Below are 72,089 nucleotides of genomic sequence, written 5' to 3'. Positions count from 1 at the left end.
TTTTACGTATGCTGTGAATCACTGAGGAAAGAATCTGGGTTCACGAAGACACTCACTTAATGGTCCAACTCTATCTCAATAAAATTAATGACTCCCATATCTTCAACGATGAAAAAGAGCCAAATATGGACAATATTAAAGTTTTACCCAGTGAAATCATATATTTAACACATGCTTCTTGTTAATTTGGGGAATACACATAAAACTGAGCTCAAAATTTATAGTTTACGATGCATTTAGTTGTCAGGTAATTAATTACCTAAAGCATCTAACATCATACGGTAGCATCGTTTTTTTCAAAGTACAGCTACCATTTATATGAATACATGCGTTGTTCGTTTGAAGAAAAACTTGAAATAATAGGGATCCAATTAACTGCTAATTACCGACCCTTCTTCCCAAGTAATTCTCTTCTCAAGACAAATACGACGTTGCGAGTATCGATGTCAACCGTTAAAGCAGTATCTTTTACATTTGTGGCGTATTCGTTCCAGTTAATCAGTTTCATTGTACGAATTGTATTTCTCCAAACAATGGCTTGAATTATGGGATTGGTGTAGTTCGCAACAAAAAAGGAGAGTGAACTGGATGAAAATGGATTTTCAGACACCATCTTCGCCGAGAAACATTCTCATCCGTTTCTACAATAAAAGGATGCGGGAGGTTTGTAATTGGTTCAGAACCACTCAGCAACGCTTTCAGTCAATTTTACAGTCTTCTGTTTCTCCAGGGCTACAGCCTCTACTGCATTACTCATCTTCTACAATGTGTCGTTGCAAAGTAACTGCTAATATTCGTAATGCTGTGGAAAGCATTCTAGGGTAGGTCAGCAAGTAATTGCTCTTTTCTTGGGAAGCTTAGAGCAATCTCTATCCGCTTGAAGGCATCTTCCCCTTCGTCAGTGTTACAATTCTGCGTTACCACGTCAGTACGTTTTATGTTGTTACGAATCAAATCAGTTACTTGTGGTCTGAAGGCACTCCAGGAACGGAAACCGTGTCCAATTAGTGGGGAGCACATTTCCAGTCGACTGAGAATGCGTCATAACCTACTGCAATGGAAAAATAACCCACAGGAAAATTTGTTGAAGCAATTCGTATTGGAGTTGAAAAGTTCACTACAGTGAACTGGAGAGCAAAACCCGAAGTTAAAATTACCTAGAAAAGTGTGAAACAATTCTATGCTCCCTCAAAAAATGTGTATGCAGGGTGGTCCATTGATAGTGACCGGGCCAAATATCTCACGAAATAAGCATTAAACGAAAAAATTACAAAGAACGAAACTCGTCTAGCTTGAAGGGGGAAACCAGATGGCACTATGGGTGGCCCGCTAGATGGCGCTGCCATAGGTCATTCCTGTAGTACGCAAGGAAATATGAATGGTTTAATTGGACCACTTTTTTCGCTTTGTGATAGATGGCGCTGTAATAGTCACGAACGTATAAGTACGTGGTATCACGTAACATTCCGCCAGTGCGGACGGTATTTGCTTTGTGATACATTACCCGTGTTAAAATGGGCCGTTTACCAACTGCGGAAAAGGTCGATATCGTGTTGATGTATGGCTATTGTGATCAAAATGTCCAACGGGCGTGTGCTATGTATGCTGTTCGTTATTCTGGACGACATCGTCCAAGTGTCCGGACCGTTCGCCTGATAGTTACGTTATTTAAGGAAACACGAAATGTTCAGCCACATGTGAAACGTCAGCTACGACCTGCAGCAAATGATGATGCCCAAGTAGGTGTTTTAGCTGCTGTCGCGGCTAAACCGCACATCAGTAGCAGACAAATTACGCCAGAATCGGGAATCTCAAAAACATCGGTGTTGAGAATGCTACATCAACATCTATTACACCCGTACCATATTTCTATGCACCAGGAATTGCATGGGGACGACTTTGAACGTCGTGTACAGTCCTGCCACTGGGCACAAGAGAAATTACGGGATGATGACAGATTTTTTGCACGCATTCTATTTAGCGACGAAGCTTCATTCACCAATAGCGGTAACGTAAACCGGCATAATGTGCACTATTGGGCAACGCAAAATCTACGATGGCTGCGACAAGTGGAACATTAGCGACCTTGGCGTGTTAATGTATCGTGCGGCATTATGGGAGGAAGAACAACTGGCCCCCATTTTATCGATGGCAATCTAAATGGTGCAATGTATGCTGATTTCCTACGTAATGTTCTACCGATGTTACTACAAGATGTTTCACTGCATGAAAGAATGACGATGTACTTCCAACATGATGGATGTCCGGCACATAGCTCACGTGCGGTTGAAGCGGTGTTGAATAGCACATTTCATGACAGGTGGATTGGTCGTCGAAGCACCATACCATGGCCCGCACGTTCACCGGATCTGACGTCCCCGGATTTCTTTCTGTGGGGAAAGTTGAAGGATATTTGCTATCGTGATCCACCGACAACACCTGACAACATGCGTCAGCGCATTGTCAATGCATGTGCGAACATTACGGAAGGCGAACTACTCGCTGTTGAGAGGAATGTCGTTACACGTATTGCCAAATGCATTGAGGTTGACGGACATCATTTTGAGAATTTATTGCATTAATGAGGTATTTACAGGTAATCAAGCTGTAACAGCATCCGTTCTCAGAAATGATAAGTTCACAAAGGTACATGTATCACATTGGAACAACCGAAATAAAATGTTCAAACATACCTACGTTCTGTATTTTAATTTAAAAAACCTACCTGTTACCAACTGTTCGTCTAAAATTGTGAGCCATATGTTTCTGACTATTACAGCATCTATCACAAAGCGAAAAAAGTGGTCAAACTAAAACATTCATATTTCTTTACGTATTAGACGAATATGTAATAAAAATGGGGTTTCATATTTTAAAAAAAACGCAGTTGATATCCGTTTGACCTATGGCAGCGCCGTCTAGCGGACCAATCACAGCGCCATCTGTTTTCCCCCTTCAAGCTAGACAAGTTTCTTTCTTTGTAGTTTTTTTGTTTGACGCTTATTTCGTGAGATATTTGGCCCGGTCACAATCAATGGACCACCATGTATTGTAAGATTAGGGCTCACCTGGGTCAGGGCGGTGTGCACTTGTTTCCGCCGTTGGGTCTCTTTGAACTGCGACGCTGCTAGTACCGCCGGCAGGCAGTGAGTCAGTGTTGACTGCAGTCTATCGAGTCGTGCTCACGTTAAAGGTGTGAGGGTGATGTAACACAATTAATTAGCAGGAATGGGACGAAATGATGTTGCAAGTGATTTACGTACATCGTATTTTATGTTGATTATTTAAAAAGAAAGGAAGAATTATCGTTGATAACGGACTAACGTATATGAAAGATAAAACTGTGAATTCAACAGTGCGTGAGTAAGAGCTAGAAACCATAGTGACTGACATTTAATAACAAATCGAAAAGTGTCGTGAAACTTGAACTACTATTCAAAAATGGTTCAAATGGCTCTGAGCACTATGGGACTCAACATCTATGGTCATCAGTCCCCTAGAACTTAGAACTACTTAAACCTAACTAACCTAAGGACATCACACACATCCATGCCCGAGGCAGGATTCGAACCTGCGACCGTAGCAGTCGCGTGGTTCCGGACTGAGCGCCTAGAACCGCTAACTACTATTATAATTCAATATTTTCCCAGCGAGTAATAATACAACCTCATAATAAAGACTTTAACTACAGTCATACTGCTTAGGGCATGCAGTCCTCTTAGAAGGAAATATGATCAACAGATTTGAGATCTACCAAAAATGGTCTGATTGCTGAAAACTGATTGAAGTGTGGTGATTTACTAGTAGAGAGCTTGCAATATGTGATGAAGCTTAGGAGTGATGTGATTTTATATGATTTTTTCCTGATTCTGTACAGTGATGCAGGCAGCGCGTACACTGGAGACAGGCAGTACATGGAGAAAGAAGCTAGGCCACTGCGAGAAGTCTCACGGAAAACAGACCATTAGCTGTCAGTGAGGAGAAGTCTTTGCAAACCTCTCTCAACTCTAGGCCATCTAAGTGGACACTATCCTGTGGGGACAGATAACAGGAGGGCGGAGCAAATGCACCAAAGGTGACACTGAAAAACAGTGAGTCGAAGGTTACGTGGCCATTCTAGAAAGAACCAGTCCCAGGTCAGAAGCGCAGGGCAGCTGAACACGTAACTTAATGATGGTAACATGTCTTGGGGTACCTAGTTTGTGGATGAACGAAAGTGTTAAGAGTAAGATATAGTGCAAGCAATGAGTTCGTAACACTCTGTTGGCGAAGAATGCACAACACACAAAGAAATGCTAGTAAACCATGGGACAAAGAAGAGCAGTGTCAGAAGCACAGATTACCAAAGAGTTCTGTTGAAGTCTTGTAGAGTAGTTGCTGCTGCTTTGAGATGATAGCCTCAATAATTTCTGCTACTGCTGCCTTGTTCACACTCTGCTGTTGATGACGTCATGGGTTCTAGGTTCACTGAACCTGTAAAAGGGCGCGAGACACGTGGGCTTAACTGTTCGCCATTTCTGAGCTTTCTCAGGCCGTGTGATCTCGCCTTTAGCTGCCTCTCCACAGTGCTCTATCGACCTATACTAGAGAAAATGCCTTTTCACAATCCTTGTTCGACTGCAGAGTAACACTTGTAATCCTGTGTAACATGTGGCTGTAGTGGTACCCAGGCAACACATACTGCTCGAATTTTGCTCCTCTTCTAACTGCTCAATTTTTATTTATTCCAAGTCAGTCGTTACCCGTTGTTTTGACATGCTGTTTAAGCTTGTTTCCAATTGTTCATGATATCTACTTACCACTGTTAATGTTTAATTGTCTGATAGCTCATGTTTCCTTATCCAAATTTCAGCCTGTATTAATTGGCTTTTAGCAATCGGCCTGGAATCCAGAATTATTGAATCCCTTAAGTATAATTAACCACTTACCTGTCGAATAAGGAATAAGAGGCCATCGATTTGTCTCCGATAAAGAAGAAGTGATACAGGCCAGGTGGTTATAGCTGAAGCGCGGTTACTCCGAGATGTCAGGTGTGGGCTATAATCATCACATTGCAGTGAAACTTCGTAGATTTTCTGAGTCATTAATGTGCAACCAATTTACCCTGAAAAAAAAAAAAATAGTTCCAAATTTGGCCACCAGGTGCAAATATAGTGCTGTACGCTGTTTATATGATGGGACGACATCCACGCCCTTATATGACGAGCCATACTGTGAGAAAACAGTGTGGATATCAAGATGAGAGAGAGAGTGCAGTGTTAGTGGAACTGTTTTATGTGTATGGCAGCAATAACAGTGCTGCATTGAGAGAGTATTGCCGACTGAAAGATCTGAGGAGAGGTTCGATGTCACTAAATATGGTGGTTTAATGAAGATAATCATAATATTCGAAAACACGAGTGGACTTGGTGTGGAACCCGGAAGAGGAAGGCGTCCTATCCAAGTGGAAGTTATTGACGAGGTTGTTGTTGCTGTAACTGACCATGCAGCACGTGCGACAGGTAGTGCTAGTGCAGTGTTATGATAACTGTCCATCCCATAGTCTGTTTTATGATGGCACCCATACAAGATCCAGACAGTGCAATAACTGAAACCTCATGATCTGCAGCAATGTGCTGTGTTTGCTCTTCTGTTCCTCACACGGATCGAAGTTGATGAAAAGCTGCCGGGCAGTATTCTGTGGAGTGACGAGGTATATTTTGACACTATAGTGTGCAGTGAATGCATAGAACTGCCGAAAGTGGGGTAGTGTTAAACCAAACGTTGTGCCCGAAGAGCCATTGCGCTCGCCTTATGTGACCATGTGGTGAAAGTTCACAAGCACCTCTACTCTCGTCATGTTCTACTTTGAAGAGAGTACAGCTTTTCAGGTGCACCGTGACGTCTGTGCGTTATCGAGACCTCCTTGTATAGCATGTGATTTCTGCTTTAGAAGAGGACAACTTTGTGGAAACCATTGTTTTCGTGCACGTCGCTCGTCCAGTAAGAGATTTGCTTAAAGCAACCTTCCACAAACGTGTTATTTCCAGAGGTTTTCCAGATACATGATCTGCAAGTTTATCTGATCTGAATGCATGTGAATTTGGGTCCTAGGTGTTTCTAAAAGAACACGTTTGGTCTCTACCTGATCTGAAGACCGGTATAAACGATGAAACTGCATCGACTACACCAGAACTGCAGATGATGGTCAAATCGTTTGACTTATGGGGTATTTCGTCGACGTCTCTGGTGTTCGTATTGAACAAATTGTGTAAGCGCCGATTAACAATAAAATCAATATCATGCTTTTCTCACTTGTTTTACCTTTTCTGCCCATGTCCCATTCCTAATCCATCTGTGATTGGCTGTACTTTCATTACAACGTCCCTTACATGTCCAGCAGGCACTTATGTGAAAGGAAGCCCGAGACTGCCTACTGTAACGTCACAGTCTGAGTGTTACACACAGACAAAGGGGTGACGGAGCAGTTTAAAGGGCGAATTACAGTAAGAAATTTGGGTCGTGCATGTAAACGGCCGTATATTATGCATTTCACGCAGATTTCATCACGCTGCAGAGAAACTGAGAAGGAGAATAAATACTAACAACATTCTCCAGTAACATTACCTCCACTAGAGCTTGCTCCCAAGGCAGTTACTTGCTTACCTTTCGGGCTTTTGTGGAATGTCAGCCGTCGTAACAAAACCAAATATTCAGGAAACTAGTAAGGGGCAGACTTTTTCCTTTGGTCATCAGTCTTCTGACTGGTCTGATGCGGCCCGCCACTAATACCTCTCCTGCACCAACCTTTTCGTCTCAAAGTAGCAGTTGCAACCTACATCCTCAATTATTTGCTGGATGTACTCGTATTCCAATCTCTGTCTTCCTCTACAGCTTTTTGCTCTCTGCAGCGCCCTCTAGTGCCATGGAAGTCATTCCTTATGTCTTAACAGATGTCATATCTCCTGTTCCTTCTCCTTGTCAGTGTTTTCCACATATTCCTTCACTCTTCGATTCTGGGCAGAACCTCCTCTTTCCTTCCTTACCAGTCCACCTAATTTTCAACATTAGTCTGAAGCACCACATACCAAACACTTTGATTCTCTTCTGTTCCGGTTTTCCCACAGTCCATGACTGAGCGAAGTGGCGCAGTGCCACACACACTGGACTTGCATACGGGAGGACGACGGTTCAAACTCTCATCCTGTTTTAGGTTTTCCATGATGTCCCGCTTTAGGAAAATGCCGGAATGGTTCCTTCGAAATGGCACGGCCGACTTTCTTCCCTATCCTTTCCTAATCCAATAGCACTGATGACCTCGCTCTTTGGTCTCCTGTGCTCCAAACATACATTCTCAGAAATTTCTTGCTCAAATTAAGGCCTGTATTTGATACTAGAGACTTCTCTCTGCCAGGAATGCCCTTTTTGCCAGTCCTAGTCAGCTATTGATGCCCTTTTTGCGCAGCAAAGAATAGTTACGCAACTAAAAGGAAATTACATTCGTTTTGAAAATTCAAGTAGCGTCTGCTTTTGTTTACAAGGTGGTTGTTCCTTATTTTACAATAATTGTCTGTGAAAATATTTCTAAAATTTGACGTATTTTTGAAGTGAATTCTTTCACATCTTTACCACAAGTCCATGTCTCAGAAAAGCGAAAATAGTCATCTGTCATTTCCAGAAACTTTTTAGACACTTCTCTATGGCTTACACTGCTTAGGACATCATCAGATATGTTTCAAAATTTTGGTATCCTTGTACTACAATTTGGAATATTCAACCAGGTGGCTGCTTTAAAGCATTTCTGCGCAAAGTTAATAAATATGACTAAATGTTGCAGTTTTTTACACTTGCAGTGATGTCATCACCACTGGCAACAAGTGTTTTACGCTTATAGCACTTATTCAAGCATTTTAATAAACAATGTGACATGTAACTTCATATGCAGAACAGTGTGTGTAAATCATTCTGAGATCTGTTCATGAGAGTTCTCTAAACGCAAAATACAGACTTGTTCTACAGAGCTCAATGTCAGTCCTTTCACTGAAGTTCCAGTTCACAAAAATCTCATTTGTAATACACTCATTTCTTTTCAGAGTCTAACACTGCGAAATTGACACGTAGTAACGTGCACCGCACAACTGTCTATGGCAACCAAACCTACTCTCTAGAAGATCATTTGTCTCAAACTTACCCAATAAGAAATATTTGGAGCCTATAATACTACTAAAATATGTAGGTTAAATGAGTAATTGTGGTTGTCGTACGCCGCGAAGAAGAAACAAATTGGGTATAAATTTTCCAGTGTGTTTAGATGAATGTACAGGTGGTGGTAAACTTCTCCAGTGCTGTGGGAACATGTCAAAATTTTACAAGCAAAGAATATTGGCATAATCTTCAGCACAGAGCTAAAAACCATGGGCTAAGCGATTAGAACTCTGCCGTTACCTGCGCGATTTCCAAGATTACAGTGGGATTTCAGGTAGGACTCATCATCTCGTGGCATAAACTATGTGACGTACCGCAGGCTACCTATCAATTAAAACAGGCAACGGCGCTACATATCAATTAAAACAAGCTACAGTGCTCTCTGTCACGCAGTCTACGATCCATTTGGCTCAACTGAAAGAGTCTCAGGAAGTCCGAGAGCTTATGTTTGATTATCAGAGATATTGAAAATCATGGTGAATATGACGTTTGATGATATTTTGTGTTGTGTTGTAATGAGCTGAATGTGCTTAGTGACTTACTCTCATGTTATTCTTGTGTTGGCAGTATGATGCACAGGATGAGGCCTAATTATTGCAGTTTGATGCAGTCGGCGTTTTGCTAAAATTGTGTGCTGAACGAGTAAATAAGCGAACTTTGAAGGCAGTCACAGTTATTCTGTTGAAAACAAGACGGTAACGTGTGTAATGGGCTTCAAACTGCTGTCACACCTCGCCATTTGGCTTCTGGACACAGAGATGAAATGGGTGACGTGGCGGTCCAAACGGTATCCTCAACGACAGAAATCAGCTGACTAGGAAATATTTCCTTTACAATTAATGCTTACTGGTGATAAGTGTAGGCTGTAGCTGCACCGAGTTGAAAGCATACATTTCCCATTTAAGAGAGATATTACAGTAGTAAAAGCTCGGTTATGTGTCACAATATGAAGCCTACATAAGTTACTGCAATACCTACTTCGAAAAGGCCGTACAGGCATCTCGGGCTGCACGGCATATGCACGGAGACAGAAGTCATGGGACAGTGATATGCACATATACAGATGGCGGTAGTATCGCGTACACAAGGTATAATAGGGCAATATATTAGTGGAGCTGTCATTTGTAGTGGGGTGGTACATGTGAAAAGGTTTCCGACGTGATTACGAGCGCACGACGGGAATCAGCAGACTTTGAAGGCGGAATGGTAGTTGGAGCTAGAGCTAGACAGTCCATTTCGTAAATCGTTTGTGAATTCAGTATTCCGAGAACCACAGCGTGAATACCAAATTTCGTATATTACCTCACACCACGACAACGCAGTGGCCGACGCTCTACATTTAACGACCGAAAGCAGCGGCGTTTGTCAGTGCTAACAGACAAGCAATACTGCTTGAAATAACCGCAGAAATCAATGGGCTATGGCAAGAGACGAGCGACGCCAGTGCCTTTGCTAATAGCATGACATCGCCTGCAGCGTCTGTCCTGGGCTCGTTACTATGTCAGTTGGATGCTAGACGACTGCAAAACTTTGGCATGGCCAGACAGTCCAGATTTGAGTTGGTAAAAGATGATGGTAAAGTTCAAGTGTGGCGCAGACCCCACGAAGCCATGGGCCCAAGTTGTCAACAAGACACTGTGCAAGCTGGTGATGGCTCCATAATGGTGTGAGCTGTGCTTACATGGAATGAAATGAGTCCTCTTGTCCAGGTGGACCGATCATTGGCTGGAAATGATTGTGTTCAGCTACTTGGAGGCCTTTTGCAGCCATTCATGGACTTCACGTTCTCACACAACGACGGAATGTTTATGGCCGACGATGTGCCATGTTACCGGTCCACAATTGTTCGCGATTACTTTGAAGAACTTTCTGGACAGTGCGAGCAAATGATCTGGCTACTCAGATCGCCTGATATGAACCACACCGAACAGTTAATGGCACGTAATCGATAGTTCAATTCACACACCGGCTACACTTACGCACTTGTGGATAGCTATAGAGGCAGCAAGCCTGAATACTCCTGCAGGGGGCATCCGATGACTTGGTGAGTCCATGCCACGTCGGGTTACTTCACTATCCGGGCAAAAGGATGTCCAGGCAAATGCCGGGATGGTTCCTTTCAAAGGGCACGGCCGACTTCCTTCCCCGTCCTTCCCTAATCCGATGAGACCGATGACCTCGCTGTCTGGTCTCCTTCCCCAAACCAACCAACCAACCAAAAAGAGGTCCGACACGATGTTTGGAGGTACCCATGACTTTAGTCATCTCAGTGTATTCGAACTGTTCCTAGCGATACCGACTGCCCAAATATTTTCAGGTGTTTTAACACTCTAAGGTCGGTAATGTATTTTCCATTTTAAAATTCGCCCAGTATCCAATATCCGAAGTTCAAATCAGGATCGTTTGTCGATTAGGAACCGCTGCAAATCGTTGAATCCTCTGAAGTTCATACGAATAGATTGTTGACTTGCGGAAACAAAGCCATGACTCAGCGAACTGATGAGTTAACTGGAAGGTGCCACGAAGCTTAAACGATGAGATCCTCAGTATTTCTGGAAAATTTTCTTTTTGTAAGATAATAGAAACACATATTTGTATGTCCATTGCGTTGGGTACAATTTATTGTCTTAAAGAAATAAAAACAAAGAGAAGCACTTTCGCAGGAAATAAGCGTAATTTTAAAGATATCAGTGAAATCAGAGGGGTGCTGGCAAGCTGTAAAATGAGACCTGAAGTACAAATGAATAATTTTTTTATGTTGCATAGATAAGGAACGAAATGTTCGAAATGTTTTTTGTATACATTGATATTTATCGTTATTCTGCATTAAAATTTCTAATGGAAAGACGAAAATAATTTATCATTTACGTTACAAACAGATTCTTGATCAGTTTTTAGGCTGCAGTATGTGTTATTCTGTGCCAGCAGTCACAGCAGGTACATAAGGGTGATGGTGCAGCCTCCGAGCGTCCCGTGACTTGTCTGCTGCCGGAGTCGTCGTCCCAGGTCCGGCGCCTGCTTCATCAGTCTCCATTCAGCTGCCTCAGCACAGCGTAGTACGAAAAAGACGCATTCATCAACTGCAACAGTCCACCGTAGCGGTGACTATTAGTCTGCAGTGCACGATGAAACAGAGATTAACTTTTCTGAACGAATTGTCAGAAACTTAAATCGATAATAAGAAGGACAAGTACCTAAAGGAATTTTGTGTGGGTTAACGGCGGTATTTAGTTGCAGTTACTACCTCTTTAAAATCTTCACTGCGCGGATTTACTTGCTCGTACGTGGATAAAAAGAACGAAGGGTGCATTAAGAAAGGTGGAAAGAAAGACCAGTTGAAGATTCGAGTGATGATGACTTTCACAAACCAAAGAAAGGACAAGAGCACAGATAATTTTACAGCTGCAATCTGCGTATTGTTTGTTTGTTCAATCTGAAACAAACTGATGTCCGGAAGTTTGCACTGTAGGCACTGTAAAGATCAATTTACTCTTTTTTTTTCTGGATATCAACAGAACGTAATTGTAGGCTACGTCAGCGTCAAATAGTGCAGTCACTTTCCCCAAGCACAGTACCGAACGGTAGAAGAGACGCTATGAGATTCCTTCGGCGATACAAAGTCCGAATATAGGCGTTACAAAAATCCATATTTTGAGATCAGAGCAAGGAAAAAATGTCCAGTAAACGTGGGGTCTGAAATGCATACCTCAAGAGCTATCAGGACTCTGTGAAACACTTCTCCGCCGCGAGGGATTAGCCGAGAGGTCTAGGGCGCTGCAGTCATAGACTGTGCGGCTCATCCTGGCGGAGGTTCGAGTCCTCCCTCGGGCATGGGTGTGCGTGTTTGTCCTTAGGATAATTTCGGTTAAGTAGTGTGTAAGCTTAGGGACTGATGGCCTTAGCTGTTAAGTCCCATAAGATTTCACACAACTTTGAACAAACACTTCTCCTGCCAGTTCTTTGCTATTGCATGCCACTTACAGAATGCAGTAAATGACACATTCCTCTGCCACTGTACATGGTCTCAGCATGCAGTAAACACCCGTTAGTATTGTTACTGTAAACCATATTCACCTGCACTTACCGCGAACTGTGAATACAGTTTACAGTAACAACAATAACAGACATTTACTGCGTGCTGTGTACAGTACAATAGTAGAGCACTGTGCCCTTATTTATTTCCTGCATTCTGTAGGTTGTTTGCAACAGCAAGTAGCTTCCAGTAGAAGATATGTTTTCCACACTAGTGATGTAGTAGGTCTGCACCTTAAAGCTCATGCACACTGGAAATATTTTTTGTCTATACTACCAACTCTAAAAATATGAAACAATTGTTTTTTTAACACCCTGCAGTGTCATAGTTTAGGAACTAGGAATAATAAAGTTTATTAATGAGAAAAACACACGCTTCATAACGGCTTTATGACTGTTGTTCGTAAAGTTTTGTGTGTTAAATTCCTGAGAACCGAAACAACAAGAAAAGTATCGTCCAGACTTTTTAAAACCTCGGCATTTATTTGATGGTGAAAATATACGGGGTGTCTCATTGTCCCAAACGTGGTAGTGTTGCTCAAAATTAGAAGAAACAGTCCTGTACTCACGTGGTCGGAAATCAATACCGGTGAGATATGGGTCAATCAGTTTTCTCATTCCGATCTGTGTGTTATGTAGAAGTAGACACTATATTATGCAGTGATGCTTGAGGTTACCATTCATTCTGATACATCCTACATACCTTTTTCGCAATTAAGCGCGTACTATTTCAGATATACTTGGCTCCATTCGGATTGCGTCACATGCTTAGGTCACACGCTCCTTAAAGTCTCCACATTGTCGATGGGTTGGGCATTCACCAATGCCTTTGAATGTCCCCATAGCCATAAATCCAAGGAACTAAGGTCCGATGGGCGATGATAACCTCGTCGTTGAGTGACGGCAAGTCCCCCACCCCCCTTACACACACTCGCGCATGCACGCACGCACACACACACTCACACACACACACACACATACACGTTAAGTCCGGTGAACGTGGAGTAAACGGCGTGGTGTACCGTCATGACTAAACCATAGTCGTAGTCTTTCTGCAAGAGAATGCTCTCCAATAGCGCTGGTAATTCATCGCGCAAAGAGCATTGATCCAAAGCCCCTGTTAATCTACTGTATTTGGTAAAGTATGTCACCTTAAGCGTCTCTTACTTGCCCCTACATTGATACCGTAGCGATCCTGGTGCCTCACTTCCACGTTTGCTCTAGGATTTGCATCCGCCAACAAGTACCTATTGTGGTAATTTACTATTGTGAATCCTACCTCGTCTGTAAGTACTTTACATTACTCGTCGTAAAAAAACGGTGCATACCTCAGCAGATATTGGTTCTCTGACATATAATTAGGAAATTTCTCCAAGTTTTGTGCCTGTAGCAATATGTGACTTTTTTTTAGACTCCGGGTGTGCATACAAACACGAGGGAATTCGTAGCTCCTGTTGACGTTATCCACTATGTTTTTTCCATAGTACCAAATAATCTGAAAAACAAAAGCTTTTTCTCATTCAATAGGGCGCTCTACTAGGAAAAAGATTATTTAATGGAAACTGCTTCATCAGTTTACGTTCTTATTTGCAGCGGAAAGTGTAGGCTTTTTCTCTCTCCTGGCACTGTAAACCGAAAATCATATTTTGCTTTCAGTTATAATGTAAGGTGACTAAATCTTAGGAAACGTTCGATGTCACCTGACGTTATTTAAAAATAAATAAAACTTTTTTGTAAGTAAGTGAATAGATTAAGTTGTCGTCGTGTGGCCGGCCGGAGTGGCCGAGCGGTTCTAGGCGCTACAGTCCGTACCGCGCGACCGCTACGGTCGCAGGTTCGAATCCTGCCTCGGGCATGGATATGTGTGACGTCCTTAGGTTATTTAGGTTTAAGTAGTTCTAAGTTCTAGGGGACTGATCACCTCAGAAGTTAAGTTCCATAGTGCTCAGAGCCATTTGAACCATTGTCGTCATATCAGTCCCAGTTTTATATGGAACTTTGATAAGAAGAAAAACACCATTAAGAATCGGAACTTTTTTTGAAGAATTGTACTCTTCAGCTTGGAGTGCGCTACACATACGCTGAGGTCCCCAACGTAGCATCAGAACACAGACAGTGCAGCCTAGGACGTCAAGATAGGTCTTAGTGTGATGTAATCGATTGTAATGTTGTGCGATAACAGTTGGTGCAGGTATTATGTTCGAGTATAATGACTTTTCTGGAGACTAGAAATCTACTCTGTAGGAATCAGCATGGGTTTCGAAAAAGACGATCAGGTGAAACCCATCTCGCGCTGTTCGTCCACGAGACTCAGAGGGCCATAAACACGGATTCCCAGGTAGATACCGTGCTTCTAGACTTCCGCAAGGCGTTCGATACAGTTCCCCACAGTCGTTTAATGAACAAAGTAAGAGCATATGGACTATCAGACCAATTGTGTGATTGGATTGAATAGTTCCTAGATAACAGAACACAGCATGTCATTCTCAATGGAGAGAAGTCTTCCGAAGTAAGAGTGTTTTCTGGTGTGCCGCAGGGGAGTGTCGTAGGACCGTTGCTATTCACAATATACATAAATGACCTTGTGCGGAAGTTCACTGAGGCTTTTTGTGTATGATGCTCTGGTATATCGAGAGGATGTAACAATGGAAAATTGTACTGAAATGCAGGACGATCTGCAGCGAATTGACGCATGGTGCAGAGAATGGCAATTGAATCTCAATGAAGACAAGTGTAATGTGCTGCGAATACATAGAAAGAAAGATCCCTTATCATTTAGCTACAATATAGCAGGTCAGCAACTAGAAGCAGTTAATTCCATAAATTATCTGGGAGCACTCATTAAGTTCCAGCTCAAAACGAATACGGTAGGTCCATTATTTCATTTACTCACTTACCTACATCGACACTCAAGAGGAGCTCACCTTCATCTTGAAGTTAAGAAAGAGCTGATTATACGTATCTTTAGCAGAATACTTCTTCAAAATAGAAGATACAGGAACACTGTGAAAGTAATCTGTTGTAATTTGCGAGCTTACATAAATTATTTTTTTACATGTCTGTTACTCGTGAACAACCTTTGCTGCCATATCTGCACCCACTGCTGCTCCTGATACACTAGTTTGTCTTGGCTAAAAATTTTGAGGCGAGAAGTGACTCAGCCATGAGGACTGAGGGCACGGCCCACGTGCCTTATAAGTTAGAAGCCGAACAGAACCCTTCACCTTCGTCTTACTCCCTTCGACTGTGTTCTGGAGTGAACCTGTGCTTTTGCATGTGTGTGATATAGTGTGTTAATGTCTATGGCTGCATTGCATTACTCTGAGAGAGATGGAGAATGATATATGAAAGCAACGTAGGGTATGTGTTCATGAAGTTATGTTGAGAACTGTACATAGCATTTCTCCATTTCTACTCTCCAAGATAAGGTAACATTTTTCTGTAGTTACTAACTTTGGTGGCATATTGGAAAAGTATTATTCCTTGGGTATGGAAGCAGAAAGAAGAGCAAAGCGTTATTCGTGCTCATGATTACTGTGGAGTAGACTCCGTTTTGTTTACATGCTGTGCTTGATCGCAGTCGAGTTTAAGCAAGCCGATACTTCATTCGCCAAAGGTTTATTCCTTTTTGTGTAAGTGATTTCACGACTATGCTGAAGAGCAGATCTTTGTCTGATAGTGGCGTGTGTACTATGTGATATACGTCACATTGAACTTATTGTTCCATGTTAAACATTTGCAGTATTTGGGATTTAATAACCACAAGTGAAAAGAGAATCTCATGTCTTTCTTTACATTCCGTTCCCTCGTCAGTTTAATTAAATGAAGTAGACTTTACCATGATGGTTGAGCAACTATGAGGCCTTACAGTATATAGCCTTGTACGGGAGCAATAAGATAAATGATTTTGTTCCTTCAGCACAGTCATTAGTTCGATGAGAACTACTTCTCAATCGTTACGAACTGTACGGGCAGAAAAGATTTCTGTTACTTAAATAAATTGTTTTCAGATTTCAGAGGGCGAGTTTGCCTCGAGAATTCCAGATCAGTCGTACTGATGCAGTGTTTTGTAGGATAGTTATATTACCAGATCCTAACAGCAAAGTTTAATAAATTATAATTGAATCCACAATTATGTTTAGGTCTTGCCTACAAACGGGTAATCTAGGTTATGCTTGTGGGCTCCAAGATTAGATTCAGTGATGACAAATTTGCTCAGTTTACAACTGTAAACCATTTCAGATGCCAAAAATATCCGTTGTGGTAAGTCTGTTTCGAATCATACCTGAAGGGCAGTCAGACTGCGTAATAATATTATCTTCTGGGGCTTTGGTCACTTAGTAAAGGAAGGCATCGTCAATCAGGGCAATTTTTTGTGGAAATAAGTTCCCACAGCTAGAAGCTACGTAATTTTTTACAGCCACCACACAACTGTTTCAAGATAAAGAGAAATTAAAATTCACATCTTCAGAGGGTATGTGACATTATTTCAGTGACTAAAAAATAGAGTCAAATTTACAAATAACTTGGCAATATCATGATGTGTGGTTTTTGGGGCGCTTAACTGCGCGGTCATCAGCGCCCTTACAATGTACCAATCTTCACACAGTCCAATTTTAGCCACGTTCACAAATGATGATACGATGGGGACAACACGAACACCTAGTCCCAAGCAAAGAAAATCCCCAACCCGGCCGGGAATCAAACCCCGGGCCCAGTGATCCAGAGGCAGCAGCGCTAGCCACTAGACCACGATCTGCAGACCTTGGTACTATGAGCCCACTCGTGAGTTTGACGTTGCATCCGCTCTGGCCTGGAAGCACGGACTAATGCGGCTGGTAAGGGTATCATAAGGCCGCTGTAGCCTCTCCTGGGGAAAGCTGACGCACAACTGTCGCAACTGGTCCGTGATATCTCGGATACTGGCGCTGGGACACAGTTGACATCCAGGCTGGTCACACATATGTTCTATCGGGGACCTTATTGGCCACAGGAGTACCTGAGCAACAGGCTGTCAGTTCATAGACACGCGTGCTATACAGGGTGGTCGGAAATTCCCGTTACAAACTTCTAGGACACGTAGAGGGTAGTGAGTACAGAGCATTCTGAATAGGAACCCATGTCCAGAATATAACGTTTCCGTTCTACAACAGTTTCAGTTCAGATGTGTACCTCGTCAACGCCTGCTTAGGGCAAGAGAAACGTCTCAGAGTCCCCTGTCCTGGTATGCAGAGAGGAAGACACGATGACGTGTACTACGTCAAATGATCCCCAGATGTCACTTATTGTCCGCTTTGCTGTGAGACCGGGTCAATACCTGTGCATCACCGATAGAGGAAACATGGTGCAGTACCCGTTTGCGAAATACACAGACATGATCGTTGTGTATGGCGAAGCTGAAGGTAACGGAAGAGCTGCTAATCGGTTGTACCACAAACGTTTTCCACACCGCCACACTCCATCGCACAAACAGTTTGCCCAAGTTACACAACGACTGTGAGAAACGGGTACCTTCACCATGAAGAGGCAGGACTGTGGTGTTCCACGGCGACGCCGCAATCCCGAATTTGAAGAAGGTGTACTGCGTCGCATTGAAGATAGCCCGTCAACGAGTTCGCGAACAATTGCGCGTGCAATGGCTGTTAGTCGCAGTACCGTCTTGGACTGCCTGCGTAAGCAACAATTACATCCGTACCACTTACAAAGGGTACACGCTATGGGTCCAGCAGACTTTCCACAACGTGTCGCCTTCTGCACATGGTTCCTGCACCGCTGCATGGACGCGCTCCTTTTCCCACGTCGAGTTCTCTTCACAGATGAATGTAGCTTCACAAGGAATTGTGATCTGAATTGTCGAAATAGACAATGAGCCATGTCTGGGCGGAATAAAACGCTCATGCCATGCATGTTCAGGAATTTCCAGACAGCTTTTGAATTAACGTGTGGGTAGGTATACTGGACGGTCATGTGATTGGACCATACCTCCTTCCATCGAATCTCACGGGTCCCGCATACTTAGTCTTCCTACGACACGTACTGGACCCGTTCTTGGAAGCTGTGCCATTGAATGTCCGTCAGGAAATGTGGTTTCAGCATGATGGAGCACCACCCCACTTTTCACTGGCTGTCCCGAGACATCTCAACAGATGGTATGGTGAAAGATGGATAGGCCTTGGTGGTCCAACCGCATGGCCGTCACGATCGCCGGATTTAACCCCTATGGACTAGTTCTTGTAGGGTCGTATGAAGAGCCTAATTTATGAGACACTGTAGAGACAGAAGAAGATCTGCTGGCACGAGTTCTGGCCGCTGCACAAGACATTGAAGAGACACCAGGTGGGATGGAGAGAGTGTACCAGAACATGCTTCGGAGGTACAATGTGTGTAACTATGTTGGTGGTCGCCACATCGAGCCGCTGTTGTAATGCATCGGTACGTTACGACTGGTGCCGTAGATGCTGGGTCTTCGTTGTTGTCGGCTAATGTAAACAATAAGGTGTAAGTTATAATGCAAATGCATAAGTAATAACGGAACGAGTCAGTATTCTTTTCAAATGGATTGCAACAATTGTACTGGGTCACGCATAAGTACATTCCTCACGTGGATGTGGATGAGATAATCATCTGCATTGAAATTGTCGTAGAACGGAAACGATACATTTCCGGACATGGGTTCCTATTTAAAACGTTGTGTACTCACTACCCTCTACATTTCCTAGAAATTTGTAACGGGAATTTCCGACCACCCTGAATGTGGACGAGATTTTTCCTGTCAAAATTGGGGCTAGAAAACTGTCATAAGAGAGGTAACACACGAAAACCAAGATGTCTGTGACACACCGTTGCGCTGTCAGATTTCTCTCATTCACTACTGGCCATGACCTGAACTCATACTCGATGGCTCTCAAACCCACGACGCCAGGAGTAGCGCCTCTGTGCATCTCCGAAACATTGGAAGTTTAGGACTTCTCCAAACGTCGCCGGCTTACTCGCTGATGATGGTCATTCATAGTATAGAACCGCAAATCGTCGGGATGCGATGTCATGCATCAGCGTCTATACTTGCTAGTCACGGATTGCTTCAGATGCAGATCTTCATGTTGTGGTATTAATGGCAGCCTAGATGTAGGGCAGCAAATGTCTTGTCAGGCTGCTGCTAGTTTCTGACTAATGGTAGGGGATGGCACAGAATGTTGTAGGGAGATGGCAAGTGCAAACCTGAAGGGATTAAAATGTGCTTGGTGCACATTATAGCGAATCTCCTTGAACGCCGAGTTTGCCTGCCGTTACGTCCCCCTGCAGTCCAACACACCTGAATGCCTCACAAATCTGGATATCGCACGATTCGATCAGCTGTCCACATGAGGCCCGGCAATGAGCCGTTTTTCAAACAGTATCAGTTGCTCACACGAGTACGCAGTATCTTCGTGTCCTTCACTGTGATCATTCAGCATCTGACGTTGTTCATGCCCCTTGTAACAAAAATATACGGCAAAAATTCCTCACATGTAAACTATGTTATGTGAATACGGGTCTGGAAATGATTTGTTTCCATGTTACAGCCCAGCTTCTCCAACGAGTTTCAACGAGAACAGATTGTAAATTTGCACAATCGGCATGTATGCGCAGAGGTCAATCCTCAAGCAACTGTTGAAGCAAGTCATCAAGCAAGATTCTCTGTGAGTGTCTGGGCTGACATTGTTTGACAGGACTTCACTTTCTTCCACCCACGCTCAACGGACAAAGTTATTGTAATGTCGTAGAGAATGTGCTACCTAACCTGTTAGCAGATGTGCTTTAGCTGTGCGACAAAACATGTACTTCATGCACGATAGAGCATCTCTTCATTTTTGTGTTAATATCCGTCGGATTCTAAATAAGGGATTCGGTGACAGATAGATAGGTAGATATGGACCAATTGCCTGGCCTCCACGCTCTCCGGAGCTAAACCCATCGGACATTTCTTTGTGGGACATTTGAAAGCTCTTGTGCATGGAACCCCAGCACAACATGTCCGTAGTCTCCGTGCCCGTATTATGGAAGGCTGCGAAACTATATGCAATACTCTAGGGATACATCAGCGCATCCGAGATGCACTACGAAGGCACGTTGATACATGCATCTATACCCACGGAGGATATGTTTAACATCTCTTGTTAGAAGGAATTGCTTGTGTTATGCTGCTGCGTTCTGTTCGTGTGTGTTTCCCATGATCAATGAGTTGGAGAAAATTGGTTGCAACATGAAAAAAAGCGTTTCGAGACTAATGTACATATAGAAATTTGTCCTGCAATTTATGCCATACATTTTTATTACATTCTGTGTTACCCTAGCATACCAGGTAAGAAAAGTGAATAAGAAACAAGATTAATACAATCCAGTGGCTGTTCTACCTAGCACAGGGAATTGCAACTCTAACCATTTATATAACTGTCGAAATTATGCACGTGTGTGAAGTTACACTGAGATGCTGTCAGGTCTTTTGAGTGGTAACTTTTTGTAATACAATGAAATATGACCCCTTTTGTGGAAGAACACTCCGTGGAAAAACTGTCCAAGTCGTCATGGAACATCTGCATTGTCGCACACAAACAAAGCCAAATTATGAAGACTATGGATATGGAATAGCACTTCAGCAACATGTGCGACTGTGGGGATAATATGTCAACTTCCAGTGCTCACCACCAACGCCACCGTGCTTTCTTCCTGAGGCATCTTGACGCTGACATCGTGTACTACCCAGTCCCATCCCACTGATGGCCTGTGTGAATACCGTCATTTGAAAGGCATTGGGGAATGTCTACACTTTTGAGCCGTCAAGTGTGAATCCATCTTAAGGGGAGGTTTATCTTTTGGTTCAAAAAAATCGTTTTTAAATTGCATTTTTGGATCCATAAAAGTGTTTAGAATCCACCCTAGAAACGGTTTTTCCCAATAGGAACGGAAATGTTTGTTATTCGCGGTTGAACAAAAAAATGCACCTGCCTGAACTCGGCCTTTTTCACGCACCAGTTTTTTTTCGGGAATTTCGGCTTTGTAGCCGCGAAAAATTATTCTATGTGCTTGCCCATCACTAAAACTGATAAAGCTATCAAGGAGCTTACGACGTACTACGGATTGGCAATCCGACGGCATTCCAATTCGGCGGAACAGATAAAGAAGGAAATTTGGGCAACGTATTTCCACAAGTGTTCGACAGATGACCACTCACAACACCAGAATTGTGGCCGCGAAAAATTATTCTATGTGCTTGCCCATCACTAAAACTGATAAAGTCATCAAGGAGCTTACGACGTACTACGGATTGGCAATCCGACGGCATTCCAATTCGGCGGAACAGATAAAGAAGGAAATTTGGGCAACGTATTTCCACAAGTGTTCGACGGATGACCACTCACAACACCAGAATTGTGGCCGCGAAAAATTATTCTATGTGCTTGCCCATCACTAAAACTGATAAAGTCATCAAGGAGCTTACGACGTACTACGGATTGGCAATCCGACGGCATTCCAATTCGGCGGAACAGATAAAGAAGGAAATTTGGGCAACGTATTTCCACAAGTGTTCGACGGATGACCACTCACAACACCAGAATTGTGGCCGCGAAAAATTATTCTATGTGCTTGCCCATCACTAAAACTGATAAAGTCATCAAGGAGCTTACGACGTACTACGGATTGGCAATCCGACGGCATTCCAATTCGGCGGAACAGATAAAGAAGGAAATTTGGGCAACGTATTTCCACAAGTGTTCGACGGATGACCACTCACAACACCAGAATTGTGGCCGCGAAAAATTATTCTATGTGCTTGCCCATCACTAAAACTGATAAAGTCATCAAGGAGCTTACGACGTACTACGGATTGGCAATCCGACGGCATTCCAATTCGGCGGAACAGATAAAGAAGGAAATTTGGGCAACGTATTTCCACAAGTGTTCGACGGATGACCACTCACAACACCAGAATTGTGGCCGCGAAAAATTATTCTATGTGCTTGCCCATCACTAAAACTGATAAAGTCATCAAGGAGCTTACGACGTACTACGGATTGGCAATCCGACGGCATTCCAATTCGGCGGAACAGATAAAGAAGGAAATTTGGGCAACGTATTTCCACAAGTGTTCGACGGATGACCACTCACAACACCAGAATTGTGGCCGCGAAAAATTATTCTATGTGCTTGCCCATCACTAAAACTGATAAAGTCATCAAGGAGCTTACGACGTACTACGGATTGGCAATCCGACGGCATTCCAATTCGGCGGAACAGATAAAGAAGGAAATTTGGGCAACGTATTTCCACAAGTGTTCGACGGATGACCACTCACAACACCAGAATTGTGGCCGCGAAAAATTATTCTATGTGCTTGCCCATCACTAAAACTGATAAAGTCATCAAGGAGCTTACGACGTACTATGGATTGGCAATCCGACGGCATTCCAATTCGGCGGAACAGATAAAGAAGGAAATTTGGGCAACGTATTTCCACAAGTGTTCGACGGATGACCACTCACAACACCAGAATTGTGGCCGCGAAAAATTATTCTATGTGCTTGCCCATCACTAAAACTGATAAAGTCATCAAGGAGCTTACGACGTACTACGGATTGGCAATCCGACGGCATTCCAATTCGGCGGAACAGATAAAGAAGGAAATTTGGGCAACGTATTTCCACAAGTGTTCGACGGATGACCACCCACAACACCAGAATTGTGGCCGCGAAAAATTATTCTATGTGCTTGCCCATCACTGAAACTGATAAAGTCATGAAGGAGCTTACGACGTACTATGGATTGGCAATCCGACGGCATTCCAATTCGGCGGAACAGATAAAGAAGGAAATTTGGGCAACGTATTTCCACAAGTGTTCGACGGATGACCACTCACAACACCAGAATTGTGGCCGCGAAAAATTATTCTATGTGCTTGCCCATCACTAAAACTGATAAAGTCATCAAGGAGCTTACGACGTACTACGGATTGGCAATCCGACGGCATTCCAATTCGGCGGAACAGATAAAGAAGGAAATTTGGGCAACGTATTTCCACAAGTGTTCGACGGATGACCACTCACAACACCAAAATTGTCCGGCTGGGGAAACTGGGTGGTGCAAGTGGCGCACTGCAGAGGCTACCGGACATCTGGACGAATATCAACACGACCAGACGCTCTCCAAAGAAGTGCAGAAAGTGATTCATCCGATCTACGAGGCCCTTTTGGAGGACGAGTTATTGTACCGGTGCTTGGGAGGAAACATACAAAATTCAAATGAAAGTTTGAACGCGTGTGTTTGGAAGTTTGCCCCCGAGCATTTGCATTCTGGTGCGAAGACTGTGGAGACTGCGACTTTCCTCTTCAACGAAGGGTATTCAGCAATTCTGAAGACGATGACAACGATGGACGTCACCCTGGGACGACCACCGGTTTCAAGCAGCCGAAAAACGCGTGTCACCGGCCGTACGAGCGGCTCTGGAGCAGAGCAGGATGGCCCAGATCGAGCAGAACGCCCACTATGAGGAAGAGGAAGGAATAGTTCATGGACCCGGAATAGCAGATTGAACGTAAGTTACATAATATTGAATTTATATGTAGTCAAAACTTCAAAGGCGTTTTTCTCGAAAGACTTTTTTTATTGCGCGGTATGGTAACTTCAAGTCAACTGAACCGATTGGCACGATTCTTTGTTTCCGACGAAGCGAACTAAATTGTCTAGGAGTTTACCAGTTTTATTCCGATCCGTCAACTATAAATATTTTTACTTGGCCGACGAAGTCGAAAAACCGAGCGAGATGGCGCAGTGGTTAGCACACTGGACTCGCATTCGGTAGGACGACGGTTCAATCCCGCGTCTAGCCATCCTGATTTAGGTTCTCTGTAATTTCCCTAAATCGCTCCAGGCAAATGCCAGTATGGTTCCTTTGAAGGAGCACAGCCGACTTCGTTCCCCGTCCTTCCCTAACCGGATGAGACCGATGACCTCGTTGTTTGGTCTCTTCCCATAAAAAACAACAACAACAAGATGTCGAAAAATCGATGAAAAAACCCTTTTCTTCAAATGGACGCCATTTTGTTTCCTATGGTCCAAATAACTTAAGCGAGGTACAACTCCTAAAGAATCTTATATACTTCGCTCAATTTTGATTTCAGACGAGCCGGCTGACCTGTGACATACCGCGCATGGAGGCCTACATAGAAATTTTATTTCGTTCCGACGGCACTTCCGCCTTCGCTCTTCGACTTTGTAGAGGAAATATCTATAAACATTTTGACCAAATTTGACATTGGTATCTATAACACATCCTGAGAAAAAAATTCTCAAAGAACGTGCTTTTTTCGGGCCAAAGATAGTAAACGTCCCCTTAAGTTAGAGGTAGCGGACGAGCGGAAGAGGCGCACCACGCACCATCAGAAAGGTGTCCCTGGAGATGGTGTAGAACTTGCTGGCGGTGAGCCGCAGCGGGCGGTGGGCGCGGCAGAGGAAGACGCGCAGCTCACCGCGCAGGCGGCGCGGGGCGGCCGTCCAGTCGCTGCTGTAGGCGGACTCCTGCAGGCGCTCGCTCTGCAACACAACACAGCCCAGCGCGGCCGCTGCTGAGTCTACACGTCACGCACAGAGCACGCGACTGAGTAGCCTGTTTGCGTCACAAACGCAGGCTACGTAAGTTAATTACGAAAATACACTACTGGCCATTAAAATTTCTACACCACGAAGATGACGTGCAACAGACGCGAAATTTAACCGACAGGAAGAAGATGCTGTGATATGCAAATCATTAGCTTTTCAGAGCATTCACACAAGGTTGGCGCCGGTGGCGGCACCTACAACATGCTGAAATGAAAAAGTTTCCAACCGATTTCTCATTCACAAACAGCAGTTCACCGGCGTTGCCTGGTGAAACGTTGTTGTGATTCCTCATGTAAAGAGGAGAGATGAGTACCATCATGTTTCCGACTTTGATAAAGGTCGGATTGTAGCATATCGCGATTGCAGTTTTCGTATAGCGACATTGCTGCTCGCGTTGGTCGAAATCCAATGACTGTCAGCATAATACGTAATCCGTGGGTTCAGGAGGGTAATACGGAACGCCATGCTGGATCCCAACGGCCTCGTATCACTAGCAGTCGAGATGACAGGCATCTTATCCGCATGGCTGTAACTGATCGTGCAGTCACGTCTCGATCCCTGAGTCAACAGATGGGGACCTTTGCAAGACAACAACCATGTGCACGAACAGTTCGACGACGTTTGCAGCAGCATGGACTGTCAGCTCGGAGACCATGGCTGCGGTTACCCTTGATGCTGCATCACAGACAGGAGCACCTGCGATGGTGTACTCAACGACGAACCTGGGTGCACGAATGGCAAAACGTAATTTTTTCGGATGAATACAGGTTCTGTTTATAGCATCATGATGGTCGCATTAGTGTTTAGCGACATTGCGGTGAACGCACATTGGAAGCGTGTATTCGTCATCGCCATACTGTCGTATCACCCGGCGTGATGGTATGGGTGCCATTGGTTACACGTCGTAGTCACCTCTTGTTCGCATTGACGGAACTTTGAACGGTGCAAGTTACATTTCAGATGTGTTACGACCCTTGGCTCTACTCTTCATTAGATCCCTGCGAAACCCTACATTTCTGCAGTAAAATGCACGACCGCATGTTGCAGGTCCTGTACGGGCCTTTCTGGGTACAGAAAATGTTCGACTGGTGCCCGGGCCAGCACATTCTCCAGATCTCTCACCAATTGAAAACGTCTGGTCAATGGTGGCCGAGCAACTGGCTCGTCACAATATGCCAGTCACTACTCTTGGTGAACTGCGGTATCGAAGCTTCATGCGCAGCTGTACCTGTACACGCTATCCAAGCTCTGTTTGACTCCATGTCCAGGCGTATCCAGGCCGTTATTACGGCCAGAGGTGGTTGTTCTGGGTACTGATTTCTCAGGATCTATGCACCTAAATTGCAACATGTCAGTTCTAGTATAATATATTTGTCCAATGAATACCCGTTTATCATCTGCATTTCTTCTTGGTGTAGCAATTTTAATGGCCAGTAGTGTACGTCATGGCTCAGAAGTTGACGACTTTAGCTTCGATTATACCATCGTCTTCTTGTCGGCTTAAGTAGGTCAACTTGGGTTGCTGGAGCGAGCCACTGTCGTGATATATCGAGAAGCATTAAGCATGTATTACTGGACAAAAAGAACTGCAGGCCCTCCAGAAGTGCTAGCTAATTATTTTTTTAGGAAGTGCAAGACTCGCAGTTTGCTAAAACAAACCATAAACGAACCACAGGCCCGCCAGGAGTGCTAGCTAATTTTTTTTTTTTTAAGGAAGTGCAGCTTGCCAAAACGTACCATAAGGCACTGAGTGCAATAACTTCTAAAGTGAAGTTATACAAATTAATACTTAGAACAAATTGTATAGGAGTTACAAGTCACGTCAAGGCAACATGCCGACGCTATAGGGCATGTTGGGTTATAAATGCGGTATGAAGTCGAGCGTTATCCTGTTGGAAAACACGCCCTGAAATGCTGCTCATGACTGGCAGATGGAATCACTAGACTGGCGTACAACTTTACAATAAAGGGTGCGAGGTATAAACACGAGAGTGCTTGTGCTATCATACGAAATATCACCCCTGACCATAACTCCAGGTGCATGTCCAGAGTGTCTAGCATGCAGACAGGTTGGTTGCTGGTCCTGACTGGCCTCGTTCTAACCAACACACGGCCATCACTGGCACCGAGGCAGAATCAGCTTTCATCAGATAACACAACAGACGTCCACTCTGCCCTGCAATTAGCTCTCGCTTTACACCACTGAAGTCGCAAGTGGAGGTGGTTTGGGTTCAGTGGTATGAACGCTACAGGGAGTCTGACTCGGAGCTGTCCTTGAAGTAACCGATTTCTAAAAATTCGCTGTGTCACTTTGTTGCCAAATGCTGCTCAAACTGCTGCTGCAGAAGCAGTACGATGCAACAGAGCGATGCACCAAATACGATTTGCTTCCCTCTCGGTAATGCCACGTGGCCGTCCAGAGCCCGGTCATCTTGCGACAGTACATTCCCGTGTCAACACATACACTAACTGCATTCCTGCCAAGACTTTCTGCAGTGTCACAGAAGGAATAATCAACTACTCGTAGCCCTGTTACACGACCTATTTCAAACTCAGGGAGATGTTGGTAATGGCGTCTTTGTCGACTTGAAGGTATTCTTCACTAACATCAACTCACCACGTCCAATTTCAACGGTAATAAACGCTCACGACCGTTCCAGCAAACCTGATGTGTATCCTCACAGCGGCGCTGCCAGCGCCACTCTGACGTGACTGTAACGAAATGTGAAGAGACATCATCTTTCAGATGTATAAATGCGCCTGAACAACTTCCGTTTATGACGCTGTAAACAGAACCTGGATTCATCCGAAAAAATTACGTTTTGCCATTCGTGCACCCAGGTTCGTCGTTGCGTACACCATCGCAGGCGCTCCTGTCTGTGATGCAGCGTCAAGGGTAACCGCAGCCATGGTCTCCGAGCTGATAGTCCATGCTGCTGCAAACGTCGTTGAACTGTCGTGCAGCTGGTTGTTGTTTTTCAAACGTCCCTCTGTGTTGACTCAGGGATCGAGACGTAGCTGCACGATCCGTTACAGCCATGCGGATAATATGCCTGTCATCTCCACTGGTGTGAGTGCTCTGAAAAGCTAATGATTTGCATATCACAGCATCTTCTTCCTGCCGGTTAAATTCGCGTCTGTAGTACGTCATCTTCGTGGTGTAGTAATTTTAATGGCCAGTAGGGTACAATGGAAGCGTATTAAATGTGAAGACAATGATACAATAAATCGTCAGGTAAATCATAAACAAGTGAAGGAGTATCATACCAGAGAATTATGCGATTAAAAGTAAAAATAATAAATATGAATAGAAAGAGCGCAGTACAGCTTCATGCAGTCATTGCTAAAAATTAATTTATAATTGAAAGTTACCAGAGAGATTTACGATCAGTAGAGAGGCCTCTTTTTCAAAATGTGGTATTAGTAAAATTATAAAGCGCTGTGGAGCAGTGTGCAGACTCACCTCTGTGAGGATATCGTGGCCCAGCCAGCAGTAGAGTAGCAGCTGCTCCGATATTGCGGACAGGTACGACCCGTACTTGAACAGCCACTCCGAATCCGTCTTCTGTGTACACAACAGTTCCCATTACACAGTGTTACAGGACAGCCACTATAATATTGCTCAGCCTTTCATTATATTAAGAGGCAATGTACTTGACTACCTCAGAAAATCCATGTTACTTAACCGGTAAAATGATACCCGTCCGTTAATCTCCATTGCAGGTTGCCTATATAGCGAGCTCCAGGCGCAGCAAAAATTTGTCAGTACTTCATATAATTACTGCCTGAATTTAATAATTTAACATACTATCATGTTATACTCTTTAAGAGATATAATCTTACGTTACAGATTTAACACAGTAAGTCAAGTATTAAATTAGAAACTGTTGCACCTGTCTTGGAGCTGCTTAGCTCACCGCGCGCTAATTACCCAGATAATATTCAGAATGAGCTCACCTGGTGATTCTCAAGAAATTTTGTATTTAATTGCAAACCTTTTCCGAACATTTTCTCGCTGACACCAATAAATGAAAGGAAAAAATTTAATTTGCTACTACATATCTCTGTCCGTGCAGCAATACTTAAGCACCAGGCCTGACGTTAGAATTTATTACTTCTTTACTACTAATTCTACTCGCAACGTATTTTGTAGACACCATCCACAAACATCCACGAACGTATCTGCAAAATCATATCACTGTAAGACACCATAGTTCAGGACATATGACGTCATGAACATTGAGATGCATGAAATACTAGACTTTTGCGTCTTCAGCCAAGAAGGTTTTATTGCTTAACGTCAACTGTTTAAGACATTAACCCATTTGTAAACTAATCACATATCACATAAACTGGATATCGATTTTTTTAAATAATCGAGGTTGTGGGTTGGTGGTACGCTATAAACGTAAACACTGTGTATTGATCATTTTGTCCAAATTTTTCTGTGACTTAGAGCATCCGCAGCTGACTTTCCGTGCTGGTTTCCTCATAGCTGGTGTACTTTGGACGTCGTCATCTTGACATGTAATAAATATCGTGTATAGTTTTAACGTGTTGACTTACTACTTTCATGCCAATGTTATTTTTAAACTCCGTCTCTCTTATTGTATCATCATTTCGTTTTATGACGTAATATTTAGGATTTATTTGTATCTATCTGCTGTTTAGTCTGACTTCTCCGCTCTCTGCTGGCTGCAACTATTATTCCCTTTGTTCCTTATAGTTAGCACAGAGTTTTCTGCATCGCCAGTGTGTCCTGAGCACTCCAGCTGACAACAGGCTTATTATGTGTAGGTTTTGTAAGTGGTGCTTCACTTAGTATGGGACTAGCCACCGGCCCCGGCTTCACTGGGTAACACAAAGTATCAGCATTAAAACGAATTGTCTGCCGTAGCGGTAATCAATTACATACACAAACCTTCCTCGTGGATCGGTTTATCATTAGTGAAAACAGTATCAAAATTCTTACAGTAGTTCCAGAGTTTAGCCTTCATATAAAGTTGGCTGAAGACTTTAATTTAGTAATACGTACAGATGTAGCATTGCAAATAGTTTTTGCACGTCTGGTAAAAATAACAGCTACCACAGAAAAATATAAATGACGGTTTTGTGGGAGAAACACCCAATAAATTCATTTGTCTTGCATCCAAATCATATTTCAGCACTTTAAGTTCTATTATCTTTGGCTTTTAGGGTTCCTAACATAGTCAGTAAAATAGAATGCATATAGGGTCACTTTTGTGCCTCTGTCTGTTTTGCCGACTGTTCAAAGCCATTTAGAGATATTTAGTAAAAATTTATGTGATAAGTAAGATGTACAGTTGCTTCGCAGTGTAATGAATACAAGCGCCTAAGTCAATGTAATCAAAAGCTACTGCCACTTAAGTCACATATTTTCATAACAGGTTTCACAGTACAAGTAAAGACAAAATTCCCAAATTGTTAATTTGTAATTATTTCACACGAAAAAAAATTTTTGTCATTTGTTATCCGACTGTCTGTTTGTCCCTCCGTCTATTAAGACCCTTCTCATGATCAGCTAGACGTATCAAATTGCAATGTGCGTCACACAATTAAGTCTATAGTCACTTGGTGATGTGTAAATATTAAAGTTATAAGTGAATGCAGTCAAAAGATACGGCCATTCATGTCATATATTTTGACACTTGCAGACTCAGTCGTTGAAAGCTATAGGGCACTTCCTCTTGACGTAGAATCATGAAATGTGGCAAGAAGAAATGTTTCACAGTATAAGTAAAGAGAAAAAAATCAGAAAATCTTTAATTTATAATTATATCACATGACAAGAGTATTTCTTTTGTTGATTGGTATCCGACTACAGACTTGAAACTAAAACATTCTCCTAACAATAAGTATATGAAATCTATTTCCAGTTGCGAATATGAACAACTGTCAGCTGTATAAGGGAATGACGACAATGGAAATTTGTGCCGGGCGAACGGTCGAACTCGGTTTTCCCGCTTTACTTGAGTGATTGCCTTAACAGCTTCGGCTATCTGTGCATGACTCACGACTAGACCCGAACTTTCATGTTTCGTCGACACAAACTGCACTCCCACAGACATTATGTAATTCCCGTACAGGGGAGGACATTTTAATTGAAAGTCGCTGCCTGGTATCGACGGATAAATAGTCTTGGAATTTCTGAAACCGATGTCTTGTTAAAATCAATGTCAATATCAGGCAAAAATCGCCGAGATCCTCGACTCCCGGAACTGATGAACTGTATAGATACATAAATAAGTTTGTACGGAACCCTCAGTCCTCGAGTGCTGCTCGGACGTGTCCGTTTTTCCCACATAACGCTGTCAGGTGTTTAGCGCTGGTAATATCGTAAGTAAAATATTTTACACAGAATGTCAGTTTCTGGAGCTGTTCTTGTGTGTTAAATTTGTCGAGACGCTTGTTGTGAACAGGATTGATGTTTTTTAACTACTACAAAGACATTTCATATTATTCCACTGACGATAGAATCTCGACGTTCTCGTAGCTTTGGTAAAAAGAAAACCACCTTTCTTCAAAAGATTCTCCGAACTATTTAGTTCGATCTCGAATGGGGTACACCGACCTCTTACGTTTCTAGTAATGCGTCTCTGGATTCATTAGGTGTTTGCTGTTACGTGCACTCGCTAGGAACTCCACATACTTTAGCATTGGTTTAGCGTCTAGCATGCGCTTTTATTTGCAGACGATTTGCACTTTTCAGAATACTCCTAAAAAGTGTTACTTCTATATGTGTAAACAACGTAGTTTTCCACTGAGCCTGTAATTACATAACAAAGGTTCTCTGTCTTTTTATAAATATTATCTTGCAGTTCTTTTACATTTAAAGAGAGCTGGTATTCATCGCATCAAGTCCGAAGTCATTCTGAATCTCTTTATCATCAAACAGCTACAGTAAATGTAAAAGAAAGGAAGATTAGGCTTTAACGTCTCGTTGACATCAAAATCATAAGAGACGGAGCACAAACTCGGATTGTTTGAAGGATGGGGAAGGAAATCGGCAGTACCCTTTGAAAAGAACCATCCCGGAATTTGGCTGGGGTGATATAGGAAAATCACTGAAAACCTAAATCAGTATGGCCAGACGTCAATTTGAATCGTCGTCCTCCGGAATGCGAGTACAGTGTGCTAACCACTGCTCCGCCTCGTTCTGTACAGCAAATACAGACAACAGAACATTCGACGAGCAATCATCACCTGCTGTTGACCGTATCTGATACATCGAGTGTGCTGTGAACATGGCTTCCATCTCTGCTGAAGATGTGGCATCCAGTATAACGTACTGGGTCCTGATGTTCAAGAAATCATCAGCTTAAACACATATTTGCGTAGGTACTCCATAACATCGTATCTTAGTTATCAGTTGAACGTCTTCCAGACAAATCTTCTGGTTTACAACAGAAAGTCTGTACTTCACTTTTCATCGACTACTGATGATTCCTATCATGCCTTTCTACGCCTGCGTCTCTTCATTAATCCAAAACTGGGCCAAGCGTCTTTAAAGCTTTTGTTTACTAGATTTGTTTTCTGTTCGTACTTTCGTCCCCTGTTGTGACAGTCGGCTGTATGGCTGCTCAGTTCGCCTACCTTTTTCTGACAAAGGAAGTGCATGATCTCGAAGACACAGAACCGCACGAAAATGTGCTTAGAATACATATCGCTGGTCTCAAAGACAGTCGTATGAGCCATTCACATGCAAAACTATGCGTCTTACACGTGAGAGACATCACCTATCAAAGGTCTAAGAGGGTAACTTTGTAACGTGAAGAAAAAAATACCGATAGAACATAATCTCTTCTTTTGCTAGTGACATAAACAGTGGAAGGTACCTATTTGTTTAAAAAAGCCACAAGCGCAAATTCAATGTTTCAGGGGGTCGTATCTCGGGTTCTATTGATCGTAGACATGAGGATTCAAGTGTTCTGGACAGTCCTTGGCCTAGCGGCCATTTATGTAACTACATAAAGGACGGATATACTGTAACTATCGTAAGCACAGGATCAAAATTTGAACATTACTCACTTCCTTCAGCGCATGCAAATTGAGCAAACCAGTTGGTTCTTTTGCATTAGGTGTGATCTAGAGTGGACCTTAGGCGCTTATAAGAGCACAATTTATTCACGAGCAGTTTCTCAAGAAACCCAGAAAAACCTTTATTTTCGGAACGAAAAGCACCAAATGTGGGTACGGCCACTTCTACAATTTGTATTTATGTCAGATCGTCGAAATTTTTACCATATGTCCTTAACATAATATTATCGGGGAAGTTCGAAACATTTTTCGATTTCATTATCCTTTTCCGAGATCCAGAAGTATAAACGTACCGTACTTATGCAGAAAACTGCAAAAAATTTCTTTTAGCCATTTTTGCAGCGTGGACCGTAATTATCTAAATAACTAATCGCAGCAAACTGCTCAAATTTTACCTGTATGTTCGTTAGATATTCATCTAGAAACTCAATTTTCCCATTGTCCAAAATCTGTATGCATTGTCAAGATACTCCCGAAAAACCGTTATTTTTGGGCACCAATCGAAGGAATTGTGTGGATGGCCACTTATGTAATTTATATTCATGGTAAATCTCCGAAATTTTTGTCATACGCTCATGACAGGATGTTCCAGGAGAATCTTGAAACTTATTTTGGGATCATTATCCGATACCGAGACCCATCGCTTCGTAGTTACCATACTTATGCACGTCAAATATGCACGTAATACCGCTTTGAGGAGTAAATATAGCTGTAACTGGCGTGGTAAACACATGACGAGGGTTCTAGGGTGATCGCATGGGTACTGTGGTCACGGGACTATGTTTACAGTTAGCATTTCTTTTTTACCAATAAAACTTTACGATGCGCTGTCTCTGTGTAGAGGATACTTCACGCCTATACAGATATGGCCAAAGTGGTACTGCAGTAACAAAAATGTGCTGAAAAGGGTTTTAACATGCCAGCAAAGAACTTAAAATTGTGTAAAACTGGAAAGACTGCGAATTCAGTAAAATAATCCTAATAACATTTTTACTGTTTTACGATACAAATCATAAGCCGGGCGTTTCAATGAATTGCGATCAATGAGAAATGTATCCACAGAAAATATAGGCCCAATGCAAACAATTTTGCTTAAGCTTATATTATGCGTACTTTTTTGTTGTTTGTATGTGACAAAGTATGTAAATGTGTCGAAGTATATAAATAAACTCCCTCACATTACTGTCGTATAGAAATCGTTTCATATAAGTAGCACATCTTGCTATAGAAGACAAAAGAAGGAAACCAGTGGGAACAGGCTCCTGTCGGGGCACAAAAAAAGCGAAGAAGTTCTTCTTTAAAAGACTCTGACAGAAATGTGGGGAACCAGCTGCCTCAATCCTCATTCCGCCTTCCTCACAAAAAAATTGTGGCTTGTAAACAATTTCGCGCTTTTTTGTGCTGAAAGAGAGAAGCAGTGAGATAGTGATAGTGGAAGAGAGAGTGGCAGTGAGAGAGAAAAAGAGAGGGGCAGTGTTTCTGGGAGATGGAAAATGGCGGCGAAAGAGAAAGAGAGCTGGATGAAGATAGAAGCAGTTGGATAAAAAGAGAGAGGTGACGGAAATGAAAAATACAGAGGAGTGGAGATCATACATAGGCTTGAGGGGCTGGACCCTCGCAGCCCCTCGAACTTTAACACCTAGGTATGGGGGACGGCGCATTATGGACGGAAATTTTAAACACCTGGGTATAGGGGAAAGAACAAGTTGGACTCCCTAGAATTTTTCAGCTGCCAGGGTATGTTGGAAGCAGTGGCAATGAGACAGAAAGACAAGAAAAGACAGTGTAATTGAGAGAGTAGACAGTGACAGTGAGATATAATGTAAACCAATGGGAGGAAAAAGAGACAGTGGGAGGGAGGGACATATAGACAGTAGCACTGAGAGCGAGACGAAGGCTTAACTAAAAGAGAGAGACTGGGTAAAATGATTTAGAATGTTCTGTGTTAAAAGAGCGCAACTATGTTCGCATACAAAATTTTTGGTGAAGGAGGCGGAATGTGGATTGAAGGAGCTGGGAAGTCTCCCACTTTTCTCTCACTGTTTTAAGGAGAAACATATTCAACTGTTTCGTGCTCCTACAGGAGCACTTTCCCGCTGATCTAATAACTCCTTAGAATTTGATTTACTTTGAATGCACTTATAGCGCTTCACAAGTCTGCTGTAGGAGTTGAAGTTACCATCGTAATAGTCTTCATTAGTGTTTGCCGGTATGTTGTCATCAACATCTTATAATATACTGGCCTTCGACATTTTCGGTGGAGAGACCACTTGAAGGCTACTGCTACTCTGTAGATGAAAGTCTTGTACTGGGGGGTGAGCCATCTTCTGTTGGGGTCCTTCCTGTCTTTCACACCACTCCATCTGCCCAGCAAATTGTCATGTACTGCTGCGTAATCTTCATTGTATTTGTGAATTATTACGCTGTATGACATATTCACGAACTCCATATCCTCCACTATTATTACGTTTCCATACTGAGCACGTCACAACTTTGCCTCTAACATTTTGACTATATTAGTGGGATTAATTCGCCTCATAATGCCGTTGTACACTCTTTACAATGTAACCCAGAACCGAACACTCCAGAAGATGACGTCTTACTGCAATGATACTATTCACACAGCCAGGGTAACTACTTGCCAGTGAAAGTACAACATGCCACCGTCGAAAACCACTAGCAGACAACAGCTGCGTTTTACATGCGAATGTTTTTGGAGTGAGCGAATTGTATTCTAGACACAAATTCGTCCGGTTCTGAGCGTTGAAAGTCACGCACTTCCCCTTTGAGATATGGGCTAGAAGATTTTGCCGAAATATCTGGGTAATGTTTGCCTCTCTGAACATGCCTCACGAAAAGTTTGCCACTATGGTTCTAGGATGGCCCCATTGTGTAGCGATGCTTTCAGTTAAAATTGTATGACATTATTGGTTGATAGATCCGATAGGGGCTGATTCCACTATCTAATTATAAATATGTTATTCAAGCCCAATGACATAATTTCTTGGCAAATTAAGACATCTGTGTATATGATGTACTCTTGAATGTGGTTGTCCGTAGTGAGAGCGCGTTTATAGTTTGGCTTCTGCTTGCGTTGTTGACGACGAAGAGAGAGGGAAGGGAGTGGGTGGAACCTCGTGCTGGCACGTAGCATTCTCCCTTCGCATAACATCACGGGATTCGCCGACCTTAATGTATCCATACGATGAACGGATCACCACGAATAGTGTCTCATGACGTAACTCCAAAATGCATTGCCGAGAGGTTTGCAATTTAGGCATTTAATTCGGGGTATGCATGTGAGGTCTAGTAATGAGGAACTGTACGCCTACATCTCTCCTCGCTGCTGGCGAAATACTCGCAATGAAAATTTATTTCATCTTTAGTATTCGAACCTGTTACCTCTATGTCGAGGGTCATCACGCACGCGTACTTTAGAGAACTAGGATACTTCTTTTGTGAACGGGATTTTTTTTTTTTGGGGGGGGGGGAGAGGGAGGTGTACAGAGTCAGGTGTGCTATGGACTGGTTGTAAACGAGTGGTACTAACCGCAGCTGTAGCAACGAACGCGGTGATGCTGATGGTGAGGATGTCTGAAAGGAACTGCCCCAGCAGGATGGGGCCGAGCAGGGTGCTCAGCCGCTGCACACACCTGGAACACACCAGCAGCTGACGTAAGTTGCTGATGAAAAGCAGCTAACTCACAAACAATAGTATTAGTAGTACATTTATCCGTTCCAGCATAGTTTGCACTTCATTTAGTAATCGCGAAAGCGTTACGGAGATGATAGATAAACTCCAGTGGAAAACTTTGCAGGAGAGACGATCAGTAGCTCGGTACGGGGTTTTCTTGAAGTTTCGAGAACATACCTTCACCGAAGAGTCAAGCAGTGTATTGCTCCCTCCTACGTATATCTCGCGAAGAGACCATGAGGTTAAAGTCAGGCCGGCCGCGGTGGTCTCGCGGTTCTAGGCGCGCAGTCCGGAACCGTGGGACTGCTACGGTCGCAGGTTCGAATCCTGCCTCGGGCATGGATGTGTGTGATGTCCTTAGGTTAGTTAGGTTTAAGTAGTTCTAAGTTCTAGGGGACTGATAACCACAGCAGTTAAGTCCCATAGTGCTCAGAGCCATTTTTGTTAAAGTCAGAATGACCGCAAAAAGTGCAAATGTTAGCGCAGGTTACCTACATGCAAGGGAAGGTTCAATTTCATTGAATATATAGTGTCAGGAAGACAAGCACCACTCCACCTTCCCATCCCCTCTCCTATCTCCAGCCAAATAAAATCCAAAATGGGAGAACCACCCCAACTGCGTTACTGAGATAATTAAAAAATACAGAATGGTGCAAGTAGCCCAGTTGTGGTTTGTAGCCCGATACGCAGTTCCATTCCTCTACAGCCAAGCAGAGCATAGTATTAAAATGATGAGTAAAATGGTGCAATGCTCAAAGATCTGCGTTATTTCCGCAACATTTAGTTACAATTTCACACACACACACACACACACACACACACACACACAACATATATACCTCTGGTATCATATTAAAATTATGGATAGAAATAGTGCCAGGCTGCATTATTTGAGTTGAAAGTCAAGGATAATCACAGACACATACTTACCTCTGCTGCAATATTAAAATTATACCTAAAATGGCGTCAAGTTGCATTATTTCTTCGAAACTCATAACACTCCACTTTTGTAAATAATGTACACTTAGGTAACAAAAGTAATAGGATAGCGATAAGCACATAGGCAGATGACGGTAGTATCACGTACACATGTTATGAAAGGACAGTGCGTTGGCGGAGCTGTGATTTGCGTACAGGTGATTCATGTGAAAAGATATCCGATGTGGTTATGGTCACACAATGAGAATTAACAGACTTCGAACGCAGAATGGTAGTTGGAGCCAGACACAAGAGGCATTTCATTTCGGAAATCGTTACAGAATTCAATATTCCGAGATCCACAGTATCAAATTTCAGGTGTTAACTGTCACCATGGACAACGGTCTGGTCAAAAAAAAAAAAAAAAAAAAAAAATGCAACACTGCGTGAAATAACCACAGAAATCAAAGTAGGACGTACGAAAAACGTATCAGTTAGGACAGTACTAAGAAATCTGGCTTTAATGGGCTGTGGCAACAGACTACCGACGCGAGTGCCTTTGCTAACAGCACAACATCGCCTGCAGCACCTCTCCAGGACTCGTGACCCTATCGGTTGAACCCTGGACGTCTGCAAAACGGTGCGGTGGCCTGGTCAGATGAGTCTCGATTTCAGTTGGTAAGAGCCGATCGTAGGGTTCAAAAAAATGTCCAAATGTGTGTGAAATCTTATGGGACTTAACTGCTAAGGTCATCAGTCCCTAAGCTTACGCACTACTTAACCTAAATTATCCTAAGGACAAACACACACACCCATGCCCGAGGGAGGACTCGAACCTCGGCTGAGATCAGCCGTACAGTCCATGACTGCAGCGCCTAAGACCGCTCGGCTAATCCCGCGCGGCGATCGTAGGGTTCGCGTGTGGCGCAGACCCCATGAAGCCATGGACCCGAGCTACCAACGAGGCACTGTGCAAGCTGTTGGTTGTTCCATTGTGGTGTGGACTGTGTTTACATGGAATGCATTGGGTCCTCTAGTCCAACTAAACCGATCATTGAATAGAAATAGTTATGTTCGGATACCTTGAGAAGATTTGCAACCATTCATGGATTTCATGTTCCTAAACAACGATGAAATTTTTATGGATGACAAATGTACCATACAAGAGTTGTTCGCGACTGGTTTGAGGAACATTCTAGACAGTTACAGCGAATGATTTGGCCACAGATCGCCCGACATGACTGCCATCGAACATTTATGGGACATAATCATAAGGTCAGGTCGTGCACAACATCCTGCACCAGCAATCCTTTCTCAGATATGGGCGGCTATAGATGCTGCACGACACAACATTTCTGCAAGGGACTTCCTACGACTTTTTGCGTACATATCACGTCGAGCTACTGCACTACGTCCGGCAAAAAAAAAGGTCCAACACGATGTTTGGAGATATCCGATGACTTTTTTCGCCTCACTGTATAGCAACATCTTTAAATTTGATTTGACATGATTGCGTACATAATATCTTCATATCGATATCATTATCACCTTCATCATCATCAACACACACACATACACTCGTACACACTCACACACACACACACTGACAAAGACACTCTCTCTCTCTCTCTCTCTCTCTCTCTCTCTCTCTCTCACACACACACACACACACATATTCACACTCACACACTCACACACATTCGAACATACACACGAACACAAAATGGTAAACAGTTAAAAAGTAAATGTTAAAGCGTAGATGGTAAATGTTAAAGGCTAAACGGTAAGTGGCAAACGGTTAAACGCCAAAGAGTAACCTGAAATTTCCTGGCAGATTAAAACTGTGTGCCAGGCCGAGACTCGAACTCGGGACCTTTGTCTTTCGCGGCCAAGTGTTCTACCATCTGAGCTACCCAAGCACGACTCACGCCCCGTCCTCACAGCTTTACTTCTGCCAGTATCTCGTCTCCCACTTTCCAAACTTTACAGAAGTTCTCCTGCTCTCCTTCTCCCCTTTCTCTGTCCATCTTCTCCTCCCCCTCTCCACCTCGTCCTGCCCCCTCTTTCTGCCCATCTCCTCTTTACTGTTTTCTATGTCCATTTCCCCCCACCCGTCTGTCCATCTCCTCTTCCCCAGGTGGACCTTGAGCCTTGTTTATTGCTATTGCAAATTAGGATTCTGCAGTACACTGAAGCACCAAAGAAAATGGTATAGGCACGCGTATTCAAATAGAGAAATATGTTATTCAAATATAGAGATATATAAACAGGCAGAATATGGCGCTGCAGTCGGCAACGCCTGTATAAGACAACAAGTGTCTGGCGCAGTTGTTAAATCGGTTACTGTCTGTAAAATGGGAGGTTATCAAGGTTTATGTGAGTTAGAACATGATGTTATAGTCGGCGCACGAGCGATAGGACACAGCATCTCCGAGATAGCGATGAAGTGGGGATTTTCCCGTATGACCATTTCACGAGTGTACCGTGAATATCAGGAATCCGGTAATACATCAAATCTCCGACATTGCTGCGGCCGGAAAAAGATTCTGCAAGAACGACACCAAATACTAGTGTAGAGCATCGTCCAACGTAACAGAAGTGCAATCCTTCCTCAAATTGCTGCAGATTTCAGTGCTGGGGCATCAACAAGTGTCAGCGTGTGAACCATTCAACGAAACATCATCGATACAAGCTTTCTGAGTCGAAGGCCTACTCGTATTCCCTTGATGACTGCACGACACTGAGCCCGTCAACACCAACATTGGACTGTTGATGACTTGAAACATGTTGCCTGGTTGGACGAGTCTCGTTTCAAATAGTATCGAGCAGATGGACGTGTACGGGTATGGAGACAACCTTATGAAGCCATGGACCCTGCATGTCAGCAGGGGACTGTTCATGCTGGTGGAGGCTCTGTAGTTGTGTGGGGCGTGTGCAGTTGGGGTATTATGAGACCCCTGATACGTCTAGATACGTCTCTGACAGGTCACACGAACGTAAGCATCCTGTCTGATCAACTGCATCCATTCATTTCCATTGTACATTCCGACGGACTCGGACAATTCCAACAGGACAATGCGACACCCCACACATCCAGTGTTACCCCAGAGTTGCTCCAGGAACACTCTTCCGTGTTTAAACACTTCCGCTGGCCACCAAACTCCTCAGACATGAACATTATTGAACATATCTGGGATGCCTGCTGTTCGGAAGAGATCTCCACCCCCCTCATACTCTTCCGTATTTATGGATAGCCCTGCAGGATTCGTGGTGCTAATTCCCTCCAGCACTACTTCAGACATTAGTCGAGTCCATGCCACGACGTATTTGGGCACTTCTGCTTGCTCGCATGGATCCTACACAACATTAGGTAGGTGTACCAGTTTCTTTGGCTCTTCAGTGTAGTATTCTAATCATAAAGTAATAAGTTATTAATACGATTTTCCTGTTTAGTAACAACGTTTCACTATTGTACATTTTATATAAATTTATATATATTAAAAAGTATATAATCCATTTACTACAGAAATGTGTAAGAATTTGCAGTAAATCAGAAAGGTACATTTTAAGATTTGTGGTAACAACGTTTTCTAAGTTGTGTCAAAATCTCAAAGAAACTGGCCAAGATTTTTCGGAGATTAACGATTGTGAACAAATCAACATTTACATTTTTATAACGTTTCTTCTTTTATTACATATATACCAGATGGCGTTCCAGTAGGTATACAAGAACACTAGAGTATTCTAATGCAATGTTTATCAAACTTTCAAAGCAATCTGTGAAGAACTTCCGTAGAGCTGAGATTCTCAAATAATGAACATCTATGTTTGTACTAATATAGAAAATATAGATGTTCCTAATTCCAAATCTCAGAAAGTTTTTGACTGATTGCGTCGAAATTTTAAAGCAACAAGTCAAGAACTTTTCTCTCAATCGCTGCACACCAGCTACTATTCCTATAGAAAAATGGGAGAGGACCTTTTTCTGTGAATTTCAATGAAGTTAAATTTTTACTGGTATACGTTTTCGCTAGGGGCCGTACTTTCCGAACTATTCACGAGAAACGTACAAAAGTGGCCTCCAAACGCGTTTCTCTTGAATAACTCTAAAGCCACGGCCTCCACCGGAAACGTCCCGACGCAAAATGTAACTACATTAAATTTCTTTCATTCTTTCTGTAAGATCAATATTTTGCACGTAGTGAGCGAGAGAATATGAAAATCTCGTGAATAGTTTTTGAAGGAGTTGTGCGTTACATGAAAACCATAGCTAGGGGCAACTGTGTATATACACTTAAAAAAAAGGTTAGGATGCACCATGAAGGAATTATCCGAATGGGACAAATTGGATGGTTTACTCTAGAGAAAGAGCTTCACAAATCGAGCAAGTCAATAACACGGTGGTCTACCTCTGTCCGTTAAATAATCGGCTTGGCATTGATTGGTAGAGATGTTGGATGTTCTGCTGAGGGATATAGTGCCAGAGCATGTCTAATTGACGTGTTAGATCTTCAAAGTCCCGAGATCATTGCAGAGCCCTGCCCACAATGCTCCAAATATTCTCAATTGGGGAGATATCTGGCGACCTCTTTGGAAAGGATAGTGTGTGGCAAGCACGAAAACAAGCAGTAGAACCTCTCGCATGTAGGGCATCATCTTACTGAAATGAAAGCCCAAGTTAGCTTGCCATGAAGAGCAACAAAATCGGACGTACTGCTATGCTGTAAGGGGCCAGCGGATGATAACCAGAAGGATCCTTCTATGGAAAGAAATGGCACCCACTCCTGGTTGTTGGGCCGTATGGCGGGTGACAGTCAGTTTGGTGTCCCAACACTTACCTGGGGAGACTCCAGACACATCTTCGGCATAGAATCTCAATCGACTGGAGTAGAATTGTCTTCAGTGACGACTACAGCTACGAACTTAGGCCAGACGACTAGCGAAGACGTCCTCGCTAGCGGTAGGATGCAAACCTGACTGTCGCCCACCATCGACCCGAGAGCCAGGACTGATGGTCTGGGGTGCCATTTCATTTCATAGCAGGACCAGCTTGGTTGTCACCTGCGGTGTCCTTACACCGCAGGAGTACGTCGACGATATTCTACGACCTGTTTTGTTGCCGTTCATAGCAAGCAATCCTGGGCATACATTTCGGCAAGATAATGCCCGCCCGCACTAGGTGAGAGGTTCTACTGTTTGCCTTCGTGTATTCCAAACACTGCCTTTCCAACAAGGTCGCCGGATATCTACCCAAATGAGAACGTTTGGAGTACTATCAGTAGGGCTCTCCAACCATCTCGGGATTTTGACAATCTAACGCGACAATCGGACAGAATCTGACAGAATTTAGTACAATGTCCACAGAAGGACATCCAACAAGCCTATCAATCAATATCAAGACGAATAACTCCATAACGCCCAGAGGTGGTCCAACGCATTACTGACTTTCTCAATTTGCGAAGCTCTTTCTCTTGAATAAATCTTCCAATTTCTCTGAAATTGTTATCAGTCTTTTGTATCTACATACACATCATATCTAATGATTTTTTTCCCATTCGCATAATTCCTTCGAGCTGTGCCTTCTTCTTCTGCTTTTTTTCCTCGAGCTTATGTGATACATTATAGCAAGTTTCTAAAGTAATAGGATCTGTCCAAATTCATGATCAAATATTTTAATGCGTGGTTTACTACACCCGCTCTCTCTCAGATATTCATATCGCTCATTGTACAATGATACAGACAGCTAACCCCTTAAATAGTGGTTCCTCTTCAGATTCTACTGTTTATTCATAAGCCAATGGCTTTACGTAAACTAAGCGGGCCGCTGTGGCCGAAAGGTTCTAGGCGCTTCAGTCCGGAACCGCGCTGCTGCTACGGTCGCAGGTTCGAATCCTGCCTCGGGCATGGATGTGTGTGATGTCCTTAGGTTAGTTAGGTTTAATTAGTTCTGAATCTAGGGGACTGATGACCTCAGATGTTAAGTACCATAGTGCTTAGAGCCTCTTGAACTTTACGTAAACTAATTTGAAAATAATTATAGGCATGAGGACGGTCGACTGCTCTTTCTATAGAAGTTGCAAAACCACAAATGGTAAGGGTAAGTACAAATCAGTAGTGTCGGGCCTATTTTGAAATTGTGCCTAACCCCTTCGTCAAAGGATTTCCACTATATAGAAGTTGTAAAAAGTACTTGACACTGGCATGTGGTATAAATTTTTTCTATTGCATTAGCAGTCATGACAGCTCCACAAGTGTCATATATAATCGTTGATAACACTGTGATCTCCGAAAACTAGTTTTCTATCTGTAAGTGGTATGATGGAACCTAAATTGTAATTTATTAGCCTATGACGGATGTTTCACTACGAAGAGCTCAATCCCTGTATGTGTTTGTGTAGGATGTATTGTTGCGTCATAAAGGGAGCGTTTTGAGGCCACTAATTACCGAGACTTTTTATCCAAGAAACATCTACAAACGGTCGTTCTCTATAAACTGCTGTAAAACGAATGCGACTGAGTTGAATATTACTGAACCACGAAGTTACGAAGTTACCTGCAGAGAAGTTTTAGAAGAGTCCTACATCGTTTTCCTTAATTGTTTCAGCCACGAACAGCTATAAATGTACGGAACAGCTTCACAAATATGTGAGTAGCTCTAGGAATGTGGAACAAATAGATTCCAGTACTTTATACTCAACGGTAAATGTTCAGCAAAAGCGAAATTAACAGTGAGAGTGGCTCATGAAAGCTTAAACTAAACACTAATATTCTGCATATGTGTAAACACTTTATCAGATAGGCTCAGCAACATTATAAGGATATTCGTCGACGATATTGTTGTCGCTGTCACCGTTGACTGATTGCAGTAAATTGTAGAAGGACTTGGATAGTATTTTCACTTGGTCTGCTGAATGACAACTGTCTGTAATGTAGATAAAGGAAATGTAATGTCAATAACAAAGACAACAAATACAGTTCTTTCCTATTTCAAGTAGTTAATGTCTGGAACCTATCACATCGATGAATAACTGTCGGCAGTGCTACGAAGTGGTATAAAGTTGAAGGAACACGAGTGGTGAAGGACAGTTTCTTAAGGGGGAAAAACACAGTACACTATAGCAAAGTATTGTACACTTCTGCTATAATATTTTCAGTTCGTAGCTACTATTTTACTTGCTCTCATAAGGTAAAATACTGAGAAAAGTCTGGAGAACTAACTGAAGACATTCCTCTTCCCATTAAGCAGTAAGACCCTAGCGATAAAAGTTCCTTTTCACCACCAGGGCTTTAACCTTGTACCACTAGGTCGAGTGCACACGTACTAAACTATCTTCGCTACGGAGACGGGCTTCTAGAGTCTGCGTTCTGTCAAACTATTTCCTTACCACCTAAGTTTAAAATTATCAGCACTTTTTGCATGTCAATGATACTGCAATGAAACATGTCATTGCAATACTCCTAAGTTTCCTTACCTCTACTGGATTTCTCTGCAATATCATTTTAAACCTTCATCATAGCACTTGTAGCTTACTCAGTCTGCGAGTAAACAAATGCGATTTATCTCTGGTTTGCTTCCAGAAGCACCTTAGTAGTCTTTAGATGTACAATTATTATACTAGATTATTAATTAATCACCTGGAAAACTGGGCTTATGAAAATAAAGGAATGCAATTTTATGACAGTATATGGATCTGTTTTACAGTTCAGTATGTTCCTGCTAGATGTTTTTGTAGAGCAGTGGCTTTTAGTGATTTATTCTCAACGATTTCACAACAAATGATACCTTACGTTATACATTTTAACGATGTAAATAATCAAAAGTATTAAGCGGATGTCGACGTGTATTGGGAAAGACATTGTACACTGTGTGTAGATGGATACGTCATTACGTTAGCTTCTGTGGACAGAGATGAATAGCTGAACACCAGCTTGATACATATTCTGCGACACAGTGATGTAACGCGACTAAGAAATCGCTGGAAGGAAAGGGTGTGGATGAATCTCTAATGTCACAAGTGACCTGAATGTGCCGATCAATTTTAAGGCGTTTTCGTTGGCTCAGCTTTAATTCACTATTACGATCAATAAAGGCGAACGTTAAAGCGTTATCCGTTGGTTAATTAGAACTTTCTGGTAGCACATTCATTACCTTAAAGCAGTTGAAAGCGATTCTTCCTTGTATTTACCTCTTTGCTGGCGAATTCTGCCACTGGAAGCGAAGTGTAGCGCAAACTCTCACGCGGTGGAAACGGAAGGATCTGCGAAGCACTCGAAGTTTTTGCCTCAGTCTTAACTTCTGGAGTGGATTGTTCGCTTGCAGTCATACGGGAGCGGCAGTCTGCGGCTGTGTGCTTATAACGATGTGGTGTGCGGGAAGATGTCATCTTTGAGTGGAACAAGCACATAGGGATGGCGAATGTACGACTACGGTATATTACGGGAATTTTAGGGAAGTGCGGCGCGTATGAAAAAGAGACAGCGTCCAGAACAATAGTGCGACGCATTCTTAAGTACTGCTCAAGTGTTTGGGATCCCTACTGGCTCAGATTAAAGCAAGACGTTGAAGCAATTCAGAGTCGAGCTGCTAGATTTGTTACCGGTAGGTTCCAGTATCACGCAGGTATGACGAGATGCTTCGTGAACTCAAATGGGAGTCCATGGAGGAAAGAATTCATTTCGCTCGTCAAATACTACTGAGAAAACATAAAGAACCGGAATTTGAAGCTGACTGCAGAACGATTCTACAGCCACCAGCGTAAGTTTCGCCTAAGGACCACGAAGATAAAGACAAGATAATTTACAGATTTCACGCTGTTACCACAATATTTTGATGATCTGCTGAAAAGTTACGAAGCTTATAGAGATATTCATGAAACAGTCAGCTTGTAACAGATATAATGGATACTCGACGGGACGTGACCGCACTGTCCCTTTGGCGAGTAGAATTAATAGCAAGTTTTCCGGCTTCCAGTCAGCTGGAAGTTCGGAAACTTTATATCCTTGCAAAGCTGTCGCCTGAAAATGTACAAGGTACACATTTTTCACTTAGAATTGTCAGAAACAACGATGTGTTACTCGCTTCTGCGAAGTCAGAAGGAGTATACGTTATTGGCTAAATGGCTATGAGCACTATGGGACTTAACTTCTGAGGTCATTAGTCCCCTAGAACTTAGATCTACTTAAACCTAACTAACCTAAGGACATCACACATCCATGCCCGAGGCAGGATTCGAACCTGCGACCGTAGCGTATACGTTATTGTCTGAATGCATATAATGAGATAGCATTAAGTTAGTGGTGTGTTGACTACCATATCGAACGAGTTATCACATAATTATGTTTAGCATGTTCTCACACCAGTGCTGTAAACTGAATTTGCTGATCGAGAGAATTATCAGTAACGTGTACTCACATCTTGCCAACTTCACGTTTGCATTCGTTACTGCACGATTTATGAATTCTAGCCACAAATTGTTAAAGCCGTTTTTCCTTGTATTACGGTAACTGTGAGACTCTTAAATAATTTTCTGATATATCCTGAATTTCACTTTCGTATTATTAATGCTACTTGATTTTAAGAAAATTTTTTAAAATTTCTTCAGCATGTTTTATTTTTAGAGGTCTGGAGGCATACCATTGTCATGTGGCTACAGAAGTAGCTTCGAGAGAATACGGTGTGTCTAGAAATTTCATTTCCTTTTTTTCTTGCAATATTTTACCTAACTGTTGTACTTTAGTGTATAACGACACATTACTGTTCCCCTTAAAAACCAGTATGTCAAGTGAGAGATTTTTTCACAGCTTATGCTCTGGATTGACGGATCTCACTAGAAGTTTGTGCACGTTATCGTTGAGGAAGTACACCATTATTCACTAGATTGACATATCATGAGACAAATGGCTCCTGACAAAGTTGATATTCTGTAGAGATCTTCTAACAGGTAAGGAAAATTAAGCAAACATCTTATTTCTGCATCTACCATGGTTACAGGCCATGTCACTTGCATGTAATAACCACAAATAAATTTGCGACGTAGTAAGAAGAACCACTGAATAGTATCATATTAATCGGTACGCATGCGACAGAACGCTTTACCTATATGTTCCAAACGTCGCGGATAAAAGTGGGATATTTCCGGGTCTGATACCTCGGGTTCTGTTGGTGATAAGAAGGTAGGGCCAAGTGTTTCAGATAGCACTTGGGCTACGAACCATTTCTATACTCAACAGAAGACTCGCCGTACTGTAAGTGTCCTACAGTAAAGGGTCGAACTTGAATATAACAAACTTCTTCCAGATTAGGAAAATGGAGCAAATCTCTTAGATCTTTTTGCATTAGATGAGGTCCACTATGCGACATAAGGGGCTTATGGAAGCTCCATTTAGTTCACGGGCGTTCCTGAGAAAACCCGGAAAACTTGTATTCCACCATTTTTCGCCGCCAGCAGTGGATATCTAAATCCCGGGTTCCCGGGTTCGATTCCCGGCGGGGTCAGGGATTTTCTCTGCCTCGTGATGGCTGGGTGTTGTGTGATGTCCTTAGGTTAGTTAGGTTTAAGTAGTTCTAAGTTCTAGGGGACTGATGACCATAGCTGTTAAGTCCCATAGTGCTCAGAGCCATTTGAACCATTTGGATATCTAAATAACTAACCATAACAAAGTCCTCAAATTTTAACAGAATACTCTCCAGGCATTTATCTAGAAATGCTACTTCTCGTTTTCAAAGATTCTTATCCGTTATCAAGAAACACTCCAAAAACATGGTTTTTGGGTACCAAAACCGAGAAGCGGTTTCCAAGACACTATGCACAGCAAATTGCTGTAATTTTTACAATATATTCCTAAGACATCAATCTCAAACGATCTTGAAACTTTTCTGATATTTTTATCCGTTTCCGAGACACAGAAGTTCAGAGTTACCATACTAGTACACGTAAAATTCGATTTGAAGCGAAAATGTAGTTTACAAAGTGACGTAGCACGGAGAAATAGCCTGTAAAATGTCTTCGTTAGCGTTTGAAGAGTTCTGGAAACCCCATGTTGTAGTACTGAAGCACATGCTGTATTTTTGTGCACGGTCTGGGCTGCAAAATTAGTTTTGAATTATTTCAGTTTCGCACAAGTAAACAATCGAAATTTTACTAACTCATAAAAGACATGCACTGCTGTAGCAGGGAGAGAAAGGGCACCAATGGAAAAATGCTCCTATCGAGGCACATAAAGGGCTCATATGTTCCTGTTCTAAAAGACTCTGACTGAAAAGTGGGGTACTAGCTGGCTCATTCTATCTTCCGCAGCATCTTGAACACTATTTCCAAAAATTTTGGCATGCGAACATATTCGCGCATTATTATGTTGGGAGAGAAGGAGACAGTGGCAGTGGCAGAGAGACGGAAAGGTAATAAATACTGGAATATAGTAGGCAGTGGTTGTGGTATGGAAAGAACGACGGAGACAATGGAATTGTAAGAGAGAAAGTGGAACGCAGTGGCAGCGTAACATAGTTACAGTGAGAGAACAGTAGTAGGAAAAGACTGAAGGGTACAGTGCCAGTGTCAAGAGAAGGATAAAGTGGAAATCCATGAGAGCCAGTGACAATGAGAGACAGAGCCTATGACAATGACAATGAGGAAGAGAGAAGCAGTGACGGTACATCTACATCTACATCTACATTTATACTCCGCAAGCCACCCAACGGTGTGTGGCGGAGGGCACTTTACGTGCCACTGTCATTACTTCCCTTTCCTGTTCCAGTCGCGTATGGTTCGCGGGAAGAATGACTGCCGGAAAGCCTCTGTGCGCGCTCGAATCTCTCTAATTTTACATTTGTGATCTCCTCGGGAGGTATAAGTAAGGGGAAGCAATATATTCGATATCTCATCCTTTGGGATTAGAGACGAATTCCCTGGCAAAGCCACAAAGTTCTCAGAGAATGCTCGTCCTCGTAGATCGGTATGGAGCGATAGCAGCAGTGGGAAAGAATGAATGAGACAGTAGCACTAAGAGAGACAAGAGGGAGACGGAGACAAGTTAGAGGAGACAAAAATAGTAGGACAGAATGAAGGAGGATGCGGCTGTGACGCAGGAAACAGCGACAGAGAGACACAAAGAGACAATGATAGTTAGTTCAGCTGAACGAGTGAGTGAGAATGGATAAGTGGGAGTGGATGGCTATGGGCGACTTGCAGCGATGAACCAGTGGGTGTAAGCGAGTTACATTTACCATAGCGATCACTGTGGTAAGAGTTTTCTCGGATCCATCCACTATATTGAAATCTGGCAGTTTTTAATCTATGAAATACCGTCTTTCAGCGGTATTTTGTTTTGACGAACAACGAATGTAGGGTAAAAAGATTCCGAGCTTTTCCTCTCTAATGTTTTAATCAAATGTTCACCTGAAGATGTGGCTTTTAGTGCCACGAAACCGGTTGTGAGTCAGTAACAAAGCTGAAACGGTTATTAATATCCAAGACATTTAGGGGAGCTTATGAGAGTGAGATGTGTGCTGCCTATTAAAATGAGCACGAATATATTCGCATGCCAAAATTTTTGGGAAAATTTCTAAAGATGTTGAGGAAGGTAGAATGAGGCAGCTGATACGCTTTTTCAGCCAGATTCCTTTAAACAGTAGCATATTCTCTGTATGTGCGGGACTCGGCTATTCGATACAGCCGTCTAGTTTCCGAACTTATTTTATTTGGCTATCAGTTTCGACGATTTGCTACGCAATCTTCAGTTTCCTTTCCGACGTGTACGAAGATTTCACCTTGCTTCTGGTGAAAACAGGGGCCAGCATTCGAATATTTGTATCTGTAGATTTCTGCTCGCTTTACCGACCACTTCAAACTATCCCCTCAATAGATAAGAGTACACTGCACACAGGAAGCGGCTACTAGGGTAGCAGAATACGTACATGGGAGTTTCTTAGGTTAGAGAATCCTCCCCTCCCCCCCCCCCCCCCCCCTTTGGGATCAGAGACGAATTCCCTGGCATAGCCACAAAGTTCTCAGAGACATGCGCGTCCTCGCACATCGGGTACAGAAAAGTTTAATATGATATTAGTAAACTGCTAGAACATTCAAGATAAGATTAAAGAATTAGTATCGCTCGTTGAATCTTATAAAGCGGAGGTAGTATTAGGAACACAAATTTGGTTGAAACCGAAATTGAATACAACGAAATCTTAAGTACGGATTGGAATATTTATAGTAAGGTTTGGTTAATTGCCAGTGGCGATGGAGTATTTATTGCGGGAAAGAACTCAATGATGTGTAGCGACGTTATCACGGATCCTGCTTGTGAATTAATCTTGGCAAAGTTAAGCATCATAGGTCGATCAAAAATGGCAGTTGGATGCTTTTGTTGACCGCCTGGGTCATGCCGTGGTAATGGGGGATGACTTCAGCTCACCAGGTTTGCCAGGTATGGATTGGGAGAGTCGTGCTATTAAAACTGGTGCCAGAGACAGGGATTTGTGTGACATCATTCCGAATGTCTTGTCCGAAAATTGCTTTGAGCAGATAATTAAGGAACCAACTCGTAAAGGTAACGTCTTAGATATCCTAGCCATAAACAGCCTTAAACTTATCGAATAAGTTTACATAGAGGGAGGTAACAGTAATCATAAGGCTATGGCTAGAGGTTTTATAAGGATTGTGACGAAAGTAAAAGGATATCTTCGCTGAGCAAGAGTGGGAATATACAAATTGCAGAGCATCTGAGTAGTCAGCATCCACAGTTGTATGATCGTGAAACACGTCACTACAAGTCACTACATATATGTAGCTGACAATACTTAGTGAACTAAAATCAAGGTAGGCAACTGACATCGATTATCTGATGAAGATTTCCTCTAGATTATTCCATTCATGCACATTCATATTGCTGCAGCATGTTTTCTAATGTCATCTACCTACTTTCCATTAAGACGGTCTTTTCTTATGCCTCGGAATCCAGTGAAGGATTTCCTTCCTATCTGAAGCACAGCACTGAAGCAAATGTCTGGGTAGTAATTTCGACTTTCGATTTTTTAAATAATTTTACGTAGATATACTACGAAATGCAGCAGGAAACGACTACTATGAAATTTATATGGATATCGGAGGGACATGTAGAGAGCCGAGTGGATGGAAAATGGCCGAAGGAACTTCTTCGCTGGATTCCGAGACATAAGAAAAGACCGTCGTAATGGAAAGTACGTAGATACTTTAGAAAACATGTGCAGGAATAGAAATGTGTATGTATAATATAATCTAGAGGGAATCTGCATCAGATAACTGATGTCAATTGCCTATCATGATTTTAGATTACTAAGCATTGTGACCTATGCACATGTAACGATTTGTAGTGGCTTGTTCCATGGTCAGCTGTGGCTCATATATTCTCTCTGTAGGTAGGAAATCAAATAAACTAAAAACAGCATCTATGTCAATGTGTTGTCGGTGCAGAAGACTCCTTAGTCATGTGCTAAAGTGGATGAGCAGCAGTTCATTTCTATTGCTGCTTGGTGAGGGGGTTTACAATTCCTCAAGAGGTTGACAATTGTGTAGTGTTCGTAAGTAAAACACTAATGAATAAAGCAACGTAATTGGTACGCAGCTGTTTCAAATGACTGCAAACGGCCAAACTCACTGTGAGGGCAACACTAAGAGTTGAGGAGAGCGCTACCTGTCGATGTGTGCGTGGCACTGGACGACCTCCGCCATGCGCCGCTGCAGCTGCTGGTCCGTGCAGACCTTGGAGCCTGGCTCAGGGTCGCACAAGCGTGTGGCCATCAGGTTGAGGACTCGCAGCTGGCCCGCAGTATAGATGATGAGCGCGAAGAAGAAGCCATCCAACATCGTGGTCAGGATGTAGCCGTAGAACAGCGCCAGCGACACGCCTACGTACACAGCCTGCAACAGTGGTCCCAATCCTTTCCAAGAGTATTACCCCTGAATGAGATGAGAAATCAGAGAATGGCGTCAACAAAAATTAATATTGTTTTATGTGTCTTCTGTCGTGTGTTTCGTAAAATACAGTTTTGGCAGCTTCTTAGGCTGTACACTCCGTCCCTGCGACTAAATGAAAGACCGTTTGTTTGGCTGTCAGCAACATTCTGCTTCTTTCAATTTCGAAGCGTTTTGAGTGTCCTACAATACATCTTTCGTTTCTTAATATACTCATATATATTACAAGCGTGATGAAATGATTTTAAATTTGTTTCTGAGTTTCAGGCTTTGTGGCAATTTTCAGGTTAAAAATAACATTTTGGTGCACAAGTTGCTTCATGTTTCAACAGCTTTTGAGCCAGCTTAATGTTTCACGTAATCGTAACATGACGTCTATTTCTTAGTATTTCGGTCCAAATTTCACTCCTACTCTCCACGTTTTTCTTAAATATATCTTTATAAACTTGGATTTGGAATTTCGCGGCAGATTAAAACTGTGTAGGCTACCACAAGTGCTCTAGCGACTGGGACTATCTGAGCTTAACTCACGCTCCCCTCCGCCTCCCTCACAGCTTCATTTCTGCCAGTACCACCAAATTTCCGGCATGGTACGCAAAACAACTTGTGTGAAGTTTTCAAGTTAGGAGAAGCCATACTGATGTTTGTAGGCGGGGAGAGAGGGGGGGGGGAGTTGGATGAGAGTCTTACTTGGACAGCTCAGGCGACAGAGCACCTCCCCGCAAAAGGCAGAGGTCCTAGGATCGGGTCTCGGTCCGCCCCACAATTTTCATCTTTCAGGAAGTTTCAGATCAGTGCACACTCACTGCAAAGTGAAAATTCATTGATTATGGGAAAGTCAATTACTATGTTGTCCAGTAAAGTTGTGGCAGGTGCTTTGGGTCCCATCAGACTTGATAGTACTGATCAACTCGCGCATGTGAAGGGAGACAAGTGCTGGCACGTCTTATTTCTTTAAGTATCAAAAGGTTTCAGACAGCGTTGTGTCCTGTTCCCCCAAATGTATAACATCTATGACGAATATGTCATTAGGAAAGCTCCTGAGAGTTTGACTAAAAGCACCTCAGTTGGTGGAAGAATTGCTAACAACCTCATATTTGCTGATGATACCGAGATTTTAGCTGACAAAGAAGATAAACTTGCTGTGGTACTAAGAAAGTTAAATGACAGATTATTTGACAGTTCCCACGGCTTCATTTGTTGCGATCAGACTTCGTTATTTTGTTAGTTAAGCAATGGTTCCACTGCTCTATTCAATGATTTTCTTTATTTGGCTCGTACGAAAGTCTCAAACAAATGAATCCCGTCAGTTTCCCTGACTGATTTAGTTCTTTACTGCTAGTTTTCCTACACATTTAAACCTGTACTGACATGGTGTACTCCGACTTTGGTTTCCCAGTTCTTTTATGACACCACACAGAAGTTAAAGTGAAAATGCGCCTAGAATATATATATATATATATATATATATATATATATATATATATATATATATATATATATAATCTGTTACTGATTCTAAAGTACCACATAATGTACTTCTTACATCACTATTATTTTATTTTATAGCTTGACTGGCAAACCGCATCAAAATACCCGATATAAACTTTTGTAATTCGTACATTGTACCGTAATTTCTAATATTACATGTGGTATGAGATATGATATATGAGTTTGGATCTTATACTTCCAGTAAGGTAGCACACGTGAATGTTACGCCAGAAGTTTCCTTATCGATCATCTAAAGAAATGGTTCTAAACGTCTTGTAGATGTTTTGGCTTCCGGCGTTTCTCTTTTAAAAGAACGAACTTGGTGATAAGGCGACAAATGTTGCAGAAATTAAGATTGATGCCTGGTTTTCGATTCTCAATTAACATTTGACCTTACCCGCCAATCTTCTGCTGTCTTGACCGTGTCCAGCACCGGACCTCATCTCTTCCAGCAGGGGTTTCTGATTAAAGGGTGGTACGAGGCAGCAGGGGAAAAAATCTTGCACGGATATGAAAAACTCTTGCACATATTTCCATTAACACACATATGGAAATGTGAGGTAGCCTGTTACAATTAAAATATTGGTTACTATACGCATTGGAATAGCACAAACCTGACACATAAAACATATTGCTGTTGGAAAAGACAAAGAGAAAAATTAGTAGTATAAATGAGCGTTCTGTTAGCTCGTCCAGGCCTTGATCAGAGAGAGAGAGAGAGAGAGAGAGAGAGAGAGAGAGAGAATATATGCATTGAGAGATAAGTTGTAATGGTTATTATCAACAAGAAAAAATAGACGCTTTGTCGCATCTACTAATCCATATGCAAACCATTGCATCTCTGATGGTTCATAAGCGAAATTATCGTCGTTTGATTCGAAACAGCGCTAACTAGATTAATAAGTCCATGTCTAATGCTGAGAACAGCAAGTAAGCATAAAGACATACAAAGGGCGGTAACTTCTGTGGTACTGAAGTTCACGGACCTATCTAACAACTGAAAGCAAAGGAGGACGAGAGGGCTTCTCCCATTCAGTTATGTTACCGAGCGTCCGCTGGCAGAAAGAGGCGCCCATAGCCGACATAACCAGAGTGACATGTAAGTTCTGTTTGGGCTTGCAAGGACTCTTAAGACCGTTCTTTTTTTAAAAGTCGTATGTCTGCTGGCCGGTTTCCTGCGGCCCGCCACGAATTCCTCTTCTCTGCCAACCATTTCATTTCATAGTAGAAATTGCAACTTACGTCGTCAGTTGTTTGCTGGATGTATTCCAATCTCTTTCTTCCTCTACAGCTCCCTCTAGTACCAAGAAAGTTATCCCCTGACGTCGTAACAAATGTCCCTTTCCTCGCCGACTCTGCGGTAAACCTCCTCATTCTTAATTTCATCAAGCCACCTAATTTTGAATAATCTTCTGTAGCACGACATCTCAAATGCTTTTATTCTCTTCTGTTTCGGTTTTCCCACATTCTATGTTTCCTTACCATTCAATGCTGTGCTCCAAAAGGACCTTCTCAAAAATGTCTTCCACAAATTAAGGCCGATGTTCGATACTGGTAGATTTCTCTTGGTCGGGAATGCCCTTTTTGCCAGTGCTAGTCTGTCTTTTATGTCCTCCTTGTTCCGTCTATCATGGGTTATCTCGGTACCTAGGTAGCAGAATTTCTTAACTTCGTTTACTTCGTGATTCCCAATTCTGATATTAAGTTTCTCGCTGTTCTTGTGTCTGCTCCTTTTCGCTACTTTCTTCTTTCTTCGATTTACTCTCAATCCATATTCTGTACTCATCAAACTGTTATTCCATTCAACAGATCCTGTAATTATTCTTCACTTTCACTGAGGTTAGCAGTGTCATCAGGGAATCTTATCTTTGATATCCTTAACTTTTAATCCCACACTTGAACCTTTCTTTTCTCTCCGTCGTTGCTTTTTCGATGTGTAGACTTGTAAACAGGGGGGATAGACTACATCCCTGCCTTACAGCCTTTTAATACGAGAACTTTGTCCTTGATCTTTCAGTTTTATTGTTCACTCTTGGTTCTTATACATCTTGCACGTTACCCGTCTGTCCATATAGCTTACGCCTATTTTTCTCAGAATTTCGAACAGCTCGCACCATTTCACATTGTCGAATCCTTTTTGCAGGTCTGCAATTTATAAGAACGTTTCTTGATTTTTCTTTAGGCTTGCTTCCATTATCAACCGCATCGTCAGAAATGCTTCTCTGGCAACTTTACTCTTCCTAAATCCAAACTGATCGTTATTTAACAGATCCTCAGTTTTCTTTTACTTTCTTCTGTGTATTATTCTTGTCAGAAACTTGGATGCATGAACTGTTAAGCTTGTTCGTGCCAGAATTCTCGCACTTATTAGCTCTTGCTGTTTTTCGGAATGCTATGGAAGATTTTTTTCGAAAGTCTGATGGTATATTACCAGTCTCATAAATTCTACACGTCAATGTGAATAGTCGCTTTGCGGCCACTTCCCCAAATGATCTTAGTGATTCCGTCAGATTGTAATCTACACCTTCTTCCACATTTGACCTTAAGTCGTCCTAAGCTCTTTTAAATTCTAACACTGGATCCCCTGTCTCTTCCTTGTCAACTCCTGTTTCTTCTTCTATCACGTCATCAGACAAGTCCTCCCGCTCAAGGAGGCCTTTAGTGTTCACTTTCCACCTATCCGCTCTCTCCTCTGCATTTAGTAGTGGAATTCCCAGTGCACTCTTAATGTAACCGCCGTTACTTTTTATTTCACCGCAGTTTTCTTTTTCTTTTCTGTATGCTGAGTCAGTCGTTCCGACAACCATTTCTTTTCCGATTTCTTCACAATTTTCATGCAGCCATTTCACCTTAGCTTCCCTGCACTTCGTATTTAATTTTTTCCTAAGTGACTTTTATTTTTTTATTCCTGAACTTCCATGCACATTTTTGTACTTCTTTCTTTCGTCGACCGACTGAAGTATTTCATCTGGTATCCACAGTGAAACTTCCTGGCAGATTAAAACTGTGTGCCCGACCGAGACTCGAACTCGGGACCTTTGCCTTTCGCGGGCAAGTGCTCTACCAACTGAGCTACCGAAGCACGACTCACGCCCGGTACTCACAGCTTTACTTCTGCCAGTACCTCGTCTCCTACCTTCCAAACTTTACAGAAGCTCTCCTGCGAACCATGCAGAACTAACACTCCTGAAAGAAAGGATATTGCGGAGACATGGCTTAGCCACAGCCTGGTGGATGTTTCCAGAATGAGATTTTCACTCTGCAGCGGAGTGTGCGCTGATATGAAACTTCCTGGCAGATTAAAACTGTGTGCCCGACCGAGACTCGAACTCGGGACCTTTGCCTTTCGCGGGCAAGTGCTCTACCAACTGAGCTACCGAAGCACGACTCACGCCCGGTACTCACAGCTTTACTTCTGCCAGTACCTCGTCTCCTACCTTCCAAACTTTACAGAAGCTCTCCTGCGAACCATGCAGAACTAGCACTCCTGAAAGAAAGGATATTGCGGAGACATGGCTTAGCCACAGCCTGGGGGATGTTTCCAGAATGAGATTTTCACTCTGCAGCGGAGTGTGCGCTGATATGAAACTTCCTGGCAGATTAAAACTGTGTGCCCGACCGAGACTCGAACTCGGGACCTTTGCCTTTCGCGGGCAAGTGCTCTACCAACTGAGCTACCGAAGCACGACTCACGCCCGGTACTCACAGCTTTACTTCTGCCAGTACCTCGTCTCCTACCTTCCAAACTTTACAGAAGCTCTCCTGCGAACCATGCAGAACTAACACTCCTGAAAGAAAGGATATTGCGGAGACATGGCTTAGCCACAGCCTGGGGGATGTTTCCAGAATGAGATTTTCACTCTGCAGCGGAGTGTGCGCTGATATGAAACTTCCTGGAAGATTAAAACTGTGTGCCCGACCGAGACTCGAACTCGGGACCTTTGCCTTTCGCGGGCAAGTGCTCTACCAACTGAGCTACCGAAGCACGACTCACGCCCGGTACTCACAGCTTTACTTCTGCCAGTACCTCGTCTCCTACCTTCCAAACTTTACAGAAGCTCTCCTGCGAACCATGCAGAACCAGGCAAAGGTCCCGAGTTCGAGTCTCGGTCGGGCACACAGTTTTAATCTGCCAGGAAGTTTCATATCAGCGCACACTCCGCTGCAGAGTGAAAATCTCATTCTGGTATCCACAGTATTTTTACAGTTGCCATCCTGGTACCTACGTTTTTCGTTCCAACTTCTGTGGCTGCCTTTTTAGGGATGTCCATTCCTCTTCAACTTAACTGTCTGCTGAACTATTGATTATGGCAGTGTCTATGCACTCAGAGAACTTCAGGCGTACCTTTTCACTCCTTAGTACTTATCCCATTTATTTGCGCATTGATTGCCGGCCGGGGTGGCCGAGCGGTTCTAGTCGCTACAGTCTGGAACCGCGCGACCGCTACGGTCGCAGCTTCGAATCCTGCCTCGGGCATGGATGTGTGTGATGTCCTTAGGTTAGTTAGGTTTAAGTGGTTCTAAGTTCTAGGGGACTGATGACCTCAGAAGTGCTCAGAGCCATTTGAACTATTTGCTCATTGATTATTCCTGAGTAGTTTCTCAAACTTCGGCCTACTCTTCATCATTACTAAATTGTGATCTAAGTCTTTGACTGCCTCTGGGTACGCTTTAGAATGTGGTATCTGATTTCGGAGTCTCTGCCTAACCGTGCTGTAATCTAACTGCAATCTTCCCATATCTCATGGCCTTTCCCAAGTTACCTCTTCATTTTATGATTCTTGAACAGAGAATTCACTGAGTGAGATTTATTGCAGAACTCAGTCTTTGTCCTGTCTGGTTCCTACTACCAAACCCATATTCTCCCGTAACCCTTTCCTCTACTCCTTCCCCTACCATCGCATTCCATTCCCACATGACTGGTAGATTTTAATCTCCTCCTTACTGAATTACCCGTTCCGTGTTCTCATATGCTCACTCTACCTCTTCATCCTCTGCTAGTGACGTCGACATCTTTATCTGGACTATTTTTTTCGGTGTTGGTTTGCTGTCGCTTCTGGTGAGAGAACTCTATCAATGTTCACAGTAACAGTAACTCAGTCACTGCCCTACCTACCTATTAATAACGTATCCTACTCCCGTTATACCATTTTCTGCTGGCGTTGATATTACTCTATATTTGTCTGATCAGAAATCCTAGTATTCTTTCCATTTCACTTCACTGACCCCCGCTCTATTTAGATGGAGCCTTATCATTTCACTTTTTAGATTTTCTATCTTCTCTACCACGTTTAAACTCGGATATTCCACTCCACGACTTGAAGAACGTTACCGTTTCGTTGGTTGTTCAACCTTTTCTCATGGTCACCTCCTCCTTGGCAGTGCCCTCCCGGAGACTAGAGTGGAATCTTTTGCTATGCAGAGATCATCGTAACACTTTTTTTCAATTGAAGAACAGTTGACCCGTGGATACACATAATTTATCTTCGCTGCGATTGTTTCCATCACCTTCTGCATCCTCACGCCTTTGACCATTGTGATTTTTCCGCCTTTTAGGGCAGTGTCTTGCCCCAAGAACAAGAGAGTCCGTTCCTATCCCCTCTTCGGCAAGGTCGTTGGCAGAGCGAGGGTGACTTCGTATACCATCTTATACCATCACACCCTACCCTATATAACTTCTTACATATGAGACTGCTACTTCTGATTCTCAACAATAACGCTGGGCGTACCTGTTAGAGTAGCAACGCCGGAAAACCAGCGACTCCACAGTATGAGTCAAGAACTTATATACTAAGAATCAAAAATACTAATAGCTCCAATTGGCTTTTTAACTACTACTGCTGCTGAGATAAAGACTAATGAGCGCAATGACGGCTCCATCAACAAGCCATATTAGAAAAGGACCCGTCCAAGTGAAAGAATTATGGTTACAGTTAATGTCTGCTTACCTTTCATCGGCATAATGACACGGCTATCTATACAGCGACGGCAGGCTGTGTCCTACCTGTTCCTGTCTTGCACCTCAAGCAAAGTTCCACAACAATGGTTTCAAGTTTAGAGCTAAGAGTATTTAATATTTCAATGAAATAAAAGTAAGTAGTTCGAGAAACCAATTCTGAACGCTATATTCTCCGTAAGTTGACAAAACAGTTCCGAGCCAATGCGTTACACAGTTACTGACCACGATTAGTTGATGTCCCAACAACACTTTGAAGTTATTTCCCTTTCGTCCTTGACTGGAAGATATACTGCAATAACTTGCTGACAGCTACATGATTAGGACTCTGCCATGGACAAGTCAGTTTCCCTTGTGTCTCTAGCCGGAGTGTCCCAACGTGACAGCTGCAGTTTCGCCGATGGTGGTTGGTGATGATAACGTGTAGGACCAAGCTTTCGGTTGCCAAGATGTTGGAAGCCCTCTGATGCGTCAGCCGTTAATTCGCTTGCCTCGGAACGGGCAGCTACCTCTGTCAACAACAAGCTGCGTCTCTCCAACAGTCCTTTGAGTAACAGAGACCGAAATGTTGCTCCCTCCAGCCCTTCCCATGCTAAGGGACGCTCTCACTGGTTACTTTTTTCGGCCTCCAGCCTTTTAGTATGTTTGACGTTCACTTGACTCAGAAAATAATTTGCATTTCGCATTTACAAATTTAGATTAGTCTCTTACCCTTCCTCTACACGTCAGTATCAAATTTAACGTTATAGGTGCTCTTTAGTTTAGAAACACGCTATCTGAAACACCTTCACTACCATTTCCTACCAACCAATGACAGGTTTCTTGCTTCTTGCGAGACCACTCCCCCCCCCCCCCCCCTTCCTTGGTTCACTATGCACTATGTCACAGCAACTAGGCGTATTTTTGGTCCCTTATTGCACAAATTTACTAAATTTTTCAAATTATTAGTTTTTGACACAAAACATAATTGTTACAGTTAGACATCAATGTCAGCAACCCGAAAAAATTTATCAAGGTGCACAGGCTGATTGAAGGAACTGGAAATCGCGCATTCTTTCATGTACCTTGGGTCAGCCATCTATGACACTGGAAGTTGTGAAGATGACTAAGAAGACAGACTACGGTAGGGCGAATTGCTATGAAGAAGCTCATCAAGCTCTGGCAGAACACAGTGATAGCGAACAGCACAATATTCTGACGTGTTTAAACACCCGTGTTTTCCATCTTTTTTACCCTTAACGGCCAAGATAAGCAGCGTATTGATGCAGCTGAGCTTTGGCGCTAGCACAGATGTTCTCGCATTTAATGAACTGAAAGAAGAACTGAATGTGTCAGTTGTTAATTGATTACTTCCAGGTGTCTTTCTTCTCACGACAACCAGAAAATTTCCAGTTCTTTGACCGAATAGTGAGAACATTCTTTGGCCAAATAGTGAGAGCAGTTGGAGAAAATCTAGAGAAAATATTCGTGGAAGGAAAGATAGAGGGCACTAGACTGAGGGGGAGAGCAGCGAGCACATGGATGGATCAAACCAAGAAGATCTCCAATGTATTTCTTCAGTAGGCTGTAAGAAGAGCTGGTAACTGTCCAGTATAGAGACACTTAGAATGAGCACCATGACTGATGATGATTTATTATTTGTTGTGTTACCTATTCTTCTGCAGTATTACCATTTTTCTGTTCTGATAGTTTATTCTAATTACTTTAAATAGTTCCATACTTTATGGTTCATGGCCACATTGCTTGGAAACTGAATAACTCTTTACACACACAAAAAGCTGTTAATGTGTGCAACAAAATAATTAACGACCAAACCATCGTAAGTGACAACCTGCTAGCGAAAGAAACAACAATATACTCGTACGAGAGGCGTTCAATGATTGATGCAACACATTTTTTTCTAAGCCAATATAGGTTGAAAAAATTCGGAATTTGTCGTGGAATATCGTGGAATATTTTTACTTCGGCCCCTATAGTTTCACAAAGTTCCTATAGGTGGTGGTGCTATATGTATCCTTCAAAACGGCGTCTTTAACGGAGAAGCGTTCCAAGCAGAGAGCTGTGACTGAGTTTCTATTGGCTAAAATTCAAAGCATCGCAGATATTCATAGGCGCTTGCAGGATATCTACAGAGACCTGGCATGAACAAAAACACGGCAAGTCGTTGGGCGAGGCGTCTGTCATCATCGCAACAAGGTCCCATAAATCTGTCAGATCTCCCGCGTGCCGGCCATCCTCTCGCAGCTGACTCCTGCAATGTTGGTACGTGCGGACACTCCCATTCGAGGTATCACAATCAGGCACCTCATCGCTCAACTGGACGCCTCTGTTGGTGGTGCCCACACACTCCTCCACCAGCTGAGGTACTCAAAGCTGGCCGGCAGGGGTGGCCGAGTGGTTCTAGGTGCTACAATCTGGAACCGCGCGATGTTCTAGGGGACTGATGACCTCAGAAGTTAAGTCCCATAGTGCTCAGAGCCATTTTTTTTAACTCAAAGCTGTGTGCTCACTGGGTTTCTCGCTACCTACCAGTAGATCATAAATAGTAACGAAGGACAATCTGTGCGAAACTGCACTCCGCCGGAAGCAGTATGTGGGTGATAGGGAGTTACTGATGCATCAAGACGGTGGCTCCGTCATCGACCGGTGGAGTGGTACATTGCAGGCATAAAGGCCTTCCCAGTAAGGTGGCGTAAGGCCATCGCATTGATCGGAGATTATGTTGACAAATAAGATTTTGTAGCCAAAAGAGCGGGGAAAAATATTTTCTATATGACTCCTGAATGAAATCAACCTTCTTTCAGCAAAAATGTTTTACTTTTCTTATTGAACGCCCCTCATAGTAAATCTGTACGGAACTACAAAGTGTACAGCTTTGCTTACGTCGTTTCTTCCCCAACATTTGAGGCTTTAATCAAACAAATTGGCTACACATGTATCATTCAAAGTATTCTCCATCGCCTGCCACTACTTTCTCCCATCTTTCGGGCAGTGTATGAATCCCGCGTCGAAAAAATTGTTGAGCTTTTGAAGCGATCCACGAATCGATCCAATTTGTGGCTTCCTCTTGAGATCGGAAGTGTTGGTCAGTCAGGGCATGCGCCATTGATCTAAACAGGTGGTAGTCAGAGGGAGCAATATCTGGAGAATACGGCGGGTGGGGTAGGACTTCCCATTTTAACGTTTCGAAGAAGGTTTTGACCTCTTTTGCAACGTTTGGTCGAGCGTTGTTGTGCTGCAAAATCATTTTATAGTGCCTCTCGCTGGATTGCGAGCGTTTATCTTTTAATGTTCGCCGGCCGGTGTGGCCGTGCGGTTCTAGGCGCTTCAGTCTGGAACCGCGTGACCGCTACGGTCGCAGGTTCGAATCCTGGCTCGGGCATGATGTGTGTGATGTCCTTAGGTTAGTTAGGTTTAAGTAGTTCTAAGTTCTAGGGGACTGATGACCACAGATGTTAAGTCCCATAGTGCTCAGAGCCATTTGAACCATTTATAATGTTCTGCTCAAACGCATTAACTGCGTTCGATAACGAGCACCTGTGACTGTTTTACTTGGTTTTAACACCTCATAGTACACGACGCCGAGCTGGTCCCACCAAACGCAGAGCATTATCTTGAAGCCGTGAATATCCGATTTGGCCGTCGACGTGAAGCATGGCCGGGATATCCCCACGATTTTTTGCGTTTAGGGTTATCGTAATGAACCCTTTTTCGTCCCTCGTCACAATGCGATGCAGAAATCCCTTCGATTTTTGCCGCTAAAGCAACTGTTCATAAACACACAAACTCCGTCCAACGTCTCTTAGTTTCAGCTCATACGGGACCAAGTTCCTTCTTTCTGAATCATGCCCACAGCCTTGAGAGGTTATGAAATGGTTTTCTGTGTCACTCCCACTAATCGTGTCAATTATTGTTCTTGAGTTTGACGCGAGTCTTCACTCTGTCTCCAATTCTGCATCTTCGAAAACATACTCTCTTCCACTACTATGCCGGTCTACGACGTTAAAATCACCGTTCTTGATGCGTTGAAACCACTCACGACACGTTCTTTCACTAACAGCGTTCTTACCATATGCGTTTGAGAGCATTCGATGAGACTCAGCCGCAAAACAAAGCGGTAACACCTCCCGCAAATGACGAGAATTAGGCTCGTAAACTGACATTTTCAATCAAGAACAACTTTATGATGCAGACACAGATCGACTGATATTTGAATGAAGTTATGTTGACCGAGGTCCAAGCTAACTGCCTGATGTCTGCGATCTGTTTCTTTCGACCTCTTGTTAGCGTTGTCGCCACCTATCGGCAAACGGCGGAAGCAAAGTTGTACACCTTTCATAAATCGTACACCCTCCCCATCATCACGACCGGTTTCATACTTATATAAAAATAAAACACTGATAACCATAAAATCCATACAGACATTCAACCATAACAACAACAACGACATAACAGCGTAAGGTAGATGAAGCCACCACAACACAAGAAAAGACGCATCGTGGACTTTGGATTCATTGCAAATAATACACAAGGAGAATAAATACACGCTTTTAAAATCACAATGGTGAAAAGAATGGAGTATAATTGTAGAATGTGATCTCAAGTATATCAAGGATAGGTCAACCGAACTTAGTTCCATCGCAGCGCATAAGTGAAAAAAATCGTAAATAGAACGGGAAATTGGGTAAAACTGGGAGTTATTTTTACACCGAAAAGTTTTTTAACTTTAAGTTAGACAAAAAGTGTAAATCAAAAAGAAATGCAAAATAATTTTGTTGCTTATGAGACATATTCGTACAGTAACAAACAAATAATATACTAAAGGCCACTGAAGATGCTCTGGAAACAAAAGAAGCGAAATGCGTCAGGCAACTAAACAGCCAATCTTTAATTTAGTGTCGGAGGAAGAATTTATCCCACAAGGAGGTAGCACTTTATTCAATTTTGGGATTAAAAATATTTAACAATATTTTTAAATAAAGAAAGTTTGACGGAACCTTGGGAACGCTGTAGTACGATAAATTAAGAATGAGCTTGAATTTAATTTGGGCTGCAATTATACAAATTTCAGTTTTATTGTAACATGATCGTTGCCACTAGTCTGAACTTCACATATACCTGATACCTCAAATCATTTGGTGGGGTGGTGATATTCTGAAGACTATGTCTTGTTGTCGTCAGTTGTCCTATCAAACCGGAGCAGCATTCACGAAGTGACACCCCCAGTAGCTTGCAGCAGCTTATATTTACAGGAACTGCCCTTCTGTCCTCATACTATGTGAAAGAACCTGACAGGTTATGTGCCAGGTACATCGGAAGATAAGGCTAGTAGCATCGAAATCGATCGTGTTAAAATAACATTGAAGATCATTTAACTGCAGTCTGAGGCAAATTATTCCACGCTCTCAAAAGTACATAACATTTACCTACCACCCAAACCCAATAAATTAAAATTGAAGCGTTTTTGTAGGTTTCTTATTAAATCCATAATGAGTAAATTAGTCCTTTGAGTACTGTTTATTTCTAACGTTTTTTTTTTAAATAACTGTTTTGGTCTAGGCCAACATACAACGTAAGTCATGTAAATGAAACTTGAACCGGGGAAAAACTGGAAGAAACATCTGCAACAGGGTGCTGCACAGATAAGTTTAAGAAATGAGCAAACTGACGAAATATGAAAGTAGGAAGAGAAGAAAGGTGAAAAGTGCGTGCAAGGTTCTGATCAGGAGAATCGACAGGTCATTTGGCCATTTGTTAAATCATCCACGATTAATGAATTTGGCTCTCAAAGATGCTATTTAGGACAAGTAATAATATAATCTATGAGGAGGAGGCGATTTGTGTTTAACATCCCGTCGACAACGAGGCTATTAGAGACGGAGAACAAGATCGAATTAGGGAAGGGTGGGGAAATAAATAGGCAGGGCCCTTTCAAAGGAACCATCCTGGCATTTGCCTGAAGCTATTTAAGGAAGTCACGGGGAACCTAAATCAGGATGGTCAGACACAGGTTTGAACCGCCGTCCTCACGAATGCGAGTCCAGTTGATAACCACTGCGCCACCCATCTCGGTACTGTATGAGACAAATTGTCGATGGTAACATGGATAATAGCGGCCAGAAAGGTATTTTCATTCTGCCGAGGAGTGTTCGCTGGTATGAAACTTCTTATCAGATTGAAGCTGTGTGCCGGACCGAGACTCGAACTCGGGACCTTTTCTTTTGGGGGTCAAGTGCTTTACCGACTTCTCGTTTTGTTCGTTATTGTTCGTGGCATTTGGTGTGGACGGACGTCATATGACACCCGTTCAGTTCATCGTTGATTCCTTTACTAAGTTTTTATTTACTTGTTTATTTATTTATTACAGAGGGAAGCCAGTCCTCTGACTGAATACGCTGAACTACTGTGCCGGTTCCAATTGAGCTACCCAAGCACGACCCATGACGTCCGCGGCTTGTGCCTAGTGGCTAGCGACGCTAGCGTCGCTGCCCCTGGATCATGGGGTCCCGGGTTCGATTCCCCGCCGGGTTGGGGATTTACTCTGCCATGGGGACTGGCTGTTTGTGTTGTCCTCATCATTTCATCGTCATCATCATCATCATTAGTGACAGTGGCTATATTGGATTGTGTAAGAAATTGGACTGTGAAAAAGTTGGGACTTTGTACGGGCGCTGATGGCCGCGCAGTTAAGCGCCCCATGAACCAAACATCATCATCATCAACGACTTACGATCCATCTTCGTCGCTTTACTTCCGCCAGTACCTCGCCGCCCACCTTCCAAATTTTACAGAAGTTGTCCTGCGTATCTAGCACTCCTGGAAGAAAGTATACTGCGACTTAGCCACAGCCTTGGGGATGTTCCAGGAATGAAAATTCTTGGGTAGCTCGGTCGGTAAAGCACTTGCCCATGAAGTTCGAATTACCATCCGGCACGCAGTTTTAATCTGCCAGGAAATTTTGTAAAATAATTGACAAGACTCGCACAATATACGATAGGGATCACGAATGATAAGTTAATTGGAAAAATGTGGAAAGATTGGGGCGTAAATTTGATTATCAGCACCCTCTTTGGTAGTGAAATGGGTTGTTGCTATGCTTCAGACTCGATAATGGAGAGCATGAGGCAGAATTAATGGTGACCAGTCCATTTTTTCGTTGCATAGAGAAGGCGCCCTCAGTGGTACAGCAGGGAGTAGGCTGTACGCTAGCACCAATTTGCAACTGCACCTCCTCGTCCTCCAACAATCATCAAGCCATCCATATTAAATAGCCACCGTAAACACGGTAAGTAGTCTTAGCGGCCTCTTCCTGTTGATGGCAAACCACCCTGAGTCAGTCTTACCTCGTAGAAGGGCGGCTCGGTGAAGGGGAAGGGGAACCAGACGAGCGCGGGCAGGCCCTCCTTGACGCGGCACTCGACGGTCTGGCAGGCGGCCACCTTGGTGGCGGGCAGCGTCAGCCAGCACACGTGCACCACCGCACCCATGCCCACGTGGACGCACGTCAGCAGCACGCTCTGGCGTGCACACGCCGCGTAAACCGCTTCTTTCTCCTGTCTGTAGGATTCTCCGAATTCCTGGAAAAATTCACAGCATGAAATAAATTGTGTCTCACTACGATATTTGGCATTCCTCAGGGCCCCATACTTCGACCACTTTGTTCGTTTGTACGTCAGTGATATAGTGTAAAGTGTGCTTCACACATAGTTGGAAGGATTTTGCAGTATCTATCAATGAGAACAACAGCAACACAGACGACAAGGTTTGCACTGCTGGTGGAGCTCCACTCTGCTGGCCAACCCCGAGAGTGGCACACCTGGCAGCAGAAGTGTCACATGGCGCCAACTAATGACCTCCAGGCTAACATATGCATGCCTGTATGATGAGTCACGAGCAGCTTCGTGTGCTCGCTCGCTCTATTTACTTCACAACACTCTGGCCACATTACCGACAAAGGACTCTGCCACATCCCACTGACTCTTTGTGAATTATTGAGTTATTCGGATCCTTGCTTGCCATTTGCCAACAGTTAAGCCTGGACTTAACTCTATGTAATATACTTGTGTAATTGTTTTTATCTCTGTATTCAAATAAATGAGTCAAAGTGCTATGTCACAATGACATGAGGCTGTATGAATCCATAGTCGCGCAAGATGGATGTGACCAACAAGGAGGCTCTGCTGCGACAACAGATTACTACTCAGCAGAAGCGGTACCATCAACAAGTGGTCTTGCTACTATAATAAGATAAGCGACAACTTCAACAGTTAGAAGCATTGCAGCCACATCTGCAGTTCCACCATTCCAGTCATTTCAGATGAGACTAATAACTGGACCGCATCGAGTACAATATCATTTCACTGCTTCCAAAGTAAACTACGCTGATCTTTAGAAATCATTCTTTTTGTCTTGATCGCCTGAGCATGCTATGAGTCTCCCCATCACCCACCACCTCCAACTGTCCCTCATAGCCGAAACCTATTCCCTCTTCTGGCTAGTGACTATTTGAGATGAGGCTTCACAAACAGGATCATATCGGCCTCCACAATGGAACGTTCATACAGTTTCACTAGGTCTGAACATGATGATGAAGATGAAGGTTACATACATCCCTTCTCAACGGTGGCATTTCAAGTAAACATCGAACACTTTTTCTGTGCGTTTGTGCGTGTTTTTTTTATAGTTATGATCTATTAAATTGTTTTAATGTTACATCCCGATGTCCCCTCTTATGGGTGATGACATGCCATCCTTTTTAATTGAGTAAACACAGGCTCCAGAAGCTGGAAACTGGATGGGGGTTACGGAACCAGCACCACTAACGAACAACTGTGCTCATAAAGACCTGTCCACGTTACAAAAAGGTACGGCCAAACTTTCAGGAAACATTCCTCACACACAAATAAAGAAAAGATGTTATGTGAACATGTGTCCGGAAACGCTTAAGTTCCATGTTAGAGCTCATTTTAGTTTCGTCAGTATGTACTGTACTTCCTCGATTCACCGCCAGTTCGCCCAATTGAAGGAAGGTAATGTTGACTTCGGTGCTTGTGTTGACATGCAACTCAATGCTCTACAGTACTAGCATCAAGCACATCAGTACGTAGCGTCAACAGGTTAGTGTTCATCACGAACGTGGTTTTCAATCAGTGCAATGTTTACAAATGCGGAGTTGGCAGATGCCCATTTGATGTATGGATTAGCACGGGGCAATAGCCGTGGCGCGGTACGTTTGTATCGAGACAGATTTCCAGAACGAAGGTGTCCCGACACGAAGACGTTCGAAGCAATTTATCGGCGTCTTAGGGAGCACGGAACATTCCAGCCTATGACTCGCGACTGGGGAAGACCTAGAACGACGAGGACACCTGCAATGGACGAGGCAATTCTTCGTGCAGTTGACGATAACCCTAATGTCAGCGTCAGAGAAGTTGCTGCTGTACAAGGTAACGTTGACCACGTCACTGTATGGAGAGTGCTACGGGAGAACCAGTTGTTTCCGTACCACGTACAGCGTGTGCAGGCACTATCAGCAGCTGATTGGCCTCCACGGGTACACTTCTGCAAATGGTTCATCCAACAATGTGTCAATCCTCATTTCAGTGCAAATGTTCTCTTTACGGATGAGGCTTCATTCCAACGTGATCAAATTGTAAATTTTCACAATCAACATGTGTGGGCTGACAAGAATCCGCACGCAACTGTGCAATCACGTCATCAACACAGATTTTCTGTGAACGTTTGGGCAGGCATTGTTGGTGATGTCTTGATTGGGCCCCATGTTCTTCCACCTACGCTCAATGGAGCACGTTATCATGATTTCATACGGGATACTCTACCTGTGCTGCTAGAACATGTGCCTTTACAAGTACGAGACAACATGTGGTTCATGCACGATGGAGCTCCTACACATTTCAGTCGAAGTGTTCGTACGCTTCTCAACAACAGATTCGGTGACCGATGGATTGGTAGAGGCGGACCAATTCCATGGCCTCCACGCTCTCCTGACCTCAACCCTCTTGACTTTCATTTATGAGGGCATTTGAAAGCTCTTGTCTACGCAAGCCCGGTACCAACTGTAGAGACTCTTCGTGTTCGTATTGTGTACGGCTGTGATAAAATACGGCATTCTCCAGGGCTGCATCTGCGCATCAGGAATTCCATGCGACGGAGGGTGGATGCTTGTATCCTCGCTAACGGAGGACATTTTGAACATTTCCTGTAACAAAGTGTTTGAAGTCACGCTGGTACGTTCTGTTGCTGTGTGTTTCCATTCCATGATTAATGTGATTTGAAGAGAAGTAATAAAATGAGCTCTAACATTGAAAGTAAGCGTTTCCGGACACATGTCCACATAACATATTTTCTTTCTTTGTGTGTGAGGAATTTTTCCTGAAAGTTTGGCCGTACCTTTTTGTAACACCCTGTATATACAGTTGCGTCGAACGGATATGTGTAAAACATCAGGTAAGCGTTCTACCCCACCGCATGCTATTTTTCAGCAAATATGTGGACAGGTATTTATGAGCACAGTTGTTCGTTAGTGGTGCTGGTTCCGTATCCCCCATCCACCTTCCAGCTCCTGGAGCCAGTGTTTACTCAGTAAGAAAGGCTGGCACGTCATCACCGATAAGAGAGGACATAGGGATGTATAAGTCATGAATAACGGTAACATTAAAAAATGTAATAGATCATACCTATAAAAAACTATGCACAAACACACAGATAAAAATTTTTCGATGCTTACGTGAAATGCCAACATAAGTTTAGGCTAATTAATGTATAGAGATTACAAAGCGTTCGCTTCTGGTGCTGGATGATTGGGGCAAGTCAGACCTGCAGACCCCTGTTGATGTCGTGGACGAGTGTGTCTGCGAAGTGGTGCATGGTGACGAAGGCGACGGCCTTGAGGGAGGCCGTGACGTAGGTGAATATGAGGCAGGCGTTCATGGCTACGCTGAGCATGTCCCCCCAGAAGTGGCGCGCCGCCATGCCCTGGGCAGCCACCAGCGTCGCCAGCAGCGCCACCACACAGCCGGTGTACGCGTGGTACACGTGGCGCAGTGCCGGCCACCCGTCCGGCGCCCACGCGCTCACCGCCCGCAGCACGGCCAGCTGGAGGCGCAGCTCCACGCGCAGTGGCGGCGTCACTGCCTCTGCACACATTCATGAATACACTTTTCTACTGACAAGGAGACGGCACGACCTTGGGGTTGGGGATTTGTCCGAAATTTTGTGTGGTGAAAGAGGACCCCTAACACCTCACACGGTTAAAATATTAGGACGCACTACCCGGAAAAGCCCGGGAAAAATCTATCCAAAGTTTCTTAGGTGCCTTATGAGTAAACAATGTTAGTCTATTGCCGAACCGCCGTCCGTCTCAGATAGTTAGGGCTCGGACTCTTACGCCAGATGTCTTAGGTTCGATTCTTCCTCTGGTACTTTTTTTTCTTCTGTTTCATTTTCTTTCGTTATTCCACCTATTATTCGGAAAGTTTCCCAAACCTACATTATCTTTATCAAATTAGTTACATTTCTGAATAAAAATTATTTTCTTTTTGTCCAACACAATTCATGGCGGTGGGTTTTCCGTTTTTCATTGTGAAGTATATGAAGAAGAACGTTGGGTTTTTAATCAGAATAACAAAGTCGATTGGGAAACATTCCATTTTTATACATATAATAATTATAAACAAGAACATAGCATCACGAGAGATTTCTTCCGAAGATGTCGATGCAATTAAATTATTTTCCATCAACACCTTTTCATAATACACCACTGCGTCCTTCAATCGTAATTTTGATAGATCACTATGAATGGATTCTTCAGGAATTTCTTCTCCTATTCCAGACGAGTCAGCAACTTCTTCAGTCGACATGTTTAACCTCGGATCGGAATAACACGTTGAAATTTGAAACAGGAACGTCTGTTCACGACGAAATCGAAAAACAAACTGCCATTTACTTCTCACGGCTCGCGCACAGTCCTATGCGCAGATGACCGTTATAATCCCAAGGGGACCCTTACAAAGCCCCTTTAAACCTTGAAAGCCCATAAAACGAAATAGAACAACGAACACAAATATTTTTCAGTGAATGAAAAACTTTACTTTCTTGAGCTAAAATAATGTTTTAAAAATAATGTAGGTTTGAGAAACTTTTTGAATAATTGGTG

General features: G+C 43.1%; 1 protein-coding gene across 1 annotated transcript; it reads right to left on the bottom strand.

Annotated features, from left to right (window-relative positions):
- Positions 1–28,186: 28,186 nt before the first annotated feature.
- On the bottom strand, positions 28,187–71,080 carry LOC126260705 (uncharacterized). Its single transcript, XM_049958041.1, has 6 exons — positions 70,751–71,080; positions 67,258–67,491; positions 52,187–52,413; positions 36,458–36,560; positions 28,313–28,414; positions 28,187–28,192 (listed from the first exon to the last, which is right to left on the bottom strand). Exons 1-6 carry the CDS (start codon positions 71,078–71,080, stop codon positions 28,187–28,189), a joined length of 1,002 nt encoding a protein of 333 aa, XP_049813998.1.
- Positions 71,081–72,089: the final 1,009 nt, after the last annotated feature.

The sequence above is a fragment of the Schistocerca nitens genome, chromosome 5, assembly GCF_023898315.1.
Source record: "Schistocerca nitens isolate TAMUIC-IGC-003100 chromosome 5, iqSchNite1.1, whole genome shotgun sequence".
NCBI lineage: Eukaryota > Metazoa > Arthropoda > Insecta > Orthoptera > Acrididae > Schistocerca > Schistocerca nitens.
Note: the sequence above shows the minus strand (reverse complement) of the source record. Positions and strands in the feature narration are given on the sequence as shown.

Bases quoted from the DNA above. Each gene is read 5' to 3' on its own strand.
- LOC126260705 (XM_049958041.1), bottom strand. From the start codon at position 71,080: ATGTGTGCAGAGGCAGTGACGCCGCCACTGCGCGTGGAGCTGCGCCTC. The intron at 67,492-70,750 runs GTCTGACTTGCC...GAATTTTTCCAG, and splicing joins ACATCAACAGGGGTCTGCAG to GAATTCGGAGAATCCTACAG. The intron at 28,415-36,457 runs GTTAGTACCACT...TTGTGTACACAG, and splicing joins CGTTCGTTGCTACAGCTGCG to AAGACGGATTCGGAGTGGCT.